At 46.9% G+C, this 72,089-nt stretch overlaps 1 protein-coding gene across 1 annotated transcript; it reads right to left on the reverse strand.

The window, feature by feature from the left end:
* Nucleotides 1-15,342: 15,342 nt before the first annotated feature.
* On the reverse strand, nucleotides 15,343-43,380 carry kiss1ra (KISS1 receptor a). The gene is made up of 5 exons (XM_085977724.1): nucleotides 43,053-43,380; nucleotides 32,150-32,274; nucleotides 29,170-29,305; nucleotides 20,694-20,932; nucleotides 15,343-18,260 (listed from the first exon to the last, which is right to left on the reverse strand). The coding sequence occupies exons 1-5, from the start codon at nucleotides 43,285-43,287 to the stop codon at nucleotides 17,904-17,906; spliced, it is 1,092 nt and encodes a 363-aa protein (XP_085833850.1). The 5' UTR covers nucleotides 43,288-43,380; the 3' UTR covers nucleotides 15,343-17,903.
* Between the last annotated feature and the right edge of the window lie 28,709 nt (nucleotides 43,381-72,089).

Raw genomic sequence — 72,089 nt, forward strand, 5'->3', positions numbered from 1 at the left:
CCGGCTGGCGACTGCACTGGACCGGCTACACCCGGACTACAGGGATGAGATGCACACAAAGCAAGAAGAGCTGGCTAAGAAGCACCAGGGCACCGCTAGGCAGTTTGAGCCGTCAGAGACTGTGTTTGCCCGTTGCTATGCAGGACGAGACAAATGGATGCCTGCCGTGGTGGAGCAGGCCATGGGTCCCCTGTCGTACAGCGTCCGTACACCTGATGGCCAGCTACACAGACGCCACATAGACCAGCTACGGAGTCGTACTCCGGTGAGAGTAACAGAGACGTCACAGGCTAGGCCATTGTCTCCGCCACCTCCACCAGGCAGTGACGGTCTGCTTCCTGCAAAAACGACGGAAGCCACATCGACAGAAGGTGTCACGGAGTCATCAGCCACGGAGGAAGGTTTCCCTGCGGCTAGCAGTGGCACCCCGACTATGCCTGTCCAGCGGCGCTCAAGTCGGGTTAGATTCCGTCCCAGACGCCTGGAGGACTAAGGGGTTTTATCTGGGGGAAAGGAGTGTTGTGTTTTGAGTTTTGCTTCAATTAAGTTTGTCCCAGTTCCCGGGTGTTACCTGAAGGGGGTGCTGGGGGGCTCGGTTTTACTTTGTCTTTCACTTTCAGTTTCGGGTTCTACCATGCAGACAATGTGCTGTAATGTCCACCCATTTACTCAGTAAATAGTAAAAGGTACATTCCGTCTCCTCTATTTATTACTGTTCGGTCAAGATGCAATAGTAATATTGCCTGTTTCTCCCTTACCTCAATGTATCTGCTGCCGAAACCCTCATCTAAGCCTTTATCACCTCTAGACTTGACTATTTCAATACACTCCTGGCCGGCTTCCCTAGTTCCACCCTCCATAAACTTGAGGTTATGCAAAACTCTGCCGCTCGTGTGCTAACTCGCACCAAGTCCCGTTCACCCATCTCCCCTGTTCTTGCTGACCTATATTGGCTCCCAGTTAAGCAACGCCTCGATTTTAAAATTTGCATCCTTGTTTTTAAATCCCTCCATGGCCTCGCCTCTCCTTATCGCTGAAATCTCTTCGAGTCATCTAATCCCACTAAACCTCCACGCTCCTCTAATTCTGGCCTTTTGAACATCCCCAATTTTAAATGCTCCACCATTGGCGGCCATGCCTTCAGCTGCTTAGGTCCTAAGCTCTGGAATTCCCTCCCTAAATCTCTCTGTCTCTCCACCTCTCTTTCCTCCTTTAAGATGCTCCTTAAAACCTACCTCTTCGACCAAGCTTTTGGTCATCTGCCCTAAAATCTCGTGTCAAATTTTGGTATTTTTTGATAACACTCCTGTGAAGTGCCTTGGGACGTTTTATTACATTAAAGACACGATATAAATATAAGTTGTTGTTGAAACACAAATCCAGACCCTGCTTTGCTCTGTTCAGGAATTCCAGTTACCTCAGTTTTCTTCGGTGAAGGTCTAATCCGTCGACAGTAAACGTTTCCATTAAATAGTTATGATTCATTCAGACACTATTTGCTGGATTTTTCCAGCTGCACATTGTGTTTGTTGAGGGAAGTCTCTATTTTCAACCCCATGATTCACTCTAAGTCATTCCGAGCTCCAAGCAACTTATGTGGGGCTTCGGTGATTCAGTGTTTGTATTGGATCCTTGACCTGATATTTGTGCTCAGTAACTCAACTGGGTTCTCAAAATATATCAGTTTTTACAAAACACGTTTCCAGACTAGCTTTAATGTTTTCATTTATTGTTACATTCTTACAGTGCTTTCTGCTGCATACAAAAGTGGGGATGATTACACATTTACCAATAGGCTCATTTTCTATCATAGACTTTAATAAATGTTTGGACTTTGGATAGGAATGTAAAAAAAAAATCCATGAAGAATTGCTGTTGATTTATTTGATTTGTATCACAGGGTTGTAGTGGGCAGCACTGATACTGAGAACAGTGGCAGTGTTGAGGAGGGAAGTCAAAGGTCTCACAAAAGTTATTGGTGCATATACAACCTCATATAGATTACAAAAGATAAACTGACAGCAGTCTTGAGGGAGAGAACTGATTACAACACTTATTGATAAAAATCAGCTGAGAGGAGAGATGCTGCCTTCCTCTTCCTCGGTAATGATCCACACTATTAGGCGCACCAGATATCAAAATCAGGTGACAGATCCAATATAACAGCTGGATTGTCAAAGAATATCTTGGTGAAATGCTATAGGCTGTTTAGATTAGAACGGACTGTTTTTCCTTAGTTTATAGTATACATCATTTGAAAGCTGACAATGGAGCACGTGCTCCAATCCGAGCCATCGCCTTACTGTAAGTATTCTCTTACCTTCAATCATAGAATCTTACAGCACAGAAGGAGCCCATTCGGCCCATCATGTTTGTGCCAGCAAACAGGGTGACTTTTCTTATAAGAAAATGTCCAGACCATGTCAGGATTCAGCAGGATTCCAAGTAGGTGCCAAAGCTGGAATCTTTTCTAATGGCTTCAGTTTGGTTAAGAAATGTTAATTTTAGAGCTCTGTTCCATAGGGGCGATTCTGTGATCCCACGCTCACTACAGAGAAACTCATAGGGAATGTGGGTCAGAGATAGGGCTACAAAATTATAATTCTGATTCTCCAAGTCAGGCTCACTGCAAGCTTGGATCATAAAACTGCTCCTTATATTGATTTTAAAGGCATGGTATAGATGATTTGATGGGGATCTACTCGAAGGGGGAAAGAGCAGGGCAGTGGGACTAATGGAGAGCTCTTTCAAAGAGCCGGCACAGGCACGATGAGCCGAATGGTCTCCTTCCGTGCTGTATCATTCCATATCTATTAAATTCCTCTCCATTCTGTCTGTGCAATGCTCAGTTCCCAGGTACAAATCGATGGGAAAAGGCAAGTGGGGGCTGGGGGGGTGGGGGGAGAAGGCAATAAATAACGACCTGCCACTCTGGATCTCCATCGCCCTTTATGTTGCCTAGCAATATCTTGGGGATTATGAAGGGTTGCAACACAAATACACTTCAAGAAGCTGTAGCCATGGGAGGTGGGAGTAGTCCGAACCAGCCGTTGCACCTCATTTTCCTCTACCAATGCTGTGGAGGCGCCGAGAAGAAATGGGGCTTCAGCTGTGTGCCGGTGATCAGAAGCAGCAAGAATCTGTCCTGCCTTTTCATTTCAAATACCGAACACCATTTCGGCCTGTAGGCCTTCTGGCCAGAGTTTTTGGATAGCCTCTCAAGCCTGTAGCATCTGTTGAATTCCTGACCCGTGTCCAGGCGCAACACCCTTTTAAAGCTAGGCCTGAACCGGGGAAGTGTCTGGCCTTAACTAAAGATTTAAACGCAGAAATCCAGGCTAGTTTAGGTCATGTCAGGGGAAGCACACTTCGGATCTGCTTCACCTAACAAGCACCCAAGCACAAAGAAGGAAAATTGGCTCTGGTGAATTTATCGTGGTCTTAATTGTACAATTTTGAGTGAGAAAAAAGAGGCTATTTGGCTGTCCGCCAGAAAATGTCTGTGGAGAGACAAAAAAGATTTTAAGCACAAGGATGAGAATTTAAAATTTGAGGCTTTGGAGAACCAGAAGCCAATGTAGGTCAGTGCAGTGAGAGATGCTGGGACTTGGTGAGGGATGGGATATGAACAACTGAATTTTGAATGAGCTGTTTGCAGAGAGTGGATGAAGGGAAGCCAGCCAGAAGAATATTTGAATAGCCGAGTCTGAAGGTAACAAAGCCATGGATGAAGCTTTCAGCCGCAGGTGGGCTGAGGTAGGGGGCAGTGGTGGGCAATGTTATCGATATGGAAGTAGGCAGTCTTTGTAATGGAAAGGATATAGGATCAGAAGCTCAGATCACCGGCAGCGGCAGCAGCGAGAGCGGCCCTGGGAGGAGCCTGTGCGAGGACAGCGAGGAGTATAAGGAGCGGGAGAGCGAGCGAGGCCCAGACTCACCTGCAGCAGCAGCAGCGAGAGTGGCCCTCGGTGGAGCCTTGGCGAGTACAGCGAGGAGTATAAGGAACGAGAGAGCAAACGAGGCCCAGACTCACCGGCAGCAGCAGTGGCGAGAGCGGCCCTGGGTGGAGCCTGTGTGAGGACAGTGAGGAGTATAAGGAACGAGAGAGCAAACGAGGCCCAGACTCACCGGCAGTGGCAATGGTGAGCGCGGCCCTGGGTGGAGCCTGAACGAGTACAGCGAGGAGTATAAGGAGCGAGAGAGCGAGGCCCAGACTCACCGGCAGCGGCAGTGGCGAGAGCGGCCCTGGGTGGAGCCTGTGTGAGGACAGTGAGGAGTATAAGGAGCGAGAGAGCGAGGCCCAGACTCACCGGCAGCGGCAGTGGCGAGAACGGCCCTGGGTGGAGCCTGAACAAGTACAGCGAGGAGTATAAGGAGCGAGAGAGCGAGCGAGGCCCAGACTCACCAGCAGTGGCAGTGGCGAGAGCGGCCCTGGGTGGAGCCTGTGCAAGGACAGTGAGGAGTATAAGGAGCGAGAGAGGCCCAGACTCACCGGCAGCAGCAGTGGCGAGAGTGGCCCTGGGTGGAGCCTGAGCGAGTACAGCGAGAAGTATAAGGAGTGAGAGAGTGAGGCCCAGATTCACCGGCAGCGGCAGCAGCGGGGGGGGGGAAAACATAAGGATTGACGTCACAGGATAGCTGGTAACTGATTGGTTGGTAAAGGTCACATTGTTTTTCTTTGCTATTCAGATTCGGGGCCAGTGAGTATCACTGTTTTTTTTTGTCTGTTGTCTTTTAGTCTTTAACTAAGAGCAGAGGGGTATACTAAAAACTCAGTCCCATGGAGTGCACATCCTGTGCCATGTGGGAAGTCCTGGACGCTTCGCGTAGCCTAGACAACCACATGTGCAGGAAGTGTCGCTAGCTACAGCAACTCATGCTCCTGGGTTTCGGAGCTTGGCAACAGCTGGAGTCACTGCAGTGCATCCGCGAGGCTGAGAACTTCATGGATAGCACGTTTCTAGAGGTGGCCACTCCGCTGCTTAAGAGTATGCAGGCAGAGAGAGAATGGGTGACTGCCAGACAGAAGGGGAAGACCAGGCAGGTAGTGTAGGAGTCCCCTGAGTGCATCTTGCTCTCCAACCAGTATTCTGTTCTGAGTACTGGTGGGAGTGATGGCTCCTCTGGGGAGAGCAGCCAGAGTCAAGTCCATGGCACCACGGGTGGCTCAGCTGCACAGGGTGGGGGGAGGAAGAATGGAAGAGCACTAGTTGTAGGGGATTCGATAGTTAGGGGAGCAGACAGGCGTTTCTGCGGCCGCAGGCGTGACTCCAGGATGGTATGTTGCCTCCCTGGTGCCAGGGTCAAGGGTGTCACCGAGCGGCTGCAGGGCATTCTGGGAGGAGAGGGTGAACAGCCAGAGGTCGTGGTCCATATCGGTGCCAATGACATAGGTAGAAAGAGGGATGAGGTCCTGCAGACAGAGTTTAGGGAGCTAGGAAAGAGACTAAAAAGCATAGAGTCATAGAGTTATACAGCACAGAAAGAGGCCCTTCGGCCCATCGCGTCCACGCCGGCCATCAAGCCCTGTCTAATTTAATCCCATTTTCCAGCATTTGGTCCGTAGCCTTGTATGCTATGGCATTTCAAGTGCTCATCCAAATGCTTCTTGAATGTTGTGAGGGTTCCTGCCTCTACCACCCTTTCAGGCAGTGAGTTCCAGATTCCAACCACCCTCTGGGTGAAAAAGTTCTTCCTCAAATCCCCTCTAAACCTCCTGCCCCTTACCTTGAATCTATGCCCCCTTGTTATTGACCCCTCTACTAAGGGAAAAAGTTCATTTCTATCTACCCTATCTATGCCCCTCATAATTTTGTACACCTCAATCAGGTCCCTCCTCAGCCTTCTCTGCTCCAAGGAAAACAACCCCAGCCTGTCCAGTCTTTCTTCATAGCTGAAGCGCTCCAGCCCAGGTAACATCCTGGTGAATCTCCTCTGCACCCTCTCCAAAGCAATCACATCCTTCCTATAGTGTGGCGACCAGAACTGCACACAGTATTCCAGCTGTGGCCTAACCAGCGTTTTGTACAGCTCCATCATAACCTCCCTGCTCTTATAGAAACATAGAAACATAGAAGATAGGAGCAGGAGTAGGCCATTCGGCCCTTTGAGCCTGCTCCGCCATTCAATGAGATCATGGCTGATCATCCAAATCCTAGCACCCGGTCCCTACACCGACAACCATCCCACCCAAGCCCTATCCCCGTAACCCCGTGTATTTAATCCCCCCTAACACTAAGGGCCCATTTTTATCATGGCCAATCAGCCTAACCCGCACATCTTTGGACTGTGGGAGGAAACCGGAGCACCCGGAGAAAACCCACGCAAACACGGGGAGAATGTGCAAACTCCACACAGACAGTCACCCGAGGCCAGATTTGAACCCGGGTCCCTGGCGCTGTGAGGCAACAGTGCTAACCACTATGCCACCGTGCTGCCCACTTATATTCTATGCCTCGGCTAATGAAGGCAAGTATCCCATATGCCTTTTTAACCACCTTATCCACCTGTTCTGCTGCCTTCAGGGATCTATGTACATGCACACCAAGGTCCCTCTGATCCTCTGTCTTTCCTAGGGTCTTACCATTCATTGGGCCAGAAATTAGGATCGGGGGCTTGCCGCGCGTGCAAGCCCCCGATGTGCACTCACCCGGCGCGCCGACATCTGAAGCCTGGGCCTGCTTGGAATTCCTGTCACTGGCCCGGTTCAGAAGTCGGCGCGATGTGCTTGCCTGGTCCAGCGGCGTAGTTAGTGCGATGTGCCGGCTGGGATCAGGTGAGCACTGTGCAGCCAATCAGGGGAGGGGAAACTTCATTCATGAATTTGATAGTAAGAACTGTCAAACTCATGAAAAGTACGGGCGCCCAAAAGACTAGTTTAACTTTAAATAAAATTTTAAAAAACATCCCAATAATTAAATAAACTATAAATAACTTTAAAAAACTATTTTAAACAATTAATCAAATTTTTGCGAAAAATAATTTTTTAAGAAATCGGGTCTAAAAATAAACTTACCTTACTGTAAAGTCCTTAAAAACAATAAAGCTGTGGAAAATTTTTTATAATTTTAAATAATAGACCACTTACCTTCAAGAATCCAGTCCTTACGCCTCCTTTTTATATGTGTAAAAAGTTCAGGCCCTTGCACACGGGCAAACCTGTCAAAAAGAAGGAAGTTCAACACGTGCGCGCAGAGTCCTGCACGCATGCGTTGGACCTCTGAAACCCTTGGAGGAAATGCCGGTTTCCCGCGCATGCGCTGTGCATGCTGAAATCCGGCACTTCCAACGGGCCCACGCGTGAGTACCCCGTCCGTACTCACGCATTGGGACCGGAATTACTGGCCCATTGTGTATTCCCATGCCTTGTTAGTCCCTCCAAAATGCATCACCTCACACTTTTCAGGGTTAAATTCCATTAGCCACTGTTCTGCCCATCTGACCAACCCATCTATATCATCCTGCAGACTGAGGCTACCCTCGTCGCTATTTACCACCCCACCAATTTTCGTGTCATCTGCGAACTTACTGATCATACCTTTTACATTCACATCCAAATCATTAATGTAGACCATAAACAGCAAGGGACCCAGCACCGATCCCTGCAGTACCCCACTGGACACAGGCTTCCAGTCACAAAAACAACCTTCGACCATCACCCTCTGCCTCAAAGGTAGTAATCTCCAGATTACTCCCGGTGCCACGTGCTGGTGAGTACAGAAATAGGAGGATAGAGCAGATTAATGCGTGGCTGGAGAGATGGTGCAGGTGGGAGGGCTTTAGATTCCTGAGGCATTGGGACTGTTTTTGGGGGAGGTGGGACCTGTACAAGCTGGACGTGTTGCACCTCAACAGAGCCGGGACCAATATCCCCGCGGGGGGGGGGGGGGGGGTGCGGTTGCTAGTGCTGTTGGGGGGTGGGGGGCAGGTTTTAAACTAGTTTGGCAGGGGTTGGGCACCTGAGAATAGATTCAGAAGGGAGCGAAGCAAAGCTGAAATTAGAAAGCAGACAAGTAGAAAATAAATTTGGAAGACAGAGGAAGCAAGGGCTAGAAAATAGACAACAAGGGAGTTTGGCAGTGCTAAATGGTATATACTTCGATGCAAGGAGTGTAGGGAATAAGGCAGATGAGCTGAGAGCACAGATAAACACTTGGGAGTATATGATATAATAGCTCTTACTGAGACAGGGCTGAAAGACGGGCAGGTATGGCAGCTCAACAATCCTGGTTACAGGGTTTTCAGACGGGATAGAGAGGGGGGTAAAAATGGAGTGGGGCCACAGTATTGATTAAAGAAACAATTACAGCGGTGAGGAGGGATGATATGTTAGAAGGATCATCAAATTAGGCCATATGGGTTAAATTGAAGAACAAAGCAGGGGCAATCACACCGCTGGAGTGTACGATAGACCCCCAAACAGTCAGAGGGAGATAGAAGAGCAAATATGTAGGCAAATTTCTGAGAAGTGCAAAAACTATAGGGCAGTAATTGTAGGGGATTTCAACTACCCTAATATAAACTGGGATAAAATTAGCATGAAAGGTATAGAGGGTGCGGAATTCCTAAAATGCATTCAGGAGAGCTTTTTTAGCCAGTATGTAACAAGCCCACCAAGGGAGGGGGCGGTTCTGGACTTAGTATGGAATGAAGCTGGGCAGGTGGAAGGTGCACCAGTGGGAGAGCATTTTGTTGCTAGTGATCATAATTTAGTTAGATTTAGGATAGTTATGGAAAAGGACAAAGATAAACCAGGAATAAAAGTTCTCAATTGGGTAAAAGCCAATTTTGCTAAGCTGAGATGGGATTTAGCCAAAGTGGACTGGAAACAGCTACTTGAAGGTAAATCAGTGTCAGAGCAGTGGGAGGCATTCAAGGAGGAGATCCGGAGGGTTCAGAGCAAGTATGTTCCCTTTAAGAAAAAGGGTGGGACTAACAAATCTAGAGCCCCCTTGATGTCAAGGGACATACAGGGTAGGATAAAGAAAAAAAGGGAGGCTTATGACAGATACTAAGGGCTCAATACTGCAGAAACTCTAGAGGAGTATAGAAAGTGCAGGGGTGCAATTAAAAAGGAAATTAGGAAAGCAAAGAGAGCACAAAAAAATGTTGACAAATAAAATCAAGGAAAACCCAAAGATGTTTTATAAGTACATTAAGAGCAAAAGGCTAACTAAAGAAAGAGTAGGGCCTATTAATCTGTGTGTGGAGGCAGAAGACGTGGGTAGGGTTCTTAATGAATACTTTGCATCTGTTTTCACAAAAGAGAGGGACGATGCAGACATTGCAATCAAGGAGGAGGAGTGTGATATATTAGATGAAATAAACATAGTGACAGAGGAAGTATTAAGGGGTCTAGCAGCTTTGAAAGTGGATAAATCGCCAGGCCTGGATGAAATGTATCCCAGGCTGTTGAGAAGCAAAAGAGAAAATAGCAGAGGCTCTGACCATCATTTTCCAATCCTCTCTGGCTACAGGTGTGGTGCCAGAGGACTGCTAACATTGTACCTTTGTTTAAAAAGGAAGAAAGGGATAGACCGAGTAATTACAGGCCAGTCAGCATAACCTCGGTGGTGGGAAAATTATTGGAAAAAGTTCTGAGGAATAGGATAAATCTTCACTTAAAAAGACACGGATTAATCAAGGACAGTCAGCATGGATTTGTTAAGGGAAGGTTGTGTCTGACTAACTTGATTGAATTTTTTGAGGCGGTAACAAGGAGGGTCAATGAAGGTAGTGCGTTTGATATAGTGTATATTGATTTTAGCAAGGCTTTTGATAAGATCCCACATGGCAGACTGGTCACGAAAGTGAAAGCCCATGGGATCCAGGGCAAAGTGACAAGTTGGAAAAAGTTTCAAGGGAAATTTCTTCACCCAGAGGGTGGTGCTTGAAAAAGTGCACCACATTTAAAAAGTGCTTGGGTGTGCACTTGAAGTGCCGTAACTTACAGGGCTACGGACCAAGAGCTGGGAAGTGGGATTAGGCTGGATAGCTCTTTGTCAGCCGGCGCGGACACGATGGGCTGAAATGGCCTCCTTCCGTGCTGTAAATTTCTATGATTCTATGAGATCAAGGTCGAATAGATCACTGAGGTTTTCTTAAAGGGAACATACTTGCTCTGAACCCTTCGGATCTCCTCCTTGAATGCCACCCACTGCTCTGACACTGATTTACCTTCAAGTAGCTGTTTCCAGTCCACTTTGGCTAAATCCCATCTCAGCTTAGCAAAATTAGCTTTTCCCCAATTGAGAACTTTTATTCCTGGTCTATCTTTGTCCTTTTCCATAACTATCCTAAATCTAACTAAATTATGATCACTAGCAACAAAATGCTCTCCCACTGATACCCCTTCCACCTGCCCAGCTTCATTCCATACTAAGTCCAGAACCGCCCCCTCCCTTGGTGGGCTTGTTACACTGAGGTTGAGGACAGTTTGGGTCTCAAAGAGCTGGCACAGGCATTGGGGGGGGTGCGGGGTGGAGTCAGTGGCAAAGAATTCAGCATCCAGCTGGTGCGTGATGCCAGTCACCTTACCCTGCCTAGTATTGCCTGCTACTCATGAAGCTATCATGATGGTTTGATCATGTGATAATCCATCACAGCAGTCCTGATAATTTAAAACCATGTAGTAGGATTAATTATTCATCAGGGATATCCCCTGCAGTCATGGATAATGACTCCAGTATGCCATCTGCAGACAGAGGGGAGGGAGACATAATGAGGCCCATGGGAATACTAGAAATATGATGGAGCAGACCACTAGCTTTTTGCATGTCTTGACAAATCAACTGGAACCCTGCAATACAGCCCAGCAAGAGTGCCCAGAATTATGTTGGCTTGCTGCATGCTGCATAATGTTACTATGCAGAAAATAATCTTATTTCCTGAAGCTGATGACAATGAAGAGGAGAAAGATAAAGGAGACAGCAGCTTATTGTCAATTGCTTTGAATTAAAAAATTTGTAGAGGGCTACTCTCTCATGACTTTTTTCTGCACTCCCTAAACTGCTTCATTAACACCTGCATCCCCAAAGGCATCTGTACCTTGTCTCAGTAATGGAAATCTCACATTTCATCAACTCAGTGCACTACATTGCATACATTCAGAAAAATTAAACTCCATCCTATCAATAAATTTTTACTTCCAGTATATTTTCTCAATTATAACAAGAATTTGAAACACTGAACTACTATAACCTCTTACCATTGTGTCTACCCCTTTTGCTCCTGATCACGCACCTGGTGCTCCGAGTGACAGGAGATTGAGAGGTGAGTGGTTGGGATATTTTTGCTGGAGCCTTCGAACTTGAAGGTATCCTTTCTCTTGTTATGTCAAGGTGTGCTGGGCCTATGTCCAAAGCTCCTTCATGTGCTGGCATTGGAAGGGACCTTAACATCTGTTACTACTCCTTGTAGCCCACTGATGCTGGACCCAGGTTCAGAGGTGCTACTGGTCCATGCGAGAACAGATAAAGTAGTCCACATTAGGTCTTGGAAGCCTTGTCAAAGTGTTGAGTGTTGACCCTCGAGGCCTCTAATAAGGCAGTGGTAGCTGCCACTCTAGAAGCTGCCATTGTCCTTAGATTCTCCTCCTGCTGCCTTGTTGTTACAGATGGCTCCTAGACATTCTCCAGCGTGTTCTGGATGGCTTGACAACCATTCCTCATTGTGCTGCAGATGCGTGGAAAGGTCGCCTCCATCAATTCAACCATAGGTGTGGAAACTGTCTCAACTGCTGCGCATGAGACCTATGAGCTCCCTAATTATTACTGGTTGGGCTCGAGATCTGGGCCCCGAGGCTCCTCAGCCAAGCGCAAGCATTTGTCGACCTTCTGTGGAGCATAGTTCACTCCCTTTCTTTCACTTTCTGATGCTCACTAGTGCTCAGTGCTTCACCTTGTGAAAATCTTTCTGATTGGCTGCCTATTTCCTCTAAAGTGGATAGCTCTAGTCTGGTGCCAAAGTAGGAGTTATACAGCTTAAAAGTGCCCGGCTGCTCCTCTGGCAGGTTCTCCTTTTGCTCCATGCCATTTCCTAAGATGTTAAAAAATGGCCATGTGGTTGATAGTGAGGAAGAAAGCTGTAGACTGCAGGAAGGTATCAATGGACTGGTCAGGTGGACAGAAAAGTGGCAAATGGAATTCAATCTGGAGAAGTGTGAGGTAATACATTTGGGGAGGGCTAACAAGGCAAGGGAATACACAATAAATGGTAGGATACTAAAAAGTGCAGAGGAACAAAGGGACCTTGAAGTGCATGTCCACAGATCCCCGAAGGTAGCATAACAGGTAGATAAAGTGGTTAAGAAGGCATACGGGATACTTTCCTTTATTAGCCGAGGCATAGAATATAAGAGCAGGGAGGTTATGCTTGAACTGTATAAAACACTAGTTAAGCCACAGCTAGATTACTGCGTACAGTTCTGGTCACCACATTACAGGAAAGATGTGATTGCACTAGAGAGGGTACAGAGCAGATTTACGAGGATGTTGCCAGGACTGGAGAATTTTAGCTCTGAGGAAAAATTGGATCGGCTGGGGTTGTTTTCTTTGGAACAGAGGAGGCTGAGGGGAAATTTAATTGTGGTGTGTAAAATTATGAGGGGCCTAGATAGAGTGGATAAGAAGGATCTATTTCCCTTAGCAGAGTGGTCAATAACCAGGGGCCATAGATTTAAAGTAATTGGTAGAAGGATTAGAGGGGAGTTGATAACATTTTTCACCCAGAGGATGGTGGGGGGTCTAGAACTCACCACCTGAAGGGGTGATAGAGGCAGAAACCCTCATCGCATTTTTAAAAAGTGCTTGGATATGCACTTGTAGTGCCGTAACGTACAAGGCTTCGGACCAAAAGCTGGAAAGTGAGATTAGGCTGGAGAGCTCTTTTTTGGCCGGCACAGATACAATAATCCAAATGGCCTGCTTCTGTGTCGTAAACCTCTATGATTCTATGATGGTTCCTTATTTTAACCAGATCAAATAAGCAGGTGGCAAGGACACCCATCCAAGTGGTCAATTTTCTTCATAGATGACATCATCGGGACCCGACTCCAATTTTATCTTGGTGGCCTGAGCAGGAAGCCACAGTAAGTTTCCCACCAGATCAACCCAGCGAGGAAGCGAATTGAGGCCAGAAGAACTAGGGATTTTTATATATATATTTTTTCCTCATGGGGCCAGGAGCAGCTCATCCAACTCCACTAGGAAATCTTAAGCCTTGCCCTTCTCAAGGGACAACCCCAGCAGCCAATCTCATGACCTTCTTGGTCTTGGCAGGCAGCCTCCAGGCCACATAATTTTTCATCGCTTCCCAGCTGGCAGCATTTCAATAAGGTCTCAAAGGTAAAATATCCCGGGTCTCATTTCCAGAGCAGTGGGTGAGTGTCACACTGCTATCCACCGGCCAAACACTGTCCCGGAGTTAGAACCAGACCACCTGCCCTGGCCGCTAAGCCTTCAGGACTCCCAGCTAAGGATTATGGGATAAAAATACGTCTGGGTCCTTTTTTGGCCCCAGACTCGCCGCTGTGGAAGCAGCGACTCCTGAAGCAAGAGGCCCAAGTAGCGGTAGAAATTGGTCCTCAGTCCTCATTTGAGTAATTGGGGTGAGCTGCCCACATAGGTTGCGGCTCTACAGACAACTCGCCTGACTGGAGACATCGAGGGTTGGGGGTGGGGGTGGGGGTGGGGGCCAATCACAACTCCTGCTCCTTCTAGCTCCACAGGAAGGTGCTTGTTAAAAACCACAGGGGCCACTGAAGGACCGTTGGCGAGGCAGGCCCAAAACCTGCCCTGCTCGTCGGTCGCTCATTTCTGAAAGGGGTTTTATAATGGGTGTTGACCCCTAATTTACATATTCAGGGAGCGTAACAACCATTGTAGGTGTCTACCCGGCATGCCTAAAAATAGGACCCACGAGAACTCTGCATTCCTCCAACTCTGGTCTCTTGAGCCTCCCCCACTCCATCATTGGCGGTTGTGCCTTCAGCCACCTAAGCCCCAAGCTCTGGAATTTCCTCCCTAAACCTCTCTGCCTCTCTCTCGTCCTTTAAGGCCCTCCTTAAACCAAGTTTTTGTTCACCTCTCCCAACATCTCCTTCTTTGGATTGAGAACTCCAAGATGGCTCCTGGGCTTGCAGTTCCCTAGGGAGCTCCTTTGCTGTGCTCCTCTATCCCTGGCCATCTGTTGCCGTTATTTGCCCCCACCCCCCACCCCCCAATCTCCTCTCTTCCACTGTTTAACTTACCCTGGCTCTAATACTGGGTGCATTTTAGCCCTACCTCTTTGACCAAGCTTTTGGTCATCTGTCCTAATATCTCCTTATGTGGCTCAGTGTCAAATTTTGTTTGATAACACTCCTGTGAAGCATGTTGGGACATTTTACTATATTAAAAGACGCTATATAAATGCAAGTTGCTATTGTTGTTTGGCTCTGTATCAACTTTTTGCCCAATTCCACTTCTGTGAAGCGCCTTGGGACATTTTTCTACGTTGAAGGCACTATATAAATGCAAGTTGCTGTTATTACAGGGGCAATGTCTTGTTTACTGGCATGTTTTCAAGCAGACCAAGGCACAGTAGAAATATCCAAAAGCCTTGTGCTCTAGTCACTATGACAGGTTTATTCTGCAGCAGAAGAAGTTATTATTATTTCAAAGGAAACTTCTCCAATGTGTGTGTACTTTTCTTCATTATTTGTTCATAAAAATGTAAAATTTGTCAGGCCAATCAGTGACACTGCTAACATTATTGTAGGCACCACTGGTTTCCAAGTAACCAGTGTATCTGTGGGACACTTTACCCAATCAACTATGCCCAATTTACCAAAAAAAAAGGATGACATTTGATGGATGGGGATGGGAGGCTATCCTCAAAATCATATAATCAGGGTGGATCAGGAGGTCAAAATTCGATTCTTGGCAGCAAAAGCTTCTAGCTAAGTTTTGGAGCAGGACCAGTAGGAAATATTCTTCCATGATCCAAGGGATTCAGGTGTGCCTAGTGAGGTTCAGTTTGGAGGAAAATTAAATTTACCCACGAGAAGAAATCCGCTGACCAAAGATCAACTGAGAGAAGATAAAAAGTGAGAACATTGGCAGTGCAAGAGATCCCCATCCCACAAGAAAGGTAAACGTAGCAGAGGCAGATAAAGAAAACCCAGGAAATAAAAACACTGTGGGCAGTGAGGAACAAATAAAAATCAAGACCAATAACTTTTTTAAAACCCGTAAAACTATTTTTGACCCTGCACAGTGAATAAAGCAGGAAAATGGAGTATCTTAGTATTAGAGTGCTGACTCGATGTTTTACATTGTAAAAAATAGTAACCACAGCTTAAAAATACTTTTTTTTTAATAATCTGAACTCACCAAAAGCATTGAAAAACTGTTTAATGACAGATACTTATGTACATTTGTATAGTATTTTGTCTTGTAATTTCTCCTACAATGTGGTATATTACTAGACACACCAGTATAGTACACAATATGACAGCAGAGCTGTCAATCTGCTTAACTGAATATTAGCTGTACCACACTCCTTTTTACATCTGATGGTACTTCAAGTCAGGCATGTGAGACCCGAGATAACCAGGCCAAGCAGCTCCTGTACCCAGGTTTCGTGTCAACAACAGTCAACACATCTGTCACTGTCACATTTAACATCTGAGAGACAGGGTCCTGTTAAAGAATTCACAATGCTCTGGTTTCTTTATTTATACAGTACACAAGGAAGCAAAAAAGGCCATTGATCCCACCTAGATAAACCTATCATTGACATCACCATTCAGGATGTACACTGACTACTTTTTACTTCCCTCCTGTTCCAAGCACTTTTCCCTCAACTCCTTCTTCATTCAGGGATTGACCCACGTCCCAAATTCACCACATTCAGTAACAATCTGTTCTATAAACCGACAACCCTTAACAATCTACTCCTTAAGTTATATTTCAACTGTGGCTTCGTTAGCTCTTAATCGTGATCACTGGCTTTCTGATTAATGCTACATATAAAATACTCCTCATTCAGCTCATTAATTCTCATCATTTTTTTTTTAAATGTCCCACTTTCTTAGTCTTTTTCCTCGAATGAGAACTAATTTGGTTCCTTTAGCCACTCCGCACAGATCGATGATACAAAAAAACCAAACAAACTTCCCATCAGTTCTTGGTTACAATGCTCCTGGACTCCCCACCATTATTTTGATGATTTCAGAAGATCTGGTTGTTCATAGGTAGCATCTGCTTCTTAATTTAAAATCACATTTTAGTTGGTATATTCTTGGCCCCCATCAATCTGTCCAACAACCTCTGAATGTGAATGTGGTATCCCAGTAATCGAAAACTTTATTGATCCTACGCAGTTTACTTCAATATCACTCAAACCCAAATTGCAAAAGAATCTATCACTCGGATGAAGTGGTACAACTATGATGAGACATTTTGATGAGCTCCTTAAGACCCAAATACCCAGAATATATCCATATATCCAGCTGATCCATGCAACAACAAAACAATCCCAGTGTACTGAACCAGTTCCCATGCACTTCAACCAGAACTAATTCTAATCAAAACCTGCTTTATTTTCACCGCGTTAAATTTCAATGGGCAATCCATTAACTTCCATTATATAAAATCAGTGGCTCACACGGTTTCTCATTCACACCACTGGATACATTTCCAAATAGGTCAAACCATTTCCCTAACCAACTCAGTCCGTAAGGGGGAGCCCGAGCTCCTGGTCGCCTGTCACTTTAATTCACCGCTCCACTCCCACTCAGACCTCACCGTCCTCGGTCTCTTGCACTGTTCCAATGAAGCTCAGCGTAAGCTCGAGGAACAGCACCTCATCTTTCGATTAGGCACTTTACAGCCTTCTGGACTCAACATCGAGTTCAACAATTTCAGATCATAACCTCGGCCCCTATCCTATATATATTTTTTATCCACACCTTTTGTTTGTGTCTTTTTTCTTCTCCCCCACATGGCAGCTGTCTTCCATTCCGCCAGCGCAATTTACACTTCATCTAGAGCCATCCTTTGTTTCTTAACCTGTCCCATTACCATCTCCTTTTGCCTTGAATATCTCTTAATGTCTCTTAACCTCTCCTGCCTTCTAGCCTGTCACAGACCTTCCCTTTTGTTCTTTCATCCCCTCCCCCCTTTCCCAGCCCCTACACTTGCTTAAAAATCTGTTCCATTTCCTGCTTTTTTCCAGTTCTGACGAAAGGTCATCGACCTGAAACGTTAACTCTGTTTCTCTCTTCACAGATGCTGCCTGACCTGCTGAGTATCTCCAGCAGTTTCTGTTTTTATCCCTAAATCAACTCCCCATCTGGAATTTCAGTGAATTAAACTACTCTTTTACACCAATTAAAAGTCAAATTTCAATGGACTGAACTATTTCCTATTTCTCCCCTTACGTTAAATTCCAATGGCTCAGATCACTTCCCATTTAGTGCCATTATAAAATACTTTTGAGCCAAACATAACTCAAAGTAAAGCCTGTTCTAAGTCCAAGCTTTAAGATGTTTTTTTTTAATGTTTTTCAGTTGGATTGTTGAAGGAGTGACTCAATGGGCCGTGGCAAGAAAGATTTGCACATTGGCTGTTTCCATCTGCAGTTTACAGAATTCCAAATCCAAGGGTCATATTTCTTGGCAAACTAATTACAAAGGATTCAGTTGTGTTTCTAAATCGTTTTGAAAGTAAAATACTTTTTACAGGAAACCACAAAACATGACCAAACTGGTAAGTGCTGCTTAGCAGAGGTGAGCTCTGCTAAGGTTGCCGTAAACAAATAAATAATTGAATGTCTTATTGAAGGTATTCTATGGACCACACAAATTGACGGTTTGTGCTTGTGTATCTTTAACCATGTTCATTCATGACAATCTGTAACAATTATGATTCTGCAGTGACAAACTTCATTTCTGCGTTGCCACTGCCAGAGGTCATGTTGTTGTCCCTCACCTTCCGTCTAAACATGAATGGGAAGGCCTTCTTAAAAGACTTCCTGAAGCTGGCTCCCATAAACCCATAAACTATGGGGTTGATGCAGGAGTTGGCATATGACATGCAGTTGGCCCAAGTCTTGATCTTGTACGTCTCATAGTTGGCCTGGAATTTGGGGTAAAACCCCTGGAAGAGGATGAAGAGCTGGATGGGCCCCCAACAGATTGTAAACAGGAGCACAATTACCACCACCATTTTAGAAATCTTGCTTCTCATTGCTATTGTCCTTTCAGACAAAAGTTGAACCTGGTTGTAAACAGATACACATTAGTGTTACACACTCAAGACAATTGTACTAAATTTGAATTGCTGCAGTGTAAAACAAAAATTCTATGAGACCAATTAACAACAAAAGAAGGAAGGATTGAGAAAAGGGCATTCACAGCCTATTTTGCGTGGCTTGCTCAGACTATTTATATCCCCCTCTTGCCATGCAACTATTCCAGAGCCTCTGCTTCCTGTTCCCTCAGGAACTTACATATTTCTTTCAGTGCTTCTGTACAAACTTGATTGTTAGTCTATTTTGAAACTTACCGGCACTAATGTATAAAGTAGTTAGCTATTAAAAGGGAAGGAAAGTCTAGGAATAGTCACTTTTGTTCAAAATACTCCCCCTTTTTTATAGATTAAATTAAAGTTTGCATTGTCTTTCATTTTTTTTTTGAAATAGCAATTTTATTGCTGGCATGGAGACGGACAAGTGGGTTTTCCTTCGCTGCTAAGCTGCTCCAATGATACCAATTACAGCTCGTGTCCCAGAGTGACTCCATTCCAAACAGTAGAGGCATGTCTTCAAACCTGCCCAAAGACTGCTCCAGGGCCAACTGATCCTCGGAAACCATCTAGCAAGCTGGGAAATTATTTTAAATAGATCAACACACCTGTTAAAATAGTGAATAAAGGCTGAACCTAGTTGAAAACAGATATACATTAGTGAAATGACAGTGCATAATATTGGCAAAATTGAATTTTGCTATTTATTACACTGGAATTTCTTGCCATATTACAAAACTTTTCATACCTGGCCTTAAATTTCAGCTGACTCAGCAACCCTGGTATTTAAAAAAAACTCTTCTTTATCCACATAATAACTGTGCCATGTGACTCAATTTTTCTCAAAGAAGGAAATAATAAGGTTGAGCCTAATGTTGGAAACAGATATAATTATCTAATAGACCTTGCATCGTATCTGCCAAGTCATATATTTGGAAATCATACTATTTTATACAAAGTCAGAGCAGTAGCCCTTGCTATTTCCAAAGTATCTGGCAGGATGTAGTTTCCTGAATTGACTGTAAGATGTCCTCTTGTAGAACATCTGGTGAGCTATTGAACAAATTGCATATTTTTTCAGAGGACTCAAATACCAATCAGCACTGATGGATAGTTATCTTATTAAGGGATCTCCTAGGAAAGGCTCTATTCTGCTCATTTGCACTAATGACAATTTTTGATGGATGTTATCAAAAGTAACATTTTACTTTTTGCTAATGGCTTTTACTTCTACACTTATCACTTTTACAACATGATTGACTCTTAATCTAAAACATAATAGTAACTAAATCACTACAGGTAACTAGAAGTGGGCAATAATGTATTAACTTTAATGGTGAAACAATCAAATCAATAATTCCATCAAGAAAGCCTGATCATGATACTATCCACCCATATCTCCACTGTAAGCTCTGTCCAATTACAAAAATTCAGCTCCTTGGCTTGTAATCATATTCACGGTATACTGAAACAAAACAAAAAGTAGAAATTATCAAGAAACATTGGCCACAGTTATCATAGTCACTAATGTTACTGTTGTAGAGTAACAGAATACTGTGATCCTATTTAGCACAATGCAGAGAAAAATTCATTTCTTGCTCCAGTCTAAAGGATACAAAAGGCTTTGCCCATGTCAGTGTTATTCCTCTACAATGGAGAAATATAGCCAAGCTGTCAATCCTCTACAAATTGATGCCTGATTACCACAAGACTTACTAATGTTGAAGCCAGATTTCAATATTTATTCCTGGAACCCAACAGTTGCTGCAGCTGCACCTCAACATTCCGTATTGCAAAAAATCCTCGAGGAATACTAGCAGCAAGCTCATCCTACCCGTGAAGCTTTCTCCTAGACATTTTGCTACTAGTAACTCTGTCCTTTGTATTCAGAAATTCAAAGGAAGATCTAGCCATTATCAGTTGAACCTGAGTTGTTGGTCAAAAACTCTGGACTTTCTGCTGGTTTCCCATTGCCTACTTTCCTACAGTCTCAGTTGCCACCAAGATCAAATTTGTGAGCCACTTGTCCTTGTTGTAGTTACCTCTGGTTGCACCATTCTGTTATGTCAGTTTACTATACAAAAAGATTACAGCCTGCAAGATAGCAGACAATGAACTTTTATCTTTTTAATCTAGCTCCTGAATGCCAAACACAAATTGTATCAAATTCAACTGAGGTTTGAGTTTAGGGTGAAACGGTATTCAGAGTATAGGGATTGAAAGGAATGAGGGAGCATGATTGATTAGAAAGAAAACCCAACAAAAACATAAACCACCATATCTATTACCACATCTCCAGTCTTTCCTTAGTAGGCAGGGATACCCCATACAGAGATTATTAAAGTGTCACGGAAAATTCACTTTTGGTGTTTAGCTTGAGAAAGTTACACAAGTCTCTGCACGCACCTGGTAGTTGTTGTCAATGGGCTCAACAACAGGTTTTCCGACTCTCTTAATCATCAAGGAGTAGCACAAAGAGATGGTGAGTAAAGGCAGAAGGTAGACAGCAAGAAAGTGGTACAGTATGAAGCCTTTCTGATGGGCATCTGATGGAAAGGCCTCTGCGCAATACGTCCTAGGTCCATACCAGTACCCCTTTTCAATCTTCTGGTACATAATAATTGGGAAAGACAGAACAAAGGAACCTAGAATCAAAAGGCACTGATGTTACTGAGATCCATCATAAGCCTACATGGTGAATGCCATGTAGCAGGGATAGTAAGACAAGGCGGCCATTAAATCAAGAGGCTTGGGTGCCATTTATTAATTTTGTTAGAACCTCAGAGATGTACTACTGCTTTAAAACATATTCCTGGATATTTTGTTATTCTTTATATTATAAAGTAAAATTACTTATACATGGTAAATAAGTGTGTAAGCAACAGAATGAACAGGAAGTTCTTGAATCTGTACCGACAAAATAGCACTCATGAGGTTACCACATGACAAACTGAAGCGATAACTGTATTAATTGAGTTAAATGCGCCTCATGTTCTGAGATCTTGAGCTCAAGTAATTGCAATTGGAGACACTTCCTGCAGGCATGCTTGTCCAAGGTAACATTTGCTATCTGAAACTCCCAAATCCTGCAGGAACCACACATCACTGCCCCTTTCTGTGGTGCTATTCTTACTATAAATGGTAAAGTTATAGCTATATTCTTGATTTAAATTTCAATTAAGCTACTCTTCTGCTCCTCCTTCTCCCTCTCCACCTTATACCTGTTTTGGAAGTACTATTTTCACTCTGTTCCCACCTCACTCCGTAACCAACTCACTCCATGGTGACTCGTCACTCTACTGTATTGAGTTTGTGTTCTCAGGTGTGGGGAGGTGCTGAGCGGAGCCCAATCATCTTCCACTCAGTGTAAGAGAATATATAATGGGGCATTTTGTGGCATCTCGTAGCAGCGTGGAGTATCTTTGTGCAGCCAGCTTGGAGTAGCAATGGGAGTGATCTGGGAACAAACTGCCTGTGCTGCCTGTTCAGCTGAGCGAGAGAGGCATGATCCAGGAAGAACTGCGAGGGAAGAAAACAAGGAAGATAAAGGGCAGCGCCCCCCCCCCTCACCAATCTATATATATAAAACAGTATGGGCTAGATTTTCAGTTGCTTGCGCCAGCAGTTAGCGCCTTAAGAGAAGTGATTTTCGGGCGCCATGCGTGTAGCGGCCGGGCGCAGCGCAGTTTGCGCCCCGCCCCAAATTAAGTTGCCCGTTAGCGCCGGCGCAAAGTTTAGCGGCCGATCCTCCTCCTCCTCCTCCTCTTTTCACCCCAGACACCCTACCCCTTTAAGAGCTCACTGGCACCAGAGTGTCTGCCGTGCGCTGCGCCCGAGCTCGGGTGTTGCGCTCTGCACCGCCGGCTTAGCGCCTAAAGATAGTAGTGGAACGCCTCTTTTAGCACTCCACCAACCTCTTAGGGCGAAGCCACTGGATTTCCGGCAACGGGGCGCTACTTTGGGGCGGGCGCTAACTTCGGGCGGGCGCTAAGGTTAGCGCCCCAAAACTGTCTATACTGAAAATCTAGGCCTATGTCTCTCTGTCTGTCTGTCTGTCCGGCTATGCAATCAAAAGTTATAGAGCGTACCTACACATGTGTTATATCAAAAGAAAGCTCATTATTAGGGGACTCTTGTAGGCGTATTTACTTTTTGGTCGGACAAAAATTGTTCGCACATTATACAAAAAACCTTCAAAATTCCACTCATTATCCACTCATTAGCATTGACTGATGTTAAGGTCAACCAATCCTGTGCCGTCATGATTGACCAATCCTACAGTTCAGTCACCTGATGGTTGACCAATCGGTGTGTGTGTGGGCGGGACTAATCATTTTCATCTCAGGGATCTGTCAGCCATTATACAGCAGCCAGGGCAGCTAAAAACTTTGGTAATCCAGGCCAGTTTCTTTTTTTTTTAAAATAAGATTTACCAAAAATGTTTTATAAGTACTTTAACTTTCATCTTTGAAGGTATTAAAAGCTAGAAATGTTTAGGTTAAAAAACAGTGCAAAACGGGCCTAGGCTTCTCCAACTGCCGACGGCCCAAATCCAGTCCCAGGCTCCCGGCCCACACATCCACCAGCCCCAAAATTGCCCTGCAACGCAGGGCTCCCCTGCTAGTAAGAAATAAAACAGACCTTGAAAAGGAAAAAAGTACTAGCATCGCACAACTGATATTACCTTGATGGTTCATGCCCTTGCTAATGACAACACCTGAAAAATCTGAATATAGCTTCAGTTTAATGAGCAGTATTTTGATATCCTCCACCCTATTCTTAAAATCTCTCAACAAAAGGATCCCTGAGAAAAAAGATAGCTGCGATGTGGAGCTAGTATCAACACAGACGTGATGGGCCAAATGGCTTCCTTCTGTGCTGAAACCTATGATTCTATGGAAAAAAGAGTTTTTCAACCTATATGGTGTCTGCCTTTGAATTCAGTCGCATAAAAGGGATGAACATGTCTTTATTGGCTGTGGAAAATCTTTAGTTAAGTATAAATTTTAGTGCAGTCCCAACACTGGCCACTATCTCGATACAAAACTGTTCTCAAAGCTGGTACTCGTTGGTACAATTTGATACTTTCACTCAAAAAGTCCTGAATAATGGAGTGGGTAGACTTCTTTTGAAATTGGGACTAAGACATTGGCCCGGAATTTGCGGTTGTAATGATGGCGAAACTGTCAGCGTTCGCCGTCATTACCTTGTGAAACTGACAGCAACTTCTGGAGTCTGCACATGTGCACTTAAACATGGAGGGGGAGAAATTGGGTATAGCCCCGTTTGGGGCGCTAGAATTGGCGCTGCGCAAATTTTATCGCCAGGCGCAACTTATCGTCACCTCGAGCGATATTGGTTTGCTGCGCCCCTAAAGGTGATTGCGGCATTGATTCAGGCACTGCACGGGAGTCTTAAGGCGCTAACCCGGCGGCGCTACTCAATATGTCGGCGGCCGGGCGCAGCGCAGGTGCTGTCAATAATCGATTACCCCGAGACATGCTGGCGCCGGCCAGCTCTTAAAGGGGCGGGTCAATTAGGATCAGCAGCCACACTCTGCGCCTTGTAGGCCTCAAAATCGGCGCTGTGCTTTCTGTGGCATTCCAAACTTTGAACATATGGAGAGGGTGAGGCAGAGAGCGGAGCGCTTTACCGATGGGGCATTGGATGCTTTGGTTGGCGAAGTGGAGCGCCGGCGAGCTATGCTGTACCCCGACAATGGCAGGAGGTCTCATCAGAGCGAGTACCGCAGGGCTTGGAGGGAAGTTTGTCAAAGAGTCACCTCAAGCAGCATGGTGCCCAGGACTCCTGTGCAATGCAGGAAGAAGTTCAACGACCTCACTCGGGTCGTTAGGGTGAGTGCCTTTTCGCAATCTTCTTCATCCCTCCATCTGCACCTGACATTATGGCCAGAGGGTGCGCAAAGCCCCAATGGTCATCTGTCAGCCAGCACCCATGGCCCTTTCTGGAAACACACACGCACATTCAGCTCAATGCATAATGTAAGGGCTATTCTACCATGGGGGGCATGTGATGTCAGCTCAATGCATAATGTAAGGGCTATTCTACCATGGGGGGCATGTGATGTCAGCTCAATGCATAATGTAAGGGCTATTCTACCATGGGGGGCATGTGATGTCAGCTCAGGCCAGCATGTTTCATCACTTCCCGTCCTTTCTCCTGCAGGCCAAGCTGGCCAGGAACCGGAGGGAGCAGCTTCGTACCGGAGGAGGCCCTCCTCAGCTGCAGACACTGACGGACCTGAAGGAACGAGTCCACCAGATTGTTGGAGGCCGGATGACTGGTCCTGTCACCACTGGAGCTGCTAACCCCATTGTGCACAGCGATGGTAAGGTCATCACCTTTTTGAACTCTCTCCTTCCACTTGTTCCCCCCACCAGCATGCTTTTTCACTCTGGACCCATGTCAGAGCATTGCAGCACTCATGCATCCCTTGCTGCCACCCTGTCCTTTCGCTAAAGCCACTCTTCAACCTCCCTGCTTTCAGATGCTGCATCACCAGCTCGGGAGCCGGGCCCTCAAGCTGCCACTGCCACTGACTCCGGAGGCGACGAGCACGAGGAAGCCAGACCATCCGTTCCACCCTCAGGCGAGCCAGCCCATCTGCAGACTGGGGATAGTACTTCCCTGGAGGGGATCGGGGGGGATGGCTCTGAGGAGGAACCACCTCCAGGACCCAGCGGGCTGCAGCAACGCAAGGGGGGTAGGGAAGCTCGGGGAGGGCGAGTCAGGCCGCGAGTACTGCTGCACAGAGCGCAGAAGAGGTGCGTTCCCTCGCAGAAATGAGCGCCCAGGCTCGGCTCAGGCACACTGAGCTCATGGCTGCAGTGGCAAGGATGCCTGAATCCATCGAGACACTGGCAAGGAGTGTCCAAGACTTCGGGGCAGCACAGGCAAGGAGTGCGCAGGACTTCGGGGCAGCACAGGCAAGGAGTGCGCAGGACTTTGGGGCAGCACAGGCAAGGAGTGCGCAGGACTTCGGGGCAGCACAGGCAAGGAGTGCGCAGGACTTCGGGGCAGCACAGGCAAGGAGTGCGCAGGACTTTGGGGCAGCACTGGAAAGGACTGTCCAGGACTTCGGGGCAGCACTGGAAAAGACTGTCCAGGGCATCGGGTCATCACTGGAAAGGACTGTCCAGGGCTTCACCGAAGCAGTGGAAAGGACTGTCCCGGCCTTCACCGAAGCACTGGAAAGGTCTGTCCAGGGCTTCACCGAAGCACTGGCACCTGCCACGTAAGTGCTGAGTGTTGCCACGCAGTCACTCGCTGGTCTCATGCAGACGCATATTGAGGCCACGCGACCAATGACTGCTGCCACCCTCGCTGGATCAGGCAGGATTACCCGGGGCCCTTGCAGCACCACAGCAGGACATCAATCTGTGGACCAGCCGATTGGTGCGCATGCTGCGGCGCTGCCCCGTCAGAGTGCCAGTGTGTCGGCCGACCAGGGAGCTGCTGTCCGCTCTCAGGATGTCAGCATTCCTGATGCCACCGCTGGCACTTCTCCACTGCAGCTGCCACCACCTGCAGGACAGACTGCTTCCACCCATTCACAGTTGGAGCAGTCAGCATCCGGGCCCTCCAAGGCCAGAGGTCGTCCAGGACGTCCCTCAGGGGCTTCTGCGCTTTCAGACAGCCAGCAGGCCTCCCCCAGCCTTGATGCAGCCACTGGGGTCCCATTACGGAGGAGCTGCAGGGAGGGAAGGGGCCGATCTCGCAAGAGAAGTAGATCACCATCAAGGGGGAAAGAGTAGAAGGTGCTGCTGAGACGTCTTATTTCTAGAAATCAAGGCCGTGGATGCTGGTCTGAATGTTAGTAATGTTTTGGATAGTCTCCCGGGTGTGCGAGGCACTTATGTGTTAGTGTGTTAGTTTTGCTTTCTGTTGCCATTGCTTTGTCATGTTGGAAGGAAGCACATTTTGCAAAATAAACAACTTTTTTTATTTACATTGGCCATGTCTGCTATTTACATTCATACTGCCCTTCATAGGCTTTGGGTTATCCGAACGGTTCCATTCCTGCTCTTCGAATGGCACCAAGCATTCCGTGAGAGGGGCCTAGAAGCGGCTTGTTATCAGCCTCTGACGGACGGCCCTTCCAGTTTGTACCTCCCTCCCGTCTTGGTCCTCCTCCTCCTCCTCCTCCTCCTCCGCTGGTGCTTCAATGGCTGGTGGCATTGGCTGGGTGCGTAGGATGGCGAGGTTATGCAGCATGCAACAGACAACCACAAAATGGGAGACTGGCTCTGGTGAGTACTGCAAGGCACCTCCGGAATGGTCCAGACAGCAGAACCGCTGCTTCAGCACACCGATTGTGTGCTCCACAATGTTCCTCATCGCCTGATGGCTCGCATTGAAGCGCTCTTCAGCAGGAGTGCTGGGCAAATGGAGCGGGGTCATCAGCCATGGGCACAGAGGATAGACCTTGTCACCGAGAAGCCAGCCTCCTGGGTGAGCCGGGGCCTCGAATAGGTCTACAACTGAAGTCTGGTGCAGGATGAAGGCGTCGTGGCTGCTGCCTGGGAACTGCGCATTGACTGCGAGGATCAGCTGTCGGTGGTCACAGACCAGCTGAACATTCAAGGAATGGAACCCCTTGCGGTTGCGGAACTCCTCCAGATTCAAAACAGGCGCCCGCAAAGCCACGTGCGTGCAGTCAATGGCGCCCTGCACCATGGGGAAGTCCGCTATTGCTGCGAAGCCCTCTGCGCGCTCCCGCTGCTTCTCCAGTGTCATAGGGAAGGAGATGTACTGCCGCCTCCTTTTAAATAGGACATCTGTTACTTGACGGATGCAGCAATGCACTGCAAACTGCGATATGTTGGCGATGTCCCCAGTTGCGGCCTGAAAGGAGCTGCTCGCATAGAAATTCAGGGCAACAGTCATCTTGGCAGCCACCGACAGAGAGGTCCTGCACCTTATCTGAGGCTGCAGATCTGGCTGAAGCAGGTGGCACAGCTCAATCACCACCTCCTTTCTGAAGCGCAGCCTTCTAAGACACTGCTCCTCTGACATGTTCAAGTAAGAGAACCGCTGTCGGAAAACCCTGGCAGCGTATGGTCTGGTGTGGCGACATCTGTTGGCCCTCCTCCGTCTGGCCATTCCTGCCCCTCTCTCCCTGCGTCTCTGTGCCCTTTCCAGATGGTTCAGCAGCAGGACGTTCCCCTCCAATGCAGCCCCATAATAATAGCACACAAGAAATTGTTAACGTTGTAAATGCTCACCAGCAGCAAGGTGATGGTCAGAAGGCTGAAGTTCCTCTGGCCAGTGCTGGCTCACTGGTGCAATGGCTCTCAGAGTGTAGCTCAGCAACTCTGTGAAAGTCTCGAAGAAGTTGTGCTCCCAAAATGGCTGCCGCTTTTATACCAGTGCAGTCCCCTTTAAAGAGCGCCCCCCCCCCCAGCCCGAGAGCGACTGGGGAACGTTCCAGGTAAGCAGTCCTTATTAGCGCCAGGCGGAACGGAGGGAGGTGCCACTGAATTTCCGGTCCGGGGCGCCAAAAAGGCATTGCATACTGAAATGACGTCATGATCTGCCTGCGCCCGCGAGTGGGCGCTAAGATTTAGCGCCGGCGCTAAAAGCCCACTCAATATGGCAAAAGGTGCAGAGTTCGCTGCGCCCGGGCGCTAGTTGGTTAGCGCCCCACCTCTCGGCCTCTTTAGGCGCTAATCGCTGGCGCTACCAACCGAATTGCTCCCCCAGAAACTCTGAAATTGCTGCCAGTGATACCTTGCTCCTCCACAGGGTGCGCTGTTGCAGTCCTCACAGATGGAAATCAATTAAAATCACTGAATTGACGAGAACTTTCACTTGTTATCCTCTAGTCTCGCTGTAAAAACCCTTTAAATAGTTAGTTGAATGAGGTGCAACTGGGTTTTTAACAGCGTATTAAGTCATAATTACTGCTGAATAAACTCTCTGGCCCTGAAAAACTAAATTTAAATTGTGGAGTCTCATTCCCTACAATCCCTGATGAAAATTCAATAGATTTTTTAAATAAATTTTAAAAAATTAAGTTTGTTTATGATATTTGAGTTTCTACCTTAATCCCATGTGTATGTCCCAATCTTTATTTTGCTTCTGTAAAAGTATTAAAAAGTGAATGATTAAAACCTGCTTTTCACTTCCTGGTTTGCTGTCTGTGAGAATTCTTCAATCTGATTGGCTGCTTAGCCTGCTTGATGATATCCCTGTTGCTGGATGCTAGAGATCCCCTATAGACGGCGCCAGAAAGAAATTAACGTCGGGAAAGGTGAAATCGATGACACAGAGCTCGCTAAATGTTTGTGCGCAGCTTTCTTCAAGGTCAACGGCGAGCGCCGTCACTTCGCCACTGACTGCAAAATCCAGGCCAATGAAAATGCAAGGGGCGGTCTCCACTGTAACTGGTTCACACAAGGCCCTGATTAGAAGCATCTAATGTACTCACTGGGTACAAAAGGGACAATTTTGATTGACATAGTTCTGTTAATCCTCAAATATGCGAACACAAATATAGACATATACAGGAAACTTTCGATTAACCGGCCCCTAAATAACCGGAAATGTCAGTTAACCGGCAAAATTCAGGAGTAGGTTCAGGTAACTTTTATTACTTTTTTTACTCCATTTGTTGCTGTGCAAGGGTGTAGCTGCAGCTGTTGCTAAGCTACAGAGACTCTTGCAACTTGTGCCGATTGTTCTGAAGCTGAGCAACAGGGTTTGTTGCTTTATACGGAGCTCTGAGCTCCGTAGCTTTTACTATAGCGTTCGGTTATCCGGAATTTTTGATGAACCGGCACCACGTCGGTCCCGGCCGTGCCGGATAAAAGAAAGTTTCCTGTACGTGCTTTCACATCCACAGTGTTACGTCAGAATATACCTATCCATATGCACATGCTGACCACCATGGCAACCTTGGGAGTACGATGACGCAACGACTTGAGTGGATAAACTGTAGCATAACATCGGTCAGCACTCATTGCAGTCAAGGTAATACAGGTTGCCTGGACCGTAACCTATTGAAAACAAATATATAAACATCTTTATTACATAATGAGGCAACGGATGGGATGAGAAAGGAATTCAATCTGGTTAGTGGTGACTGCAAATTGACAATAAGGTACTGAGACCTTCAAGGATCAGCTAGTAAAGGTCTAAATGGAAAATAGAACTGCTTTCAATCCATGTCATCCCTTCAATGAAGAGTGGAGATAGGGTCCAAGAGTTGCCAGGTTTGTGACAAAATCGCTTTAGAGTAAAGCGAATCAAAAACATTCAGAACCAGTGACCCAAATTTTTTTTTAAGTATCTCACTAAAAATGTTCAGGAGTCAAATGAAGGCTTTCCAGGTTCTTATAGCCTCTTCTGAATTGAATTTGTAGATTCTCCCTGTTTTCTGCTTCACAAAGATTCATTTTCAGAAATCCACTTGGGACAGTAACTCCTCTTTTCAGTGTGAGAGTGGGTGCGTCTAACACCAGTGGATGGGATGAAAAAACAGTAAATTATGTTTTCTTATATGAATACAGTGGAAGCCATTTGGGTAAGTCATTCTTGGGAATTATTAGTGAGATTACATATCTTAAGTAAAGTCAAGCTCCCCTCCCTCTACACAGAGTTGACTGGCTAACTGACTCCTTCCCTTAATATAGGCCCTTGATATTTCTAAGTGCCGTTCTACCCAGTGGCAATCACACTAACCAAATTATTCACTACAGATTATACAAAATGTTTACTGCTGGGTAGCAATCTAAATTTGATGCATTCCAACAGACACTCTCTGACATGAATCTTGTCATTCATGTGGAAATGACTTATGAAATAATACTGGGCGGCCTGCTGGTGGCACTGTCCAGGGAGAATATAAATACTCGGACATGGGCCCAGCTTGCTCAGGACATTCTTTTCCAGGAACTAGTGAAGGACACAACTAGATCTCCATGTTGTAAAACAGTTGATTAAAGCTTTGTTTAACGCTTAGACCAAGTGCCTAGTAGTTTTCTTACGTCACTCTCTAAGGTGCTGGAAGAAGTTTACTGTGCTGAATCGGACTAAGCAGGAATTCTGAATTGAAATGACTGTTGTTCAACCAAATAAAAAACAATTTTTTCACTCTCGCATCTTTCAGTGGTATCTCGTCATGGTTCCTGAATGCTGAACTATTTGTAGTCCTGGGTCTTTGAGTCCATTATGATATCATCTAATGACACCCCTCAAATCCTCTAATCACACCCCTCAAATCATCTACACAGGTAAAGTCACCCTTTCTGCAACTCCCTCAGCTGGGATAACATGCACTGTTTATTATCCTCATTAAAATATATTTTCCCCATTAAGGTTCCATTTGCCTATCCACCAATCCTTAACTGAAAGAGTGGGGCAATATTCTTTAAACCCACTGCCCGTTCTGCTCTGCTTTCATTTCTCAGTGCAAGTACACACTACGATCCCAATAAGTGTAAATGCAGAATTTAACTCCAATCAACTTATAGTTGTACCTCAGTCAGTATCACTGCATTGTCCAGGTCAGTGTGTTGTTCTGTCAGTAGCACATTTAGTAAATGCTAACCCAGGTCACAGTTAAAGCTCACAACCAGAATAAATCTAGGTGCAGAGCATCATTATTCCATTCACTTGTTCTCCACGTTGACTTCTTATGATTCAATTTCCTATGGTTAACAAATTTATGTCAAATTTTTTTTGTGTGCTATTTTAACACAGTTATTGACCTTGCCCCTCCCTATCTCTGTAACCTCCTCCAGCCCTACAACCTTCCGAGATCTCTGCACTCCTCCAATTCTGGCCTCTTGCGCATTCCCAATTTTTATCGTTCCACCATTGGTGGCCGTACCTTCAGCTACCAAGGCCCTAAGCTCTGGAATTCCCTCCCTGAACCTCTCCATCTCTCTACCTCTCTACCACTCTTTCCTCCTTTAAGACGCTCCTTAAAACCTACCTTTCATCTGCCCTTATGTGACTCAGTGTCAAATTTTGTTTGATAACACTCCTGTGAAACGCCTTGGAACATTTTACTATGTTAAAGGTGCTATATAAATACAAGTTGTTGTTGTTGCTTATTTTGTTTGCTGTGGCTCAGTGGGTAGCACACTCGCCTCTGAGTCAGAAGGTTGTGGGTTCAAGTCCCACTCCATAGGCTTGAGCACAAAAATCTAGGCTGTCACGCCAGTGCAGTGCTGAGGGAGTGCTGCACTGTCAGAAGTGCCGTCTTTCGGATGAAACGTTAAACCAAGACCCCATCTGCTCTCTCAGGTGAACGTAAAAGATTCCATGGCACTATTTTGAAGAAAAGCAGGGGAGTTGTCCCCGGTGTGCTGGCCAATATTTATCCCTCAGTCAACATTACTAAAAAAAAACCTCATTATCGGGTCATTATCACATTGCTGTTTGTGGGAGCTTGCTGTGCGCAAATTGGCTGCTGCGTTTCCTACATTACAACAGTGACTACACTTCAAAAGTACTTCATTGGTTGTAAAGCACTTTGGGATGTCCAGTGGTCATGAAAAGCGCTGTATTAATACAGGTCTTTCTTTTTTTCTTTTTCTTATTTTAATTGAGTTAGTGAGTTAAAATAATATACAAAAATAATTTGCATGAATGCATTAACCAGTGTACCACTGAAGTTAAAACCCCTTGATTCCAAAAAACAGACCTGGGAACTGAAGGCTCAGAATGCTCGCTCTAACCACGTTTCCCTGCTTTATGAACTCGATTCTTCCTGACTTGTAGATGTCGCTGATGGTGCAGCACTAAACATCAGTAATATATTTACATTCATTCTTGACTGTTGGGCATGGGCTTCTTTCAGTTCCTATCCTCTTAACATTTGTACACTTGCTTACCTGTTGTAAATAGTTGACAAACTTGCACATGAAGTCTCCGAAGATCCAGCTGGGCAGAGGGTACAGAGTGGCAGTAAATGGAACACAGCAGACCAGGAATATGATGTCAGTGGCAGCCAGGTTAGCTTTGAAGAAGAAGGAAAAAATCATTAGGATCAAAAGCTTTTTGGCAGTCCATATGGCTTTTCACTGTCAATTTGGGAATCACTTCCACAAAAAAATGCCCATGAGGTTTGTTGGTGGAGATCTCCACTCCTGAAGCTGAGTTGGCTGTCATTTATTATGTTTCTTACATACGAGAGCACCTCCATTTTATTTCTGATTATTCATATCTTTAATCGTCGATTATTGAGGTAAGGTCTGTATTTACCAGGTATGGCTCTGTCAGTATTTATGAATATGGGAACTTATGTTTTCCAGCTCTGTCACAACATTGTTCACTGACCCCCCACCCCCGACCCCCCCACCCCCTCAACATAACTGGGAGTAGTTCACAAATGTCCTCTTTTGTCTAATTATTTGGGGTTTTAGTTCATCCATGCTGCAGGATTTATTGTTTTTTCAGCCTTTTGAACCTATCTAGAGCCTAGGCTTTGTTAATGTCAGTGATAAATGAAAAGAATAACGAAACAAATTGAAGGAGTGCACTGTACCAAAGTGCACCGTAGCAGAGAATGGTCGAAGTCTATATATCAAATACGTTTTTCAGTTCAGACGTCTAATGATTTGGATAGGTTCAGATGCACAAAACTTTTGGCACCTTAATGACACAGTTTCTTGCATTTACTCACATGTCCCACGTATTTTTCATAATGAATTGCTCCTAAAAATGTGTTCCCACCGCTAGAGGATTAAGGAGTGTTTGATAAATGCCACAGCAGTGATGCAGATCAAGCATGAACCCCAGACTAATTCTCTCACAAACTCTCTCAGTTTAGTAGACTCCAACACAAATTAATTGGTCTCCAACAACTTGGTCCAAAATTAATATAGATGGCTTGGTCGCAATCACAGCCCGTATAAATGTGGCATGGAAGAGTTTGCACCTGAAATGTTCTCTCCATAAATGCTGCCCGATCTGCTCAATGTTTCCAGAATCTTCTGGGTTTTTTTCAAATTTCCAGCATCTGCAGATTTTTTTTTGCCTGCAACTGTGGTGTTTTCTTCATTCCCACTAGAGGGCAGCAATTAACCAGTCAGTAAAGCTGAGAGTGCTGTAAGTTTTCCAATCACACATCTCACACAGCATGGCAAAAAACATTCCAGGCATTTGTGAGATGGTTTTTTTTAACTAGAATTATTCTGAAAGAAAGACGCAAAGAATAAAGGAGGACAGAAAGAAAAATCCAGAAAATGAAAAGAGAGCTGAATTTATTTGAGAACAGGACCTGTCAAAATTAAGATTAGTCCTGGGAGAAGGAGACAGACCATACCTTGGTGCCAAATATGTAACAACATGTCACAACCTGAGGACTGTTTAAAATTAATACTGAATGTACCCACTGATGTACAAAGACTGTTTAAATTAATATTGTTTAAAGTAATATTGTATGTACCCAACGAAGGTCAGAATTGTTTGACACCTACAGAATGTTGGAAAACTGTACTTTTTGTTATGTAAGCTTTGGCAATATGGTTCCCTGTAAACTTTCATGCCAATAAAGCATTTGAATTGAATTGAATTGAATTGACAAGAGATAGAGGGATGAAGGAAAGGTTCTGACGAAAGGTTCTCGACCTGAAATGTTAACTCTGTTTCTCTCTCCACGGATGCTGCCCTGGCCTGCTGGGTTTTCCAGCATTTTCTGTTGCTATTATGAAGGAAAGATATATGGTTTGTATTTACCTGGAACATGAGCCATTGAGAATACATCAAAAATGCATCTACACCATCCACAAGTCTCACTGATTTGTGTGACATAAGGCAACCTGCTCTCTATGATAGTCCTTGCTCTCAATTACAGCAATGTGTTTGTAACCATTCACGGTAATGGAGCCCAACGCTACTCATTTCAATGTAATTGCAATCTATCTCACTAATAAATCCAGCTCTATTTCCAGAAATGCTTGGAAAATTAAAGGTAGACGGCTGCAAGTGGCACAATGGTATAACACGTTGAAGAACCAGCTGACTGCACCACATCAGTCAAAGCCACAACACCAAATAATTTGTGGACAAAACCCAATAATTTGCAGACAACACCAAATTAGGGGGTGGGGGTATTGTAAATACCTCGGACTTGCAGAATGAGCGTGTAATTGGCAAATTAGTTTCAATATAGATAAGTGTAAGGTATTACATTTTGGTAGGAAGAATAAGGAGGCCACATACTGCTTGGATAATAAGTCTAAATGGGGTAGAGGAGCAAAGGGATCTCGGGGTACAGATACACAAATCACTAAAAGTAATGGCGCAGGTTAATACGACCATAAAAAAGCAAACCAAGCACTGGGGTTCCTTTCTAGAAGGATAGAATTGAAAAGCCGAGAAGTTATTGTTAAACATGTATCAAACCTTGGTTGGACCACACTTGGAGTTCTGTGCACATTTCTGGTCTCCATATTATAAAAAGGATATAGGGGCACTGGAGAAAATGCAAAAAAACGATTCACAAGGATGATACCAGATTTGACACCGATCCACATAAGGATAAATTAGGGCAGGTGACCAAAAGCTCAGTCAAAGAGGTAGGTTTTAAGGAGTGTCTTAAAGGAGGAAAGAGAAGAAGAGAGGCGGAGAGGTTTAGGAAGGGAATTCCAGAGCTTGAGGCCTAGGCAACAGAAGGCACGACCACCACAGGTTGAGCGATTATAATCTCGTGTTATACCATTGTGCCACTTGCAGCAGTCTACCTTTATACTTATCAGGAAAGGCTGGGGCTCTTTTCTCTAAAAAGGAGAAGACTGAGGGGTGACCAGATCGAGGTATTTAAGATTATGAAAGGGTTTGATAGGGTAGATGTAGAAAAGCTGTTTCCATTTGTTGGGGAGACCAAAACTAGGGGCCATAAATATAAGATCATCACCAATAAATCCAATAGGGAATTCAGAAGAAACTCCTTTATCCAGAGTGGTAAGAATGTAGAACTCGCTACCACAAAGAGCAGTTGAGGTGAATAGCATAGATGCATTTAAGGGGAAGCTAGCTAAGCACATAAGGGAGAAAGGAATAGAAGGATGTGCTGATAGGGTTGATGAAGAGGGATGGCAGGAGGCTTGTGTGGAGCATAAATGCTGGCAGCCACCAGTTGGGCTGAATAGTCTGTTTCTGTGCTGTAGACTCTATGTAATTCTATGGAAAAAGATGCAGGCTTGATTGTCCATAACAAAGACCGCCTATTTCCACCTCTGTAACATCGCCCATCTCCGCCCTTGCCTCAGCTCATCCGCTGCTGAAACCCTCATCCATGCCTTTGTTACCTCTAGACTTGACTATTCCAATGCACTCCTGGCTGGTCTCCCACATTCCACCCTACGTAAACTTGAGGTCATCCAAAACTTGGCTGCCCGGGACCTAACTCGCACCAAGTCCCGTTCACCCATCACCCCTGTGCTCGCTGACCTACATTGGCTCCCGGTTAAGCAGCACCTCGATTTCAAAATTCTCATCCTTGTTGCTAAATCCCTCCATGGCCTCGTCCCTTCCTATCTCTGTAATCTCTTTCAGCCCCACAATCCCCCGAGATATCTGCGCTCTTCTAATTCTGCCCTCTTGAGATTATAATCACTCAACCTTTGGTGGTCGTGCCTTCTGTTGCCTGGGCCCCAAGCTCTGGAATTCCCTCCCTAAACCTCTCCACCTCTCTACTTCTCTTTCCTCCTTTAAGACACTCCTTAAAACCTACCTCTTTGACTGAGCTTTTGGTCACCTGCCCTAATTTATCATTAAGTGGATCGGTGTCAAATTTGTTATCTTAACATACTCCTGTGCAGCACTTTGGGACGTTTTACTATGTTAAAGGCGCTATATAAATACAAGTTGTTGTTGTTGTTGTCCATGCGGCTGTCGGAAGATGCCAGGTGGAGACCAAAACGTTATACAAATAAGTGGGAGGGGCGGGGGAATCAGAGAAAGAGTCATCAATAAACCACTCTCCTGTACCTCCTCACATCCAGCTCACAGCATTGGTGGAGCCCTAGGCATGGGTCATCCTCTCACTCTGTGGGACACAGGAAGTATATAGGGGGAAAAATTTGGTACCTTAGCACCTCCTGTTAGCGCCAGCAGACGGCACTAATAGGATGCTAGAGCATTATCGCCGGGGCGAAGCGAATCCAACACCGCATGCTAATTCTCGCTTCCCCCCGCAGCGCCGCCGCTAAGTTATCGCCGGGAGCCTCAACGCCAGGTGGATCGTGACATCAGTGAGTGTGCAACGTTCACTGGCCGCCCAATCTGCGAAATTGATTGTCACCATCTACCTTAGCGCCTGGAGGAAACAGTGACAGGGAGAGCTGGCGTGAAGCAACAGGAAGCCGGCTCCAGGGATGTTATATAAAGGAATCATCAGTAATGAGTCGCAGCTGTAGGTCAGTGAAGTTTCAGTGCTTTCTTGTCGGTTTCACATAGTGCAACAGTCTCATTCCATAATTTCAAGGTTATTTAGTATCAAGAGTGTTGTGGCAACTAAAAAGTAGCTACATTTATTCTTTAAAAAATCAAACCGCTACAGTTGGTTACATTAATGGGGGCTGCACTTGCAGTCGACCTCGCCCTTCAGGATCTACAGCGGAGGGAGCGGAGGCAGCGAGAAAGACTGGAACATGTGGCCAGAGGGAGGAGGAGGGCCATCAGGGCTCTCAACAGGAGGCCTTACCCTCTGAGGGTATTCCACAAGCACTTCTCTTACTTCCAATTAAGCGAGGAGCAGTGTATTAGAAGGCTCCGCTTCACCAAGGAGGTGGTCACAGAACTCTGTCACCTCCTGCAACCAGACTTCCAGCCTCAGATCAGGGCGACCATGGCTCTCCTAGTGGCAGTCAAGGTCACCATCGCCCTCAGTTTCTTCGCCAGCACATCCTTCCAGTCTGCAACAGGAGACCTAGCTAACATCTCGCAGTTCGCCATTCATCACTGCATCCAGGAGGTCACAGAGGCTGTCTATAGTGGGAGAAGGGACTTTATTTCCTTCTCCATCACCAGAGAGAAGCAGGACGAGCATGCATGTGGCTTTGCCAGAATAGCGGGATTCCCCATGGTGCAGGGCGCCATTGACTGCACCCACGTGGCTTTGCAGGCATCACATAACTATCCTGAGATCTTCCGTAACTGCAAAGGCTACCACTCACTTAATGTGCAGTTGGTGTGCGACAACAGACAGCTAATCCTCAATGTCAATGCCCGCTATCCTGGCAGCAGCCATGATGCCTTCATCCTGCACCAGACCGGTGTGCCAGCACTCTTCCAGCCACCATGTCAAGCTCGTGGCTGGCTGCTTGGAGACAAGGGCTTTCCACTCTCCACCTGGCTCATGACTCCCCTCTGCAACCCCAACACTCCTGCCCAGCACTTATACAATGAGAGCCATGCTGCCACCAGGAACATCATTGAGCATGCCATCGGCCTGCTGAAGCAACGGTTCCGCTGCCTTGGCCGCTCGGGAGGAGCCCTCCAGTACTCGGATGAGCGGGTGCCCCATTTTGTGGTGGTCTGCTGCATGCTCCACAACTTGGCCATCATGAGGGCCCAGCCCTTGCCACCAGGGATTGCAGGACCACCTAGGGAGGAGGAAGAGGGAGAGGAGGAGGAGGAGGACGAGGAAGATGAGGAAGACGAGGAGGAACAGGAGCGAGGGAGGAGCCAGCCACTCAATCAGCCTTCCGGAAGGGCGGTCCGTGACAGCCTCATCAGACTGCGGTTCAAATGAATTAAACCCCAGATCCCCATTGGTCACCACATCCCCATCATTCCACCCCTGTCGCAGGCCATTTCACAGCACAAAACTGAAATGAGACACACCACAAAATGCAAACTGAATTAATAAATTTATCAAAAATCAGTGAACACAGACTTACACCAAAAATATTACCTATTCACCTTGTGCAATCCCTTAGTGCCTGTCGTTACTGTGCCTTTGCCTACTCTAGTCCTCCTACGACGTGTTGGCCCAGTGGCTGCAGCAGGGCTGGTGGAAGGCTGCTGAGTGTCCGTGCGGGAGAACTCAGATGGCCTTACAGGACGCCCTCGACCAGCTCTGGGCCTGGAAGGCCCCGGTGTAGACTGCACCACCTCAGCATGGGTGGTAGCAGGCTGGGCTGGCTGGATGACAGGCAGCGACAAGGGCAATGGCGGAGTGGCAGTGGTGAGAGCAGGAATGCTGTCATCCTGAGAGAGGACAGCAGGTTCCTGCTCCACTGACCCACTGCCACTCCCCCAGGGCAGCACCTCAGCATCCCTAGCAATCTGTTGGAGCACAGATTGCTGACCTGCTGTGACACCGTGAAAGCCCCGGTCGACAGTGGTAGACCCAGCCATGATGGCAGCAGTCAGAGCTTGCATGGCATCAAGCTGAGACTGCATGAGAGCAGTCTGAGTTTGGATGCCACCAAGTATAGACTCCATTACAGTACTAAGATGTTGCATCACTTCCGCCTGTGCTGCAATGGAAGCTGCCAGATCACCCATCACACGCGGCATCTGGTCTGGGTCGCCACGGTCTCTCTGGGAGTCTACCATCCTTTGCAGACTGAAAATGATGGGCTCCATGGTGTGCACAGAGCTCTGTGCAATTTTGGAGGCGGACTCATAGAAACATAGAAGATAGGAGCAGGAGTAGGCCATTCGGCCCCTCGAGCCTGCTCCGCCATTCAATGCGATCATGGCTGATCATCCAAATTCAGTACCCTGTCCCTGCCTTCTCTCCATATCCCTTGATCCCTTTTGCCTTAAGAAATATATCTAACTCCTTCTTGAATATATTTAATGAATTGGCCTCCACTGCCTTCAGTGGTTGAGAATTCCACAGGTTCACCACTCTCTGGGTGAAGAAATTCCTCCTCATCTCAGTCCTAAATGGCTTACCCCTTATCCTTAGACTGTGACCCCTGGTTCTGGACTCCCCGGCCATCGGGAACATCCTTCCTGCATTTAGTCTATCTAGTCCTGTTAGTATTTTATATGTTTCAATGAGATCCCCTCTCATTCTTCTAAACTCCAGCGAGTATAAGCCCCAATCGACCCAATCTCTCCTCATACGTCATTCCTGCCATCCCAGGTATCAGCCTGGTGAATCTTCGCTGAACTCCCTCCATGGCAAGAACATCCTTCCTCAGATAAGGCGACCAAAACTGCACACAATACTCCAGGTGTGGTCGCACCAAGGCCCTGTACAACTGCATCAAGACATCCTTGTTCCTGTACTCGAACCCTCTCGCTACGATGGCCAACATACCATTTGCCTTCTTAACCGCCTGCTGCACCTGCATGCTTACCTTCAACGACTGGTGCACAAGGACACCCAGGTCTCGTTGCACTTCCCCTTCTCCCAATCTATTGCCATTCAGATAATAATCTGCCTTCCTGTTTTTGATACCAAAGTGGATAACCTCGCATTTATCCACATTATACTGCATCTGCCATGCTTCTGCCCAATCACCCAACCTGTCCAAATCATACTGGAGTTTCTCGGCATCCTCCTCATAGCACACACGTCCACCCAGCTTTGTGTCGTCTGCAAACTTGGAGGTATTACATCCAATTCCCTCGTCTAGATCATTAATATATATTGTGAATATTGTGACCCCTCCACACTCATCATTACCGAGAGGCTCTCGGGCACCCATGCCATTGCACCTATCATCTCTGTCCGCATGCCCATCACCCTTCTTCTAAACGCCTCCCATCGAGGTCCTCATCTGAGTCCTGTGCAGCAGAACTCGCACGCGAACTCGCCCTCCGGGGAGCTGGCCCCCGAGCTACCCTTTCCCCCTGGCCTTGCTGCAGCCCACTCGTCCCCGGTGCCTCACCCTGTGCCGATCCAGCTACTATACTAGCCTCTAAAGAAAGCGTAGTGCCAATATCTGAGCTGGTGCCTGCGGGTGAGACATGCAATGACACGGTGTGTTCTTCCTCCTCCACTTCTCCTGCCTCAATATCTAGGGTGCTCTCAGGGACAGGCTGCTCAGGTGCTTACTCATTATCTGAAAGCATAAAGGCACAAGAGTCGGGTTAAGGTGCGGGGAGGGGGCAGGAAGGGAGAAATGCATGCATACAGCATGATTAGCTGGAAAGTGCGAAACGTTTGTGGGGTGAGGGGGAAGTGGGATGTGAGAAGGGGGTCAACATCACCAGTGGCCACGGCGCCCACCACCTGGCACCTAATGGAGGAGACGGTGCTGGCCATTATTGGGACGGGCATAGCTGAGCCCATGGCCAACTCTGGAAAGCACCAAACACTTCCAGAAACTTACACAGAGCCAGTAGAAATTAATCAGCAACTCACCTGAGAGTGGTTGATTATCCCTTTAAATATCGCTGGTGGGGGGGTCCTTGCTGCAGCTGAATGCATGTTCAGCTGTGCGAGGTTAACACAGGGCGTTAGTTCCAGCGATGAGGATGAAAATGGCAGTGCTGGCGTCAAATCAGCATTGCACGCTGACTGACGTCTCGATCTGCCCACGCAACATACTTCTGGCTCACGCTCCTAATGGCCACCCTACCGCCCTCACCAAAATAACGTTCCATTCAGCCTGCACTAGAATTGTGCGTGCGCAGCTCGGACGCCATTTTCAACACAAAATGGCACCCGTGGCGCCGAAAACTCGGGCACTACGGAGCTAAATTTCTAGCCCCTAATTCTCCAGAATTCATGCAAGTATATAAATTATTATTACAAAAGCAAAATACTGCGGATGCGCTGATGAAAGGACCTGAAACGTTAACTCTGTTTCTCTCTCCACAGATGCTGCCTGACCTGCTGAGTGTTTCCAGCATTTTCTGTTTTTATTAAAATTATTATTGTTAATGCTGCGGGTTATTGAGTTTGCCTGTCCTCTCTACCTTTCTCCTGCTTTTCGCCGACTTCTCATTGTTTCAGCAATTCATACTTTCACATCAAAGGATTTCCAGCGCAGTAAAAACCAGAACATGATTTGGGAGTTAAATTTAAAACTTACAGCCCACATCGGGGGAAGCCCACACCGAACAGTTATCCTGCGATAATATGTAATATTTCAATTCGGTAAGTCAGCCGATTCCACTGGTATTCAGGTTCCCCGGACTTTTACTTTCTCAACTACAAAATTACAATGTAGTGCACTGCAAGAAGCCCAGAGACACACAGGCACATCCCTCCAAGTATTTCTATGATGCCGCAGTCACATTTAACACCATATAATGTAGTGGCCTCTCCTCTGCTTTATTTCAACCCGTTATCCTCCCCCTCTCCTCCCCACTGAGTCAGTCCTCTGATATTCCAAAATGACCGTTCCCGTCCCACCTGCTCGCGGACTTCGGGCCATTCAATCTGTTATTTTCCTCCCGACTCCGATTTCTTTCTTTCCTCATAAATAATTTCTCCGTTAATTGTTCGCCTGCATTCAACGGTATTCTCCTTTTCTGACCCGGCCACCTGGTTAACCCCCTTCCTCCTCTCACCTCCTCACCCGATCCCCTCTCGCCTCTCCCTCCGATCACCCTGCCACCACCCCCCTCTCCCCTGACCATTTCCCCTCTCCCTGCCTCTCTCCCCTGACCATTACCTCTCCTCCTCTTCCCCCTGACCATTCCCCCTCTCCCCTGACCATTGCCTCTCCTCCTCTTCCCCCTGACCATTCCCTCTCTCCACTGTCCTCACCCCCGACCATTCCCCCTCTTCCGTGACCATTCCCCCTCTCCACTCTCCTCCTCTCTCCTGACAATTCCCCCTCCCCTCCTCTCCCCTGACCATTCCCCCTCTCCCCTGACCATTCCCTCTCTCCACTCTCCTCCTCTCTCCCCGACCATTCCCTCTCCACTCTCCTCCTCTCTCCCTGATCATTCCCTCTCCACTCTCCTCCTCTTCCCCCTGACCATTCCCCCTCTCCACTGTCCTCCTCTCTCCTGACCATTCCCTCTCCCCTCCTCTCCACTGACCATTCCCCCTCTCCCCTGACCATTCCCTCTCCACTCTCCTCCTCTCCCCGACCATTCCCTCTCCACTCTCCTCCTCTCTCACTGACCATTCCCTCTCTCCACTCTCCTCCTCTCTCCCCTGACCATTCCCTCTCCCCTGACCATTCCCTCTTCCCTGACCATTCCCTCTCTCCACTCTCCTCCTCTCTCCCCGACCATTCCCTCTCCACTCTCCTCCTCTTCCCCCTGACCATTCCCCCTCTCCACTGTCCTCCTCTCTCCTGACCATTCCCACTCCACTCCTCCTCTCTCCCCAACCATTCCCTCTCCACTCTCCTCCTCTCTCACTGACCATTCCCTCTCTCCACTCTCCTCCTCTCTCCCCTGACCATTCCCTCTCCCCTGACCATTCCCTCTTCCCTGACCATTCCCTCTCCACTCTCCTCCTCTCCCTGACCATTCCCTCTCCACTCTCCTCCTCTCCCCTGACCATTCCCTCTCTTTCCTGACCATTCCCTCTCTCCTCTCCTCACCCCCGACCATCCCCCCTCTTCCATGACCATTCCCTCTCTCCCCTCTCCTCCTCTCCCCTGACCATTCTCTCTCCACTCTCTTCCTCTCTCCACTCTCCTCCTCTCTCCCCGACCATTCGCTTTCTCCCTGACCATTCCCTCTCTCCACTCCACTCTCCTCCTCTCTCCCCTGACCATTCCCTCTCTCCCCTGACCATTCCCTCTCTCCACTCTCCTCTTCCCTGACCATTCCCTCTCTCCACTCCTCCTCTCTCCCCTGACCATTCCCCCTCTCCTATCCCCTTCTCTCTCCTGATCTCACCCCAGCCCCTGTCCTTACCTATGTAGAAGTTGGTGGCAGTCCTCATCTGCCGGTGTTTGGTGATCACGAAGATGACCAGCGCGTTACCGACCAGTCCCAGCAACATGATCAAAGCAAAGAAGAGCGGCACCAGCCAGGCGTCGGTCAGGAACGGCGGCTCCCCGTCCCCGGTGCCGTTCACCAGGGACAGGTTCAGCTCGGATACGGTCCCGGTCTCCAGGAGAGCGGCCGGGCTTCCGGTAACCGGCTCCATCGGCGGGCGGACAGATCCTCCAGGCAAGTACAGTCAGGTACCGGGGCTCTGATCCTGTCGGTACCGGGGCTCTGATCACCCTGTCGGTACCGGGCTCTGATCCTGTCGGTACCGGGGCTCTGATCACCCTGTCGGTACCGGGCTCTGATCCTGTCGGTACCGGGGCTCTGATCACCCTGTCGGTACCGGGGCTCTGATCACCCAGTCGGTACCGGGGCTCTGCTCCTGTCGGTACCGGGGCTCTGCTCCTGTCGGTACCGGGGCTCTGCTCCTATCGGTACCGGGGCTCTGATCACCCTGTCGGTACCGGGCTCTGATCCTGTCGGTACCGGGGCTCTGATCACCCAGTCGGTACCGGGGCTCTGATCACCCTGTCGGTACCGGGGCTCTGATCACCCAGTCGGTACCGGGGCTCTGTTCCTGTCGGTACCGGGGCTCTGATCACCCTGTCGGTACCGGGGCTCTGATCATCCAGTCGGTACCGGGGCTCTGATCACCCAGTCGGTACCGGGGCTCTGATCACCCAGTCGGTACCGGGGCTCTGTTCCTGTCGGTACCGGGGCTCTGATCACCCAGTCGGTACCGGGGCTCTGATACTGTCGGTACCGGGGCTCTGATCACCCTGTCGGTACCGGGGCTCTGATCACCCTGTCGGTACCGGGGCTCTGATCCTATCGGTACCGGGCTCTGATCCCCGGGCTCCGCTCTCCGGGCTCTTTATAGCTCCCGGACCCAGAGGTGCCAACACGTGGGAACAGCGCGGGCAGCCAGTGCGCCTGCGCACCGCAGTGCCGGCTGGGAGTTGTGGTCCTTTCTCTGTTGTGGGAGCGAGGATTGTCACATTTCACCATCCTAACTTCAACTCACTCGGCCTATTTCACGTATGTCACTGTTAAACATAAAACAGCTCCAAACTTGAAATGGGTTTGCAATGTTTCTCTTGCTAATCATGTGTCATTTCCCAGTGAACATTTCCTACAGGTTACCAGCATCCGCGGTATTTTGCTATTGTATTTCCGACAGGTTGACAGTTTTGCATTAACCTGCTTTTAGAATGGCGCTGAATTGAAAAGTATTCATTATTAAAGACATTAGATAGAGATGCTATTGTGCTCTGCAGGTTGACGAGTTGCATAAACTTATGTGAGTGGAGGGACGGGCAGATGAAGCAATAGAGATTAAAAATGATGTTGTTGAATAACACAGCGGGGGTTGGTGGAGGGGGAGGAAGAGATTTGTATTTGACCAAGATCAGTGATGTCTAATTATTTGCATAATGGTCAATTTCAGCTCAAAACGGGGAGAGCTGCTTCTGGGTTTGGGGATTGTTCCCCTCATTTAAACCGTTGGTAGATCAGGATGGAAAAGATGATCTTAAGGAATCGCCTTTTCAGTATGTTTTCATAGAGTTTACATTTCATTTAGCGGCAGGATTTCTGTTTTAGATCCAAGTCCAATCTTTTCTTTAAAATTGAGTCACTAATTGGATGTTCAGATTTACATTATGGAATTACATGAACAGATGATTTAACCCTGCCTCAAAATGGTGTTATAGTTAAGTACAGTATTTTGAAAGCTACTTTAAGAACCTAAGAAAAGGTCTTTAACTTATCTGCCGTGCTCCACTATCCAAGTCCTGTCTCAGGATACAATTTTGCCAATTTTTATTTTCTGAGTGTTTATCGAATAGTGTATAGTGATATAATTACCAATACAATATCAATAATCGTGTTGATTATACCTGCTGCATTTTTTGAAAAGTTTTTGTATGAGTTAACCACAAGAATACAAATCAGAAAATCACATTACACAAGCTTACACTACCATGGCAGTGGCAATAGGCAGTGGCTAGGTTGAATTTTCAGAGCGGAATGTTGCCAGATCTGTCAGGAACTAAAGCTTAGCTAAAGTTTGCTAACAAAGTGCTATCATCCCTTTAATTTTTCATAGCGTATCATTCTTACCAAAAGAGGAACAAAGTGCTATCATCCCTTTAATTTTTCATAGCGTATCATTCTTCAGTTGACCAAATATCACTCAGCGTAGATCATTAAAAAGGATTTGAAAAATCACAATGGGCTTGATTTTAGTCAATGATTTATTTCCTCTTCTGGGGATAGGCTATTGACAAACATCCACTACAAGCCCACCGACTCCCACAGCTACCTGGACTACACTTCCTCCCACCCCGCCTCCTGTAAGGGCTCTATTCCATTCTCCCAGTTTCTCCATCTCCACCGCATCTGCTCTGACGATGCCACCTTCCATACTAGTGCTTCCAACATGTCTTCCTTTTTCCTCAACCGAGGATTCCCCTCTACTGTGGTTGACATGGCCCTTGACCGTGTCCGTTCTATTTCCTGCACTTCTTCTCACACCCCTTCCCCTCCCTCCCAGAACCACGATAGGGTTCCCCTTGTCCTCATGTTTCACCCCATCAGCCTCCACATTCAACGGATCATCCTCCGCCATTTCCGTCACCTCCAGCGTGATCCCACCACTAAACACATCTTCCCCTCACCTCCCCTTTCAGCATTCCAAAGGGACCGCTCCCTCCGCGACACCATGGTCCACTCCTCTATCACCCCCAACACCCCATCCCCTTCGCCTGGCACCTTCACGTACAAGCGCAGGAGATGCAACACCTGCCCTTTTACCTCCTCCCTTCCCACTGTCCAGGGCCCCAACACTCCTTCCAGGTGAAACAGCGATTTACTTGTACTTCTTGCAATTTAGTATACTGTATTCGCTGCTCACGATGCGGTCTCCTCTACATTGGGGAGACCAAACGCAGATTGGGTGACCACTTTGTGGAACACCTCCATTCAGTCTGTAAGGGTGACCCCGAGCTTCCGGTTGCCTGTCACTTTAATTCTCCGCTCCACTCCCACTCTGACCTCTCCGTCCTCGGCCTCTTGCATTGTTCCAATGAAGCTCAGTGTAAGCTCGAGGAACAGCACCTCATCTTTCGATTAGGCACTTCACAGCCTTCTGGACTCAACATTGAATTCAACAATTTTAGACCATAACATCTGCCTCTATCTTTTTCTTTTTTTCTCTCTCTCACATGGCAGCTGTCAATCATTCTGCTATTGCCATTTACACCTCATCTAGAGTCATCTTTTGTTTCTTGACTTGTCCCATTACCATCTCCTTTTGCCTTGCACCATCACCCCTTTTGTCTCTTAATTTCTCCTGCCTTCCATCCTGTCACAGACCTTCCCTTTTGTTCTTTCCTCCCCTCCCCCCTCTCCCTGCCCCTACACTTGCTTAAAAACCTGTTCCATCGCCAACTTTTTCCAGTTCCGACGAAAGGTCATCGACCTGAAACATTAACTCTGTTTCTCTCTCCGCAGATGCTGCCTGACCTGCTGAGTATTTCCAGCATTTTCTGTTTTAATTTCAGATTTCCAGCATCCGCAGTATTTTGCTTTTGATTTATTTCCTCTTGTCTAACTATAAATACTTATGTTGCTGTTCAAGGTTTGGTTCTTGTATGCTGTATCTTTGGTATTTTCCTCCAGGATAGCTCCCAATCTTGTGTCACTGGCATCTGCAATTGTTTGAAATTATGCTACTGAGAACAGGTAAGCTGGATTATTTATATCTGTTGGTGATGCTTTCAGTATTTGCAAGGATTGTTCACAGTCTTGACTCCTTTGAAAGTTTGCTCCTTTTTACAACATTCTATTGAGGGGAATGCTGTCTCAGGTTACAACAGGAAGGCATTCAATAAGGTGCCACATAAAAGGTTACTGTAGAAGATAAGAGCTCACGGGGTTGGGGGTAATATATTAGCATGGATAGAGGATTGGCTAACTAACAGAAAACAAGATTCGGGATAAATTAGTCATTTTCAACTTGGCAAAATGTAACTAGTGGGGTGCCACAGGGATCAGTGCTGGGGCCTCAGCTATTTACAATCTATATTAATGACTTGGATGTGTACTGTAGCCAAATTTGCTGATGATACAAAGATAGGTAGGAAAGCAAGTTGTGAGGAGGACACAAAGGGCTGGATTTTCATTGAGGAGGCGGGTAGGAGGCGGGACTACAACTTTCGGGGTTGTAGTCCCGCCTCCATTGAGTTCTAGCCAACCCATACGATTTTGACTTGATTGACCTTGTTGAGCCCACCCAGTGGGCTCAGCAGGCCAATTAAGGGCCACCCGGCAACAGGTGACGTCACAGATTGATATTTCATCTGTCAAGACTTTTTGACAGATGAAAAATCAGCGTTTCACAGCTGTTTGAAGCTGTCAAACACTGACAATCTGTACTCCAGGTTAATTCCTTCCTCTCAGGATGATTTAGAGATCTCCCCGGAACAGAAAGCTGAATGCTGAAATTTTTGACAGCTCGTGGCCATTCTGCTTTCTGTGCCAGTGAGATGAAGGACTCCCGAGACCTGAAGGAAGGAAAGCTGTAAAGGTAAGTACATGTAAGTAAAACTTCTTTAAACACTTTATACACACCAAACACACTTACCTTTGCACTCATGCACCCATCACTCACCTGAACACCGGACATCTCGACCCCTCCAAGCCCTTCAGCCCGACGGTCCGCCTCGCCAACTTGGCGTGGTTTGGCGCCGTCGGGAATCGCACATTTCACCAATGAAAATAGGGATTAGGCTAAAAACTGCCTGTTAACTATCAGTTAATGGCACTAATCCCCTTCCCGCCTCGGGGAGGCGGGTCCCAGTGCAGGCCAGGCACCCGCCTCCTTTGGAACTGGCATGGAGGCGGGTTGGGGGCGCGATGGGTTCGTGCCCCTGATTTCGGGATTTTAACCCCCCACATGCCTCCAATCCTGCCTCCACGGCCCAATGAAAATCCTGCCCAAAGAGTTTGTAAGTGGGCAAAAATTTGGCAGATGGAGTATAATGTGGGAAAATGTGAGGTTATCCACTTCGGTAGGAAAAATAAAAAAGCAAGTTATTATTTAAATGGAGAGAGACTACAGAATGCTGCGGTACAGAGGGATCTGGGGGTCCTCGTACATGAAACACAAAAAGTTAGCATGCAGGTACAGCAAGTAATTAGGAAGGCAAATGCAATGTTGGCCTTTACTGCAAGGGGGATGGAGTATAAAAGTAGGGAAGTCTTGCTACAACTGTACAGGGCATTAGTGAGACCACACCTGGAGTACTGCTTGCAGTTTTGGTCTCCTTATTTAAGGAGGGATATACTTGCATTGGAGGCAGTTCAGAGAAGGTTCACGAGGTTAATTCCTGAGATGAAGGGGTTGTCTTATGAAGAAAGGTTGAGCAGGTTGGGCCTATACTCATTGGAGTTTAGAAGAATGAGAGGTGATCTTATTGAAATATATAAGATTCTGAGGGGGCTTGACAGGGTAGATACAGGGACGATATTTCCCCTCGTGGGGGAATCTATAACTAGGGGGCATAGTTTCAGAATAAGGGTCGCCCATTTAAAACGGAGATGAGGAGGAATTTCTTCTCTCCGAGGGTCATGAATCTTAGGAATTCTCTACCTCAGAGAGCTGTGGAGGCTGAGTCATTGAATATATTCAAGGCGGAGTTAGACATATATTTGAGCTACAGGGGAGTCAAGGGTTATGGGGAGCGGGCAGGAAAGTGGAGTTGAGGCCAAGATCAGATCAGCCATGATCTTATTGAATGGCGGAGCAGGCTTGAGGGGCCGAATGGCCTACTCCTGCTCCTATTTCTTATGTTCTTATGTTCTTATTTCGAGTTTGTACCTTTCATCATCCTGATGAAGGTACACATCCAAAATTTGATAACCTGCCTTTTTTCTTTACACATGCTGACTTGCTGTGCGTTTGCAGTTTTTTGAAATTTCACATTTCAAGTTTATTATTTTTATTTTCCCTCAGTACTATACTGACGTGTTGGCCTAGATTATTTGCTGATGCCCTGATGTGAGTTTCAAACACAATTCCTTTTGACTCGGAGGGAAGATTATTACCAACTGTGCAAAGATCACAGAATTTGATCTCAATGTCTTTTCAGTAGTTAATTGGGTTTGCAGACATCTGTAACAGCGGGCTGCTACCTGTTAGAATGGTACGGTTTTGCAAAACATATAATTTTACTCTTGAACTTCTTGTCCAAATACCAAAGGAGACTCTGACATCTCTATTAAACTCTGCTGTTGAGATATGGGCATTGATCAATCATTAATATCTTCTCCATCTGCTGTCAGCACCTGAACAATGGATTGAAAGTCAAGTCAGGTCTCAATATAGCGTGGAAATGAATGTCATATTCATGTGTTGGAGAGAACGTTTTCATCAGGGTACAAAATGTCTCTGTTTATGGAAAATTAGGAATAAACAATATTACCATTTTCAAAATACAACTATTACTTGCATTTCCTAAGAAAATCAGAGACAGAAATAGCAGGTGTTATGAGATTTCCTACCACAAGGAAATCATGGTCAAAATAGTAGTGCCATAGTGAGTCATACCTTCTGTATTAAAAAAATGCCTCAAAGTGACTGATGGCCACATTGGAACCTGGTTGCTTTTCATGGTTCACGGCATTGAGAAATTAATACATTTTTCACCTTTGAATTGAATATGAAACTAAAGGACTGATTCCCAAGATACACCACTGCATGTGTTTGGATGTTTTTATTCTTGTACCCATCATAGGTAATAACTCACCTGACATAAACAGATTTTTTTATATAATACTACTAGATCTCCTATGATATTGCTCACAGTAAGTCAGAGGATTGGCTAAATTGTGACATCTTCCTACATTACAACTGTGCCTACACTTCAAAAATACTTCATTGGCTGTAAAATTCTTTGGGGTGTCCTGAGGTCGTAAAAGGCGCTATATAAATGCAAGACTTTCTTTATTTTTATATGATGGCTAAGTTGCGAAAGCTAAAGTGTGACAGGAAGGAGGTGTGACATAGGAAGTACATGGTAAATGCAAGACTTTTAAAATATCATGATAGATTTGCAGAATATCGATAGAATTAAAATTAAAATTTTGTTTGCACATTCTTCTTCTTAGTGGTCACTGTGCTCAGGACTAAAAGATTTTTTAATCTCCAAGTATCGCTATCCCTTGTCAGAGTTACCAAAGGGGAGGGGAGAGGGGGAAGTGCATGATTATAACTGCTGAAAATAATGGACTAACTAGTCATTTTGAGTGACAATATCTTTTGCACTCATAGAATAAATACATACAAACATATGAATTAGGAGCAGGAGTAGGCCACTCGGCCCTTCGAGCCTGCTCCGCCATTCAATAATATCATGGCTGATCCGATTACTCCACATTCCCGCCTACCCCTGATAACTTTTCACCCCCTTGCTTACCAAGAATCTATCTACCTCTGCCTTAAAAATATTCAAAGACTCTGCTTCCAACGTCCTCTGAGGAAGAGAGTTCCAAAGACTCACGACGCTCTGTGAGAAAAAATTTCTCCTCATCGCTGTCTTAAATGGGCGACCCCTTATTTTTAAACAGTGACCCCTAGTTCTAGATTCTCCCACAAGAGGAAATATCCTCTCCACATCCACCCTGTCCAGAACCCTCAGGATCTTATATCCTATCCCTTCCAATACCCTGGCCCTATCCAACGCACACAAACACACAATCAAGTCCTCTATTTAAAGGGTAATCTAATAAGGGCCAGCTTGGAGTATGGTACAGGCTGGTTGTATGCAGGTGCATATACTTAAATAATGCTTCCATAAAAGTAGAATGAGTTCCAGGTAGTTTAGCTGCATTCTGTCATCACACCTCCAAAGCTTTAATCTAAATATATTTTTGTTCCTCCCATTCTAGAGAAGAACCCACAGATATTCTAAGAGCATTAGAATCTGTACCAGGAGACTGCTGCAAATCCAGAACCACTGGGCTCGATTTTAATAGCCCTGAGGAGGCAGGTTTGGAGGTGGGTCTGTTAGGAAAATCGGGAAAAATGGCTTCAGACACCCAACCCGCCTCCATCCCACCCTCACCCGATTTTCCTGAGTGTCTGTTTAGCCGCTCCCAAACTGACCCGTCTCCAACCGGTGGGACAGGTAGTTAAGGCAGTTAACAGCCTGTTAACTGCCTTGCTAATCCTATTTTCATAGTGGTTTCCTATTTTCCTGCTTCTGGCTCCTGTTTCCCGACTAGTCAGAAACAGGCCAGCTGCAAAGAGATGAGTTGCTGGAGGACATGATTTGTATGCATTGGTGGAGCGCTTTAAAAGCACCCCTGAAACATGGCTGACATTCAAATGCAACAACTTTGCGGTTGTAGGTATGGGATAACATTTTGCACATCTACTGACCTTCTGACTGTTCAAGCTGACACCCATCTGCAGTGTGTCATGAATGGAATAATTTCAGGCCACTTCAATTGTGCACTTGCAAAATTGTTGCCTCATATGAAATCTATAGCAAGGGGATGGGAAACATTTATGCCCTCTCATTCTGGCCTTCATAATCGGGAGGGTAGAAGCCATGTGGCTCACCACATATTTTCCAGGGAAGAGAAGTAGGAGGAGTACAAGGGGGGCCTTGCATGCCCTGTTATGACCAATGCAGCTTACCTCCAGTTTACTGCTTCCCATCAACCAGGGTATGCACACTGCCATGCCACATTACCATAAGCTTACTCTTCAACCATAGGTGGCCACCATATGGCTCTGTAATTGCAGGCGACACTTGTCCAATGTCATACTTCATCTCTGCTATAACCTGTTATTTCCTATCACTTTTACCATCAGCATTACAAATGCAAGTCGCCCTGAGCCCTCAATGCGCTTTTGCCATTTCCCATAACACATAGGCCACACAGTCAACTGTTTGACATAATTTATCTTTAACACATGACAAAAAGGATAATATACCAGCAAGAGTCAGAAAAAAAAGAAACATCACCCAAGTGAGTCCCCTTGTGACTATAGGTGCTTAATCTTTCTCTTACGCGTGCTTCTACATGGTGCTTCCCCTGTGGCTTCAACAGATGTAGAGGCACCTTGATGACTAGGATGCTGCGCCTGCTTAGACGCCTTTGGCGGGTGCCCTCTGGGTTTGGGAGCCTGGGAGGGCTCTTCAACAGTCTGCTCTTCCTGCGGCTGTGCAGGGGCTGAAACGGCCATCTCAGTTGTCTCTGCAAAGTGGATCTCTGGCCAAGGGCTCCGCAGTGGCGTGGTCGTGTGAGCGCTTTGAGAGGAGTCCACACTTCCTTCTGTCCTGCCAACAACATCCCTCTCACGAGTCAGCCACACCTCAGTGCTGGCAAGTGGGTGGAGAGCACCTTGCTGCGCTTCAGGGGACCATGAGGACCCGTATCTGCACTGGCAGTCCTCCTCAAAAGGACGTCCATGAAGCTCTGGTCTCTCTGCTCCATAGCTGACCATCGCTCCTCCAGAGATGTCATTCTATTCTGAACAGTCACCATGTTTTCCTGACTCTGGCGACTTATTTCTTCCATGGCCGTAGCCATCCTTTCCACGGAGGTAGCCAGCCTTTCCACGGAGGTTGCCATGGTGGTGCGTTCATGCGCCATTGCCTCCACCACGGCAGTGCTGATGTTAGAGATGGACTCCTCCATTCTCTCCATACTCGCACTAACCCTGGAGGCAAACCCTTCCAGAGACACCTGCACTTCACGAACCGCTCTTTTTCTGGATGGCCCCAGAGGCACAACGTCTGCATGCAGCTCAGCAGAGCTAAGAGAGCCCTGCAACCTCCTCCGAGGACTCTCCACTGCTGTCACTGTCTCCACCATCTGCTGATGCTCACTTGTGTGCTGTGATAGACCAGGTGGCAAGACTACTCTAACTCGTGATGGCCCCACCGAGGTATGCGTTGCTGCACTGGTGCTGGGTGCGCTGAGTCCTGGTGACGCTGGTCCCTCAGAAGCTTTTGGTTCCTCTGAGGATTTGTCCGGGTCTTTGTCCTGGATGCTCGATGGTCCTGTGGGAGAGTAAAGGCTTGAATTAGACATCATTTATTGATGTAGCAGACACACCCTTTTGAGCAGATGATACAAAGCGATTCTCTATGAACATCATATTGCATTGCTTTCTGAAAGGGATGTCACCAGCTACCTCTAGTGTGCCCATCTCTCCATCGCCCACTTCCAGGTCCTCGCCACCTCCAACAGTCTCATTTGCGGCCTCCTCAGTACTGGTCAATGTTGCAAGGGTAGCTGTTCCTCCTCCAGTCATTGCTCTCTCCCTCTTATTGGGGCTATCTTTTCCTGCAAGGAGGGACACGAGCGGTGTTTCAGCCACAGTGATGGAGTGAGTGTGATTAATCCCTACCATAGAAGCTTTGAGGGAGACGAAGATGGGGTAAGTTGCCACAAGGAAGCTAGCTCCCTGTGCATTGTTAGTTGTTGTCACCGCATGACAGTGAGAGCGAGTCTAAGGGGTGCATAGGCAGGATGCTGAAGCGATTCAGTGCAGAGACAGAGATGGATAGGAAAGGGTGCAAGGGAAGCAAGAGTAAGGTGGGATGTGAAGGAGGAGGTTTACAATGCAGAGTGCTGGTGGTGAGAAAAGAAGGGAAGCAGAGTGATGGCAACTGAGATGGGATACTCACTTTTGAGGTTCTCACAAGATCATTAAACCTTTTGTGGCACTGGATCCATGACCGTGCATAAATGGACCTTGCGCTCACCTCCTGAGCAATGCGCAGCCAGGCTGCCTTGGTCTGCTGAGGAGGCTTCCTCCAGCCATCAGGAGGGAAGAAAATCTCCCTGCGCCCTCTGACAGCATCCACAAGAACTTGGAGGGACTCATCATTAAAACGAGGAGCTGCCTTGCCTCTGGAAGAAGTCATAGCATTTAAATCAAGTGAAGGAAACTGTACGGATAACTGTAGCTGTCGTAAAGACAGCAGGGTTTGATTGACAGCTGGTTGACGGCTGATGTCATATCCAGGGGCGGGATCCAACGCCATCTTGGCCATGCTTCAGATACTGTACTGGAGACACAGAGTCAGGACTGAATAATATGGTTCTCCTCAACAACTGCTTGTGAGACTCGTAATTACATTACTAAGATAACATTACATGGCACCAGGATTTATAGAACTCACGATAAGGACATAATGGAAGGAATAAAACCTCCGGCTAACCTGCAACTAGAAGGAAATGTGGATGAAAATTGGCGTGTCTTCAAGCAACACTTTCTTCTCTACCTCACAGCGATTGACGCTTCGACTAGCTCTGGAACACGTAGAGTAGCTTTGTTGCTAACAGTGGCTGGCTCGCAGGCAGTCGAGCTGTTTAATACATTTACGTTTACAGCCGAAGATGATAAAAATGATCTGGATAAGATGATAGAACGGTTCGACGAATACTGCACTTCAAAAAAGAACGAAACGTACGAGAGATTCGTGTTTCGCTCCTGCGTGCAAAAGCAAGGAAAATCCTTTGATTTTTTTTGACGGACTTGAAAATAAAAGCACAAACATGCAACTTTAAGGACCTGAAGGAATCGATGATACGCGATCAAGTCGTTTTTGGAATACTCGACAAGAAGGTGAGGGAGAGAATGCTTAGAGATAACGACCTAAATTTGGATGCAGCAGTGAAAATTTGTCAGGCTAGTGAACTCTCAACCATGCACATGAAAACTTTCAAAGGGAGCACCCTGGGGCTGAAAAACCTGCCAGTGGATGTGGTACACAAAAGGGACACAAGAGGACCCACGGAGTTCAAGACAATGACGCCTTACGAATGCAGACGGTGCGGTAATAAACACGTGGCCAGACAGTGTCCTGCTTATGGGAAGAACTGCGCAAAATGTAAAGGCAGGAATCACTTTGCCAAGGTGCGTTTTTTGGAAGAGAAAACTGAAGGTAAAAAGACAGTGCATGCTATTGCGACTGAAGAGACAGGAGCAGGGACTTTGTTTGTTGGAATGGTGCAAAATGAGTCAAAACAGGGCAAAAATGCTAATGAAGTGCACTCTGTAGGACCAAAGACTGAAGTTTGGATAGCTCCCTTGTTGGTAAATGGCACCATTGTTCCCTTTAAGCTAGATACAGGCGCTAAGGCAAACCTCATAAGTTGGAGTGATGCACGGAATCTCAAAGTGCGACCTAAAATACTGAACAAGACAGTGCCTTTGAAGGCATACAATGGACAAAGCATTGAAACAAAAGGAACGTGTAGGCTGAATGTTAAGGTAAAAAATCACATTCACCCTTTGATCTTTGTTATAGTGCCTGAAGGAAATGAGTCACTGTTGGGGGATAAGGCCTGTGTGGATTTGGGCCTGGTAAAATGAATCTATACTATCAATGAACAGAACTGTGTGCAGAGTGCCCCCCAATACAGTACAAATCTGACTCATGAGACTATAGCACACAAATATGCAGATGTCTTTCAGGGTTTCGGAGCACTGCCCTTTACATACTCCATCAAACTGAGGGAGGATGCACAACCTGTGATTCACGCACCCAGGAGAGTTCCAGTGACTCTCCGTGAAAAACTGAGGAAAGAGCTAGACGGCATGGAGGGACTAGCTGTCATAAAGAAGGTTGAGGAACCGACTGATTGGGTAAATTCCATGGTCTGCGTCAATTCAAAGAAAACTGATAAATTGCGTGTCTGCATGGATCCCAAGGACCTTAACGCCAATATCAAAAGAGAGCACTACCAAATTCCAAAGAGAGAGGAAATAGTCAGCAAAATGACAGAAGCGAAAGTCTTCGCCAAAATGGACGCCTCACATGTTTCTGGCAGTTGAAACTTGATGAAGAAAGTGCTAAGCTGTGCACTTTTAACACCTCTTTTGGTCAATACTCCTACCAGCGTCTGCCCTTTGGTATTAGCTCCGCCCCAGAAATCTTTCACAGAGCAATGGAGCATCGAGGGCCTGGAGGGAATGCGGGTATACGTGGATGATCTGGTAGTATGGGGCTCCACTCAGGGGGAGCACGACACCAGACTGGAGAAAACACTTCAGAGAATACAGCAGTATGGACTCAAACTAAATAAAGAAAAATGTCAGTTCAGTGTCAATTAAATCACATTCCTAGGAGACAAGATCTCTGCAGAGGGGATTCAGCCAGACAAGTCAAAGGAAAAGGCTATATGTTCTGGACCAATGGACTTTTTACATGCAGTGAACATTTTATATGCAGATAGCACCCTCTGGTGGTGGTTATTGTGTTAGCAGTTTGTATGCTGGAAAGGTCATCTGATCTTTCTACCTTTCTTCCTGTGTGAGGTCATTTGACCTTTGTTCCTTTCTTCCTGTGAGAGGTCATTTGACCTTCGTACCTTTCTTCCTGTGTAACACAGGAAGTAGAATTCCAGGAAGAACCTGGCAGTAATGGAGGATTCCATAAGGGTTTCACAATCCAATGTAATCTGATTTCATATGTTAGGCCAAGCGCAATATCTGTGAGTATCTTTGTTCCTTAGCATAATAGCAACGTTGTCAGAGTAGTATTTTGATAACACTATGTTTATAAAAGGTTAATATTTGATAGTTGTAGAAGTTAGTCCAAATGTTAGTTATACAATTAGTCTATTCTACTGTTGTAAATATGTTTATATCTTATGTAATATCGAATGTATAGTACTCAGTTATGTACAAAACATACTTTGTCTTTGTTTACAGTTTCACAAATTTGTTCAAGTAAAGCTTCAAAACAGCAAACGGCTTCACGAAGAATTATTTTTGAATAAGTGTTTAACTTGCTGGATAACTAGATAGGAGCACGTCTAGCGTGGCCAGTACACTATACATGACATGGAGAAACCAAAGGACAAGAAAGGGGTTCAGCGGGCCCTTGGTATGGTTAACTACCTAGGAAAATTCAATCCAAATCTAGCAGTGAAAACTGTTCATCTGAGAAAACTGCTGCACCAAGAGACAAAGTTCCAATGGGGACATGAACATGAGAGAGAATGGGTGGGGCTGCTACACATTCTAGCAAGTGAACCCCTACTGAAGTTCTTCTGCCCTAAAAAGAGGACAAAAGTGTCCACAGATGCATCTAAGAATGGATTAGGGGCTGTCCTTCTACAGGAAGATGAAGGAGAATGGCGACCAGTGGCGTATGCATCACACTCCATGATGGCTACAGGGTGCCGGTACGTGCAAATCGAGAAGGAGTGCCTTGGCTTGGCATTTGGGTGTGAAAAATTTCATACCTACATCTATGGTCTTCCCAAGGTTATCCTAGAAACGGACCATAAGCCACTGCTAGGGATCGCAAAGAAGAATCTGTGTGACATGTCACCACGGATACAACGCCTGATGATGAGACTTCAACGTTACGATTTTGAGCTAACATACGTGCCAGGGACACAAATGTTCATTGCAGATACACTATCCAGGGCTGCGCCGTATGCCACACAAAACAGTGAAACAGAAGAGGATGTGGCTCTTCATGTGGATATGGTCTACGCAGCATTGCCCGCCACACAGGAACAACTATCAGTGATAGTCACAGAGACATCAAAGGACCCAGTCCTGAGTAAAGTAATGAGAAATCTTCAAGAGGGCTGGAAGAAAGGGTCATGTAAACAATATTATCAAATTCAGTCTGAGCTCTCAGTGGTCAATGGATTACTGCTTAAGTGTGACAGGATAGTAGTGCCCACCTCTATGCGATGAGAAATGCTCAACAGGATACATGAAGGGCACCTGGGTGCAGAAAAGTCGAAAAGGAGAGCACGTGAGGCACTCTACTGGCCAAACATGAACTCTGATATTGACCAGTTGATCAGCGAGTGTGCTACATGTCAGGAGTATCACTACAAGCAAACAAAAGAGCCCCTCATTGCCACAGAGCTCCCATCATAACCTTGGGAAAAGGTCAGAACTGATATATTTCACTATGAAGGAAAAGACTATTTGTTAGTTATTGATTATTATTCCAATTATCCGGAGATTGCTCTCTTGTCCAGTACCACATCAAGAGCTGTGATAACTCACCTGAAGTCAATCTTTGCCAGGCAGGGCATCCCTCTAACCCTGGTCTCTGATAATGGCCCTCCCTATGCCAGTCATTGTTGTGTATGTACCTTTAAGAGAAGAACTGATTCTATACTGCAGTACCGGCAATGACCACCCATGTATATAAAGCCATAGCAGGCTTCTGTACGTCAGTCTTCAGTTACCCTCTGTTCAGTAAATACCTGTTATTATTGTTCTCCTGCAGTCCGTGTATTATTTATACTCGGACACTACATTGGCGACGAACAGGTTCGAACTCACCTGCAGTACTGCATCACCTCACGGGGATCTTTCCCTGAGAAGAAGCTTTTGGAGGTCGAAGTCAGAACAACAGGCGTCGACCGCGGGCAACCACCCAAGGATCCATTGGAGTTCGGAGAGTTGTTGGAGAGGCTGTGGAGAGCTGGGCTTGGCTCCCCAGTCAAGGTGTTCCAGCAAATCGTGCTGGTAGCAGGTAGTGTGCTGACCCTTCCGGACTGCGGCAGGCTCGAGCTCGATCGAGCGGCTCTGCAAAAGGGCCGTGCAGCGTCATCGGGAGGAAAAGAGAGAGAAAGAGGGTGGAGCGCACAGGGCGCGGTCGGTGCTCAAGAACCGGGCAGCATAGCAAAAATAAAACAAGGGGAAGGAAAAGTGAGACGCGCCGAAGCCGCGGGTCGCCGCCATTACCCTGCAGAACGCTAGGAGCAGCGTGGCAGCAAGGGGAAGAAGGAAAAGCGCGGGAGGCGCCATTTTATTCCATTGGGGAAGAAGGAAAAGCGCGGGAGGCGCCATTTTAATCCATTGGTGAAGAAGACAAAGCGCGGGAGGTGCCATTTTAAATCACCCAAGATGCCAAAAAGTGGCAGTATCACTGCTTTCGACAACGAGGTAGAAGACTGGACCACATATGTGAAAAGAATTGAAGTGTACTGCAAGGCAAATGAGGTGGCCGATGGAAAGAAGGCGTCGGTATTATTAAATTTGATGGGCGCGAGAACGTACGGCCTATTGCGGAATTTAATTACCCCAGCTAAACCAATGGAGAAAAGTTTTAAAGAGATTGTTAATATCTTACAGGAACACCTAAACCCTACACTGCTGCTGATAGCAGAAAGATTCAAGTTCCATAAAAGAAACCAGCACAAAGATGAGAGCAATGTTAACTATCTTACGGAACTATGCAAGTTATCGAAGCACTGTCAGTTCGGAGCAGGACTGGCAGACACCTTACGGGATAAGTTTGTCTGCAGGCTCCAGAGTGAAGGAACCCAGAAACGACTACTTTCGGAAAAAGACCTGATGCTAGAACAGGCTTTCAGCGTGGCAGTATCCTACGAAGCAGCAGCACGGGGAGCTGCGGAAATACAACAGAAACCACAAGAATACAGCGCTAACGAAATGGCGTATGGAGCAGAAAAGTGCTATCGCTGCGGCAGAACAATTCATGATCAGAAGGACTGCTGGTTTAAGGACAAAGTATGCAGGCAATGTGGGAAAATGGGACACATAGCAAGAGTCTGCAGGTCGGGAAAGAAAACCAACAGTACAAGAACTACTAAGGAAAAATACAGTTGGATTGGTATTCCATTCAGGCGCTAACTGTGACTGATAAAAAGGATGATGACGTCACACCTGGGCGACTGTCAAAGATTCTAACTGACGCGAAAGAGGTGTTCCAACAAGGACTTGGGACTCTAAAAGGAGTAACGGCAACGATAAAAATCGAAGATAACGCAAACCCAACATTTTTTAAGGCCAGGCCAGTACCTTACGCGATCCGCCCAGCCGTTGAAGCAGAGCTGGAGAGTCTGGAGCGTTCGGGTGTGCTGTCCAAGGTGGACTGGAGCGAGTGGGCCACACCCATCGTTCCTGTAATGAAGAAATCATTCAGCAGCACGCCTGGGGAACCGAAGAAGGTTCGCATCTGTGGGGACTTCAAGGTAACTGTGAACCCAGTCCTGCACACAGTACAATATCCACTTCCACGGATAGAAGATATTTTCGCCTCACTATCTGGAGGGAAACGCTTTACAAAGATTGATCTGGCCCAAGCGTATCTACAAATGGAGGTGGAAGAAGCATCTAGGAAATACCTCACGATAAACACTCACAAAGGCCTTTACCAGTACAATCGACTGGTATTCGGGGTAGCATCAGCCCCGGCTATTTGGCAGAGGGCGATGGAACAAGTCCTGCAAGGGATCCCGGGGACCCAGTGTTATTTGGACGACATCCTAGTTACGGGCGAAAATGACAGTGAACACCTTGCCAACCTGGAGCAGGTGCTCACGAGATTACAGGAATATGGGCTACGAGCCAACCGCCCCAAATGCGAGTTCTTCAGGAGACAAATCTTGTATTGTGGCCACATGATTGATGAGGAAGGGTTGCATAAGTCGCCGGACAAGATTGAGGCTGTAGTCAAGGCTCCAGCACCGGAAAATGTGTCGCAGCTGAGGTCGTTCCTCGGGTTGGTGAACTACTACCATAAGTTCTTGCCGAATTTATCTACAATTCTGCACCCACTGAACGCCCTACTGCAACTGGAGTAACATGGAAATGGAGTGATGAGTGTAAGCGTGCCTTTCAGAAATGTAAATGCCTAATCACTTCAAAAGAAGTATTGGCCCACTACAATCCAACACTACCGATTCGGTTAGCATGTGATACGTCTCCCTATGGCATCGGAGCGGTGCTGTCACACAAATTCCTTGACGGTTCAGAGAGGCCAATAGCCTTTGCGTCGTGCTCGTTAGCCTCAGCCGAGCGTAACTACGCCCAGATTGACAGGGAGGCCCTCAGCCTGGTGTGGGGGGGGGGTGAAGAAGTTCAATCACTATCTGCACGGGCAGAAATTCACCCTACTGACTGATCATTAGCCCCTGGTCTCCATTTTTAACCCAAAGAAGGGCGTTCCAGTAATGACGGCGCAACGGCTGCAAAGATGGTCACTTTTTCTAGGGGCACATCAGTACGACATAGAGTACAAGGGTACGAAACAGCATGGAAATGCTGATGGGCTGTCACGCCTACCGTTGCCTATGGTAGATGTGGTGTATGTAACCTGTTCCACCTTAAGAGAACTTAAGCCTGTTCCACCTTAAGAGATGTACTACTTTCTCTGGCTGCTGTATATGTAATACCGGTGGTGACCACCGGTATATAAGTACCGTGTAGTGATATTGCTGTTAGCATAGCCCTGACCTCCAACTAGTAAAGACCTGTTGAAACGTTATTCTTGTAGTCTGTGTCAGTAATTAATCTTACATACAACTAGAACACACAGACTTAACAGTGGCGACGAGTCCGATTCTTACCCTGCGGCAGTTTATATCCACGGCGGCTTCGTCCACAGAACGGGCGTCGAAGAGAGGCATCCACCCTCATCACCCTGCTGGAAGACACATCGCGCGGCAGGCATCGAGAACCCGGAGTGCAGAAGATATCCTGAACTCGAAGCCTCCATCAGCGGCAGTCAGCTATCTTCCTTCAACCTCGGTGGTGGGTAAGCCGGTCAGCGACGCGAGCAGAAAGTCGGCCGCGTTGGCTGTACAGACGGGGAGGGGAGACGGAGGAATAAGGGTGGTGAGATCGATCGCGACCGGAGATAAGGGCCGGGCCGCATTCGGGCCAAAAGGCGCAGCGCGGGGACATCGATCGCGGCTGGTGATAAGGGCTGGGCCGCATTCGGGCCAAAAAGGCGCAGCGTCTGGGGCGACTGAAGGCGCGAGAGCCGCGGTGAAGGCGAACGCAGCCAGTGCTAATAACCGGGCTGCAAGAAGGGCTGCGAGGCGCGACATCGGGGAAGCGCGAATGCCCGAGGGAGCCACGGTGAAGCGGAGACAGCGTCGGGGGAGTTACTAACCGCTGGGAAAGGGGAGCAGCAGCGGCGCGCCAAACGCCATTGCAGCCAGCGGGTGAAGAAGGCGAGCGCGGGAAAGACCGCCAAGTGCGGGAAACCGCCATTTTGTAGGCGGAGGACGAAGACAAGAGCGGGAAGCCGCCATCTTGGAAAAAGGGAAATCACTAAAAAAAAAATTGCAATGATGCCTAAACATGGGAACATTAATACCTTTGATAGCGACATCGAAGATTGGGCCACGTATGTAGACCGCATACAAAATTATTGTAAAGCAAATAAAATCCCAGATGATGAGAAAGCACTAACTTTATTAAACTTAATGGGTGCGAAGACATACGGGCAATTGAAACACCTTTTATCACCAGATGAACCGGTGGAGAAGACGTTCGAGGAGATTGTTACTGTCCTGAGAAATCATCTAAACCCCACGCCGCTGATGCTAGCGGAACTATTTAAATTTTACAGCAGAAAGCAGCTGAAAGATGAAAGCAATGCTGAATATTTAATGGAATTGCGTAAGCTAGCAAAGTACTGTCAGTTTGGAACGGGACTAACAGATGCGCTAAGAGATAAATTTGTGTGTGGATTATTAAAAGAAGATACACAAAAGCGACTGCTAGAGGAGAATGAGCTGACGCTTGAGAAAGCGGTCACTATGGCAGCATCACACGAAGCCGCAGCGAGAGGCACGGCAGTAATGCAGCTACGGTCACCGGAACTCAGTACAAATCAATTGGTTTTGAGTACTGTAAAATGTTATCGTTGTGGAAAGACAACGCACGATCAGAACCAGTGTTGGTTTAAAAACCAAGAATGCAGAACGTGTGGCAGGCTTGGCCACATAGCTAAAGTATGCCGGTCAGGAAAGAAGACCAGCAACAAAAAGTCACCGCAAGGAAAATACATAAAGGTACACAAGGTGACAAAGAACAGTTCGACCGAACAGAAGTCAGATTCAGACGCTAGCAGTAATGAACTGGGTAGCTTAAGAGTACACAACGTTGGTAAGGATGCAGATCTCCAGACAATTTGGGTCACTCTTCAGATAGCAGGAGTCCAAGTAAAGATGGAATTGGACACTGGATCGGCATTGACGGTCATGAATAAGAAAGATTACAAAAGGTTATTCCAACATATTCCCCTACGGGATACAGAGATTATATTGAAAACATACACGGGGCAAAGAGTGTACCCCATCGGAAAGGTAGAGGTAAAAGTGGTCCACAAGGGCAAAGAAAGCCAAGTAATGGACCTATATGTGCTACCTGAAGGAGGTCCACAACTACTGGGACGGGAGTGGATTAGGAAAATGAATATGGACTGGCACTCCTTAAAGGCTCTAAGGGTAGATTCCGGGGAAACAGATGTCAAACCTAAACAATTGTCCAGAATATTGGATGATGCTAAAGAGGTGTTCCAGCAGGGACTGGGAACACTGAGAGGAATTACGGCAAACATCAAGATTGATGAACATGCACACCCAAAATTTTTCAAAGCCAGACCGGTACCCTATGCAATACGACCTGCTGTAGAAGCGGAACTGGAAGCGCTAGAATGTTCAGGTGTACTGTCTAAGGTAGATTGGAGTGAGTGGGCTACGCCCATTGTTCCCGTTATGAAACGTCCTTCGAGCAACAAGCCAGGAGAACCAGGGAAGGTTCGCATCTGTGGAGACTTCAAGATCACCGTTAATCCGGTGCTTCACACAGTGCAGTGTCCGCTTCCGCGGATTGAGGATATTTTTGCTTCGTTGTCTGGCGGGAAACACTTCACCAAGATAGACCTGGCGCAGGCGTACTTGCAGATGGAGGTTGAAGAAGAGTCACGCCAGTACCTCATGATCAACACGCATAGAGGTTTGTACCGGTATAATAGGCTGGTTTTTGGAGTGGCATCGGCTCCAGCAATTTGGCAGAGGGCCATGGAGCAGGTATTACAGGGAATTCCAGGCACACAATGTTACCTGGACGATATTCTGATTACAGGAGATGGTGATGAAGAACACCTCGCAAACTTGGAACTGGTGCTCAACAGACTGAAAGAGTATGGACTTCGAGTTAATCAGCAGAAATGTGAGTTCTTTCAGAAGCGGATCTCATAATGTGGTCATGTCATTGACCGGGAGGGGCTTCATAAGTCTCCTGACAAGATAGAGGCAGTTGTAAAGGCTCCCGCTCCGGATAATGTCTCTCAGTTGAGGTCGTTTCTAGGATTGATTAACTATTACCATAAGTTTCTACCGAATCTATCCACGGTACTGCACCCGCTGAACGCTCTTTTACAGAAGGGGGTACCATGGGAATGGAGCGAAAACTGTAAGAAGGCATTTCGCAAAAGCAAAGAATTGATCACCTCAGAGGAAGTGTTGGCTCACTTCAACCCGACACTGCCTATTCGGTTGGCTTGTGATGCTTCTCCATATGGTATTGGGGCAGTACTCTCACACAAGTTGCCAAATGGCACGGAAAGGCCAGTCGCGTTTGCATCCAGATCATTGACCTCCGCTGAGCGCAACTATGCGCAGATCGATAGGGAGGCTCTCAGCCTTGTATGGGGAGTGAAGAAGTTTAATCATTACCTGCAGGGCCAAAAATTCACACTTCTGACAGACCATCAGCCGTTGGTATCCATTTTTAACCCTAAGAAGGGTGTTTCGGTGATGACAGCACAGAGACTCCAGAGATGGTCCCTTTTCCTAGGGGCACATCAATATCAAATAGAATTCAAAGGTACAAAGCAGCATGGCAATGCTGATGGGCTGTCGCGCCTGCCACTACCTGAAGAAGAAGAGACGACGAAAGTTGACCCTGTTGAGTTATTTCATTCGACCATCATCGAGTGTTTACCAGTCACCAATGTAAGTATTGAAAGAGAAACCAGGAACGACCCGACACTGTCCCGAGTCTACGAGGTGACAGTGAAGGGATGGCCAACACATGGTGATCCTCTGTTACCGGCATTCTCGGCAAGGCGAGACCAGCTGTCCGTCTGCGATGGTACTTTGATGTACGGGACAAGAGTGATTATTCCTCCCAAGTTAAGGGAAAGAGTTCTAAAGGAACTGCATGAAGGTCATCTGGGGGGAGTTAAGATGAAAAGTCTTGCTAGGGCTTATGTATGGTGGCCGGGTATTGACCAACAGATAGAGGAGTTGACAAAAAGCTGCGCTGGGTGCCAAAAAGTGCAAAATGCACCTCCGATCGCACCGCTACACCCATGGGAATGGCCTTCAGCCCCATGGCAACGTGTACATATTGACTTTGCTGGTCCATTCATGGACTCCATGTTCCTAATTGCGGTGGACGCACATTCCAAATGGCCAGAAGTGATCAAGATGAATACCACTACTTCAGAAAAGACAATTGCGGTGTTAAGAACAATATTCGCAAGGAACGGATTGCCAGAACAGATATGTTCGGACAACGGACCACAGTTCGTGTCGGAAGAATTCCAAAAATTCTTAAAGAAGAATGGGGTGAAACATTATACCTCTGCCCCATATCATCCGGCGACAAACGGGTTGGCCGAGAGATTTGTCCAAACATTCAAAAAGGCAATAAAGGCCATGAACGATGATCAGATTCCACTACAACACAAGGTGGACAATTTCCTAATGGCATATCGAAACGCCGCTCATGCAGTGACTAACCAAAGTCCTGCCATGATGTTTTATAACAGGAGGTTGCGGTCCAGGTTGGACTTGTTAAAACCAAATGTGCGGAGGGAAGTGGAAAACAAACAGTTCCGGCATATTAATAACAAGACCACTCGAAGTTTCGACGTAGGACAACCAGTGTTGGCAAGGGGCTATGGAAACGAAAAATGGCAGTCCGGAACAATTCGGGCCAGACAAGGACCTCTGATGTACACAGTAGATATTGGTAACAATGTGATAAGGCGTCATGCGGATCAACTGGTAGAGTCGAGAGCAAGGGTCGAACCCATGGTTGCGACAGAGACAACTGTGGAAGATGTTAATGAACCTCGGCAGGGAATGTACCTGATGATGACGTCCAATACATAGGAAACCAACTAGAGGAGTCACCTCTCTGGCTGCTGTATACGTAATACCGGTGGTGACCACCGGTATATAAGTACCGTGTAGTGATATTGCTGTTAGTATAGCCCTGACCTCCAACTAGTAAAGACCTGTTGAAACGTTATTCTTGTAGTCTGTGTCAGTAATTAATCTTACATACAACTAGAACACACAGACTTAACAGTAGAGGAAGCACCTGCAGTGGACCCTGTTGAGATATTCCATGCGACCATAGTCGAATGTCTACCTGTTACAAACTCAAGTATAGAGAAGGAAACCCGAAATGACCCGACACTCTCTCGGGTCTATGATTTGACGGTGAAGGGATGGCCAGCACATGGCGACTCACTGTTGCCAGCATTCTCGCCAAGGAGAGAACAGCTGTCAGTGTGCCGGGGGACCTTGATGTGTGGATCCCGAGTGGTAATTCCACCCAAGTTGAGAGATAGAGTGCTCAATGAGCTTCATGAGGGTCATCTGGGAGGGGTAAAAATGAAGAGCCTAGCCAGGGCGTTTGTGTGGTCATCGGGAATCGATAAAGAAATCGAGGATATGACCAAGAGATGCACAGGATGCCAGAAGGTCCAAAACACTCCACCACAGGCCCCGCTACATCCATGGGAGTGGCCCTCATCTCCATGGCAACGGGTACACATTGATTTTGCTGGTCCATTTATGGACTCAATGTTCCTAATCGCTGTGGACGCCCATTCGAAATGGCCAGAGGTCATCAAAATGTCCTCCACCACCACGGAGAAAACTATTGCAGTCCTACGGACCATCTTCGCCAGGAATGGCTTGCCAGAACAGATTTGCTTCGACAATGGGCCACAGTTTGTGTCCGAGGATTTCCGGAGGTTTCTGAGGAATAATGGGATGAAACATTACACATCTGCCCCATATCATCCAGCCACAAATGGATTGGCTGAGAGGTTTGTTCAGACCTTTAAAAAGGCAATAAAGGCAATGAATAATGATGACATACCACTACAACACAAGGTGGATAATTTCTTGTTTGCTTACTGGAATGCGACACATGCAGTCACCAACCAAGCTCCAGCCATAATGTTCTTCAACCGAAGGCTAAGATGTCGCCTGGATTTGCTCAAACCAAACATAAGACGAGCTGTTGAGGATAAGCAATTCCAGCACATAAATGAGAAGCCAACCAGGAGCTTCAAGATAGGGCAACCAATCTTGGCCCGCGACTACCGAACAGAAAAATGGCAGCCAGGAACAATATGCACACAGCAGGGACCACTAATGTACACAGTGGACGTTGGAGAGAGCATTGTGAGATGCCATGCTGACCAGATTCTAGAGTCACAGGAACAAGCCAAACCCATACCACGAGCAGGTGCACCTGGTAATCAACCCGAAGTACAGATTGCGTCTACCTCAGAAGCAGTGGTATTGGAAGCTGACGAATCAACCAATGGCAATGAACCAGAATCAGCTCCACCACAAGAACAGGATACTCGAGAAAGGCGCTATCCAGTCAGGATCAGGAAGCCTCCTCAAAGACTGAACTTATAAATGATTATTTCAGTTGATGTATATAGTACAGAGAAAATTGTAATTGTAATTAGTTATTATTTAGTTGTTAAATGAATATTATGTACTGTTTATCTAAAAGGGGAGGAATTGTTGTGTATGTACCTTTAAGAGAAGAACTGATTCTATACTGCAGTACCGGCAGTGACCACCCCTGTATATAAAGCCATAGCAGGCTTCTGTACGTCAGTCTTCAGTTACCCTCTGTTCAGTAAATACCTGTTATTATTGTTCTCCTGCAGTCCGTGTATTATTTATACTCGGACACTACAGTCATGAGTTTCAGTTATTTGCTTCAGCGTATGAGTTTAATCATGTAACCTCCAGTCCGCTCTATCCTCAGGCTAATGGAAAAGCGGAGAAGGGGGTGCAGATTGTGAAAAGACTATTAAAGAAAGCAGCACACAGCAACACTGACCCATATCTGGCCCTGATGTCGTACAGGGCGGGCCCGCTAGCAAGTGGCAAGTCTCCAGCTGAGCTATTACTGGGTCGGAAAATCCGTACACGACTTCCCAGTTATGTCACACCTGACCACAGAGATGAGGTGTAGGCAGACAAGGCTTGGAAAGTACAACAGAAACAAAAAACACTTCATGACCGCACAGCCACTACACTAGTGCCTCTACAGGAGAAGGATATAGTTCGCCTTGAAGGGCCTGAGTCATGGCCTACAAGAGCCACCGTTCTACAACAGGTCGCCCCCAGGTCATACAGTGTCATGACAGAGAACGGCAATGTGTTTCGCAGAAACAGGAGGCACCTACTGAAAACCACAGAGACCTTTCAGCCTCAGGAGGACAGAGAGGACGATGAGATGAGGGAAATGCCACAAAGAGACGAGATGAGGGAAATGCCACAAAGTGACGAAGGACACAATAGTGATAATGTGACAAGGGACCTGTGTGGTACTGACACGAACTTAAGGGATACAACTGGGGTGGTTCAGCAAACACCCGTTCAGCCATGCAGGTCACAGCGTACCAGAAAGCCTGTAGTTAAACTTGACCTGTAGACAGGGATTGATAAGACTGTAAACAGTTAATGGACTCCTGGGTGTGGGTAAGGTTTATACCTACCTGCAATTAGTTCAACGGTGCAGTTACACTGACTGGTTCTATATGATGTTAACAAGTGTTCTATATGTTATGTTATGTTATGTTGTTATTGTGTTATGTCTTCATTGAAGGGGAAGATGTACGGATAACCGTAGCTGTCGTAAAGACAGCAGGGTTTGATTGACAGCTGGATGACGGCTGATGTCATATCCGGGGGCGGGATCCGACGCCATCTTGGCCATGCTTCAGATACTGTACTGGGAGACACAGAGTCAGGACTGAATAATATGGTTCTCCTCAACAACTGCTTGTGAGACTCGTAATTACGTTACTAAGATAACATTACAGAAACCACAATAGAAAGGCTTTAAAAGCAGCTGCTATTATGACGTCATCAGAGGCGGCCAGCCGACCCGATCCCACTCATTGGACCGGCCAGCACGCCTCCATGAAATTAACAAGGTACTTTAATAAAAATCGCAACTCTGCAGCTGTTCCTGCTGGAAGCGGCTCCCGAACCCACCCACCACGCAACCCGACTCCAACCCGCCTCGGGAATTAAAATCGAGCCCATTTTTTTCAATCACATCCTCTGAATCTTAATTCTTGCAGCTGGAAGAAAGTCTGTTAATTTGAGGAGACATCAGACTAACCGTTTCTTACAGTCTGTAGAACTTGTTTGAAATAATCATATGTCTTCTACCAACATATTTAGAATTTTCACCTTGAAAGAGTTGTGTCAAACATAAGCTTGCTGAAAATAAATGACTGACTCATTATAGCTTGGACAGTGATTGTGCTCAGGAATGCTTGAATGACAACAGGATGGTGCTCATGAATTTAAAAACTTCATAAAAACAAAACGCCACTCTCGACTGAAGACAAAATACCTTGAATTTGTAGCTTTAGCTAGATGATTCTTTTATTCTACGGTATAAGGAATTCTATTTTCTATAACCAAAAAACCAAGAAATTGACACATTCAAATGTCATAATTTATTCATTTATGAAGATCGAGTCACCAGGGAACAATTACCACTCAGCTGCTTCACCTTTGAGTATTCTCAATGCCTAAGTATTTTTAGTTCATGTCTTTAGCTCTTATATATCATAAACACTAATAAGTATGATAGCACAGTGGCACAAAACACGAGTGGCATAAAGTTATATAGAGTTACCAGGGATTGCTGCCTTGCACATGCTAGTGAGTAGTGTTAAAGGAGCAGTCACTGCCTCTATACCATGCTCCTAAAATTGCTACTGGGAGTAATCTCCCCACTGTTTAGTTCTCCATTGGCCATGATGCATCTGTAGTTGTTAGTCTGCTCAATCACTCCCTCATATATTGCCTTTGTAATAAAACCCTTAGGGCTAAAAATTGAGTAGCGCCCCAATTGAGGCGCTAATTTCGCCAGGGCGCTAAAAGTAGCACCCCGGAAAAATTAGCACCCCCGCGCCGGAAATTGAGTGGTTGCGCCCCAAGAGGGAAGCGGGGCGCTACAGGAAGCGGCCCGCATCCCTCTTGGGGCGCTGCGAGTGAATATCGTGGTGCTACGTGCCGCAGCGCCACACGCTGCGGCACGTCACGCCGCGGTATTGCAGGCCTTCCACCTCTTCTTAAAGAGGAGGAGCCTTGTGCAGCACGATCTGGGGCCCAGCTGGGCCCCCGGGGATTGGGAGTGCAGGCAAAAGAGCCCGGCACCCAAGAGAAGTGCCAGGCTCTTGGAGCGCAGCCGGCACTCTGCTGGTGGGGGGGGGGTTCAGGAGGCCGGGGACGGGAGCGCAGGCAGGTGCTGGCAGGCGGCCAGCAACAAAAATGGCCGCCCCGCACCCCACCTTTAAATTGCGCTTCCCCGGCTGCAGGTACGCCACCCTGACCCTGTCGGACATAGCGTCCGGCGGTAAATCAGGGGGCGCTCCCGAAGATCGCGGCCGGGGCATGAGCGGGGCGCTGCGCACACCAATGTCGTCATCGGCAGCGGCGCAGCGCAGCACTACCAGTTAGCGCCACCACTAACCTCCTGCTGAATTTTGCAGGAGGCGTGGGCAGTGCCGCGCCCGGGCGCTAGTTGGTTTGCGCCCTACTTAGCGCCCTCTTAAGGCGCTAACGGGTGGCGCAACCAACTGAATTTGTCCCCCTTACTCTCTCCCACCGTGATCGATCCCCCTGGAACAGCCCCCATCTTTGCTCAGTTGGGTTTTTACTACAAATTGACAGCTTCATGGGCACTTTTTACTGATACCAGCTTTTTTTTTATTACCAATTTTCTTAAACTGAATTGAAATTCTCAAGCAGCCACTGTGGGATTTGAACTCATGTTTTCTGGATTAACTAATCCAGTAACATAACCACGATGCTACCGTTCCCTTGTGAGGAGCACATTGGCTCCTTTGTCACTAGGATTGAGGCCGTCTATTCAGCTGCCCTTGCTGCATCCCTGCCTTCCCCTTGCCCACTAAGCCAAGCTTCCCCAAAGGTTCCCCCCTGCCCTAGTTCAGAACTTGTATCTGTCTCTTGTTTCCCTCCTATCTCCTCTCATGCCCTCTACGAACTCATCTTGTCCATGAGACCCACCTCCTGTTCTCTCGACCCTATTCCCAGTAACCTTCTGACCACCTTCCTGCCCCCCACCCCCATGCTAGTGGAGATTGTAAACAGTTCCCTCTCCTCAGGTACTGACACCTACCCTTTCAAAACTGCTCTCCTCAAAAAACTCACCCCTCCTTAAAAACTGCTGCCCCATCACCAACCTCCTTTTACTCTCCAAACTCCCCGACTGTGTTGTCTCCCAAATTCGTGCCATCTTTCTTTTACATGTTTTTTCACAATTGTCTTAGGCGAAAAATTGAGGTTGGTGGGACAAATTGTGGGTCGCAGTCTTTCGTACACGATATCCCACGAAAGTGCGCCAACTGTCGAATTGGAAGACGGCGACTTCCAGGTGTACAGGGCGCCCGCCTGAAACAGGCAATAGGTGCCTGCATGTGCAAAACGGGGTCCTATCACTGTTTGTAGCACCCTAATCGAAATTGGTCATCAACTGGGTGGAGCTTGTGCCAGGTCTTCAGTAGCTAACTACATAGAAACATAGAAGATAGGAGCAGGAGTAGGCCATTCGGCCCCTCGAGCCTGCTCCGCCATTCAATGCGATCATGGTTGATCATCCAAATTCAGTACCCGGTCCCTGCTTTCTCCCCATACCCCTTGATCCCTTTAGCCATAAGAAATATATCCAACTCCTTCTTGAATATATTTAATGTATTGGCCTCTACTGCCTTCTGTGGTAAAGAATTCCACAGGTTCACCACTCACTGGGTGAAGAAATTCCTCCTCATTTCTGTCCTAAATGGCTTACCCCTTATCTTTGGACTGTGACCCCTG

This window comes from Somniosus microcephalus, chromosome 3 (assembly GCF_052327205.1).
Source record: "Somniosus microcephalus isolate GS21.2 chromosome 3, FLI_Smic_1.0, whole genome shotgun sequence".
In the NCBI taxonomy this organism is placed as follows: domain Eukaryota; kingdom Metazoa; phylum Chordata; class Chondrichthyes; order Squaliformes; family Somniosidae; genus Somniosus; species Somniosus microcephalus.

Excerpts from the sequence above, each read along its gene's own strand:
- kiss1ra (XM_085977724.1), bottom strand. The coding sequence starts at position 43,287 with ATGGAGCCGGTTACCGGAAGCCCGGCCGCTCTCCTGGAGACCGGGACC. Across the intron at positions 32,275-43,052 it reads TGCCACCAACTTCTACATAG|CTAACCTGGCTGCCACTGAC; the intron begins GTAAGGACAGGG and ends TCTTCTTCAAAG. Across the intron at positions 29,306-32,149 it reads TTGTCAACTATTTACAACAG|GTTACGGTCCAGGCAACCTG; the intron begins GTAAGCAAGTGT and ends TGTTTTCAATAG.